A 72,089-nucleotide genomic window follows, 5' to 3' on the forward strand; every position below is an offset into this window, starting at 1 on the left:
TTTAGGAGAGGAAAAGTACATTCGTGCCAGGGATGTAGTGGTAAAATAAGAGGTGGGTGAACTATGAATTCTGCGATCTCGGTGAGGTGGACTGCGCCATGCGGTATCGGATTCTGAAAGCAGGGCATATTTAGTGTTGCGTCGGAGTTGCGAAAAGAGGTGCAGAGCGTGCACCTGTTTGTTTTTTTGACTGGCAGTGCCCAAGATCAGATGACAATACGTGAGTTGAATAATGTAGGCTAAAATATAAAGGTAGGCCTAAAGCAACAATAAAGGACAATGTTTAAGCAATTGGACATTATTGAAAGAAAATTTTACATCTAATGACAACTCTGATGTGGACATTGAACATCCGTCTGAGGTAAGAGCAGAGATATTCGCGTTAGAGTTTAGATTCTCTGCCCGAGCCCGAGCCCGAGCCGCGGGCCGGGTCGGGCCGATATTTCCAGCCACTATCCTCGGGCCGGGCCGGGCCGGGTCCTTGATCAAGCTTTTTTTTATTTTTATCATTAGCCTACTTGGGTGGGGAGCTAAAGCTATGTCAGACTCGGAAATATTATATATTTATCAAAGTAGGCCTAAGTAACAAGTGTATACAAAGTTATACAAGTTAGGCTCAGAGTTACAAAATGTCATTTGTAATGTCGTCTGCAACACGTGTCATGTGCAGCTTCTCCACTCGCACGCATCATACCGGGCCTGCTGTGCTGTATTGTGTAGCTTAAGTGCAACGTGAAGCTTGAAGATGTAAAGAAAAAAAAATGAAAACAGGAGAAATAACTTCGAGCAAGTTTGGAGAAAAGTCGGAGGTATGCATTTGTCAGGTAGGCTATGCTTTGTTGCGTGCATTAAGTGCGCACGAAGTTCACCTATGACAGCAAAAATACTTTAAGATGAACATGAAGCAGGCTTGCCATGGCAGAAATAATGATAGCCAGCCTTCAATGTCCTCTTTTGTCACTTCTCCAAGCATAGGGCCTACACCTGAGAGCGAGGCAAGCCCTCACAGAGAAATGCGTTGAGTTTTGCTGCAGGGACATCATTTTACGTTGTAAGTGGCTTACGTTTCTTCATTCGGATTCATTTGCAATCCATTCCATTCTGAATAAACAAACATAGTTTAGCCTACATTCATTTCATCCTCCGTTGCATTATTCATTAATATAATTCTAAACGGATTTCTGTAGCTCAAACAGCTCGGAATTGTAGTTGAGAACGTCAGTTATAGGCTAATGGCCCACGTATTTAAAAAAAAATGTCGGGTTTAAATCGGGCTCGGGCTCATAATTACAGTTAATGTGTTGGGCCGGGTCGGGCTCTGGCACAATGTGCACGGGCTCGGGTAGGGTCGGGCTTGATTGTTTGGGCCCGATCTAAGCTCTAATTCGCGTGTCCTGTTATCCTCGTGACAATTGTAACACGTTGTCAGCGCGACTTCATTTGCGTAATCAGGTGCATGCATGCAACACATGTGATCACATGATGAAAGCATGTGTGTGTGTGGTACTTTGCAATATTCACGTGAAATAAAACAGATCAGGCCATGCTGCACTGCATAGATTGTAGGCCACCTAATAATGACTATAGAATGTCAGTGTAGAACGCTAGTGACGCAGCCCAAAAAACTCACCCAGTGGAGTACGTTGGTTTAAATAAAACCTACGTTCTTAAGGGTTAAGCAAACAACTTAGAGGTAAAATTTGACCCTTTGTCAGATTGTATAACTCTGGGCCAACCAAATGTGGAGCAAAATCTCACAAGCTCTCTTGCAATCCATTTTGCTTTGAGACTTCGCAAAGGAATTGCCTCAGGGTAGAGAGTGGAAGTACACATTATGGTCAGTATATATACTGGTGTCCAGATGTACTTAGGCAATGGGCCCACATAATCAACAATGAGCCGTTCAAATGGCTCAGTCACTACAGGAATTGGCTTAAATGAGGCTGTTGGAATGACTTGCTTTGGTTTACCTGCAAGTTGACAGGTGTGACAAGAGCGGCAGTATTTTGCCACAGTTGACTTTAAATCAGGCCAGAAAAAGTACTTAGCAATACGGTGATACGTTTTATTTACACCTAGGTGACCAGACAGAACATGATCATAGGCCAACTTCAAGACATGGTCACAATAACCTGTAGGCAACACTATTTGATAGGTGGCATTCCACCCCGCCTCAAGCAAGCTGGGATGTCCTGAAACATACACCAGTTTCAGGGACATTAACTTTTTCTACTGGAGCCTCAATACAGTGAAGTAAAGATGGATCGGACCTTTGTGCAGTGCTCAATTGTCCTTTGCCCATTTCTAAAGCAAACCCTTTAGTGACAGGCAGGTCAGCAGGATCAGACACAGAAATATCAGGCTCAACAGATAGCTTGCACTCAATAGGCTCACCAGGCGTAGTCATGAAGAAATCAGAGAGATCAACAGCATCCTCAAATTCCCTGGCCTGAGCACACGTCACAGTGCAAGCAGGATATACAGAAGGAAATTGCCTGGTTAAATCAACATCACAACTAGACTGTCAGACACAATAGGATGAGGCAAGGTCATTCCCGAGAATGACAGTGACACCCTCAACTTGAATTTCCCCTTGGGGAACTTCACAAAAAAAAAGTTAGATAGATAGACTTCGATCTATCTATCTAACTGGTAACTGTTTGCGAACACCCAATTTGACATATCCACTCACCAAATCACATTTCAAATACACAGTGTGTAATGGTCTACACCCATTACAATACTGGTCAATGCCATGGACCAAAACATTCATGAGTATGAGCGTGTCTCATTTCAGGGGCTACATGGTTCTAAGGCCAGATTCGTAGACCGGTAGTAGCGCAACTAGTGCTGTCCCATTTCCTGGGGCCTCATTTATAAAGCGTTCTTAAGCACAGATTTGATCTTAGACCGTGCGTACGCTCAAATCCATGCCAACGCTCAGATTTATAAAAACCGTCTTTGACGTGGAAAAGTGCTTATCTCCACGTCAGGTTCAAACGACCATTTCCTTGTGGTAATGCCGGGGTACTGCAAGTAATCTGAGGTCTAAGTGCGATGCATTTTCAAAATTCCAAGACCAACGATCTCATGTCTTTCTTTGTCATATGCATGATCAATATCAGAAGATTTTTAAATACGTTTTTGGACGCAGCTTAATGTTTCATGGTTTGGCATAAAACTGCTAATGAGAACTATAGCCCACTTAATAAAGTGAAAAAAACGTATAGCTTACTTATTTCATAATATCTATTTAAAAAAAACTCCAAGACCTACGATAGAATGATTGAAACATTCTTACAGGTGATCTAGTATATTTAGTGCCACCAATCTAATATTGACCATAAAATGTCCAATTGCCCTCGTTTAGGAGAGGAAAAGTACATTCGTGCCAGGGATGTAGTGGTAAAATAAGAGGTGGGTGAACTATGAATTCTGCGATCTCGGTGAGGTGGACTGCGCCATGCGGTATCGGATTCTGAAAGCAGGGCATATTTAGTGTTGCGTCGGAGTTGCGAAAAGAGGTGCAGAGCGTGCACCTGTTTGTTTTTTTGACTGGCAGTGCCCAAGATCAGATGACAATACGTGAGTTGAATAATGTAGGCTAAAATATAAAGGTAGGCCTAAAGCAACAATAAAGGACAATGTTTAAGCAATTGGACATTATTGAAAGAAAATTTTACATCTAATGACAACTCTGATGTGGACATTGAACATCCGTCTGAGGTAAGAGCAGAGATATTCGCGTTAGAGTTTAGATTCTCTGCCCGAGCCCGAGCCCGAGCCGCGGGCCGGGTCGGGCCGATATTTCCAGCCACTATCCTCGGGCCGGGCCGGGCCGGGTCCTTGATCAAGCTTTTTTTTATTTTTATCATTAGCCTACTTGGGTGGGGAGCTAAAGCTATGTCAGACTCGGAAATATTATATATTTATCAAAGTAGGCCTAAGTAACAAGTGTATACAAAGTTATACAAGTTAGGCTCAGAGTTACAAAATGTCATTTGTAATGTCGTCTGCAACACGTGTCATGTGCAGCTTCTCCACTCGCACGCATCATACCGGGCCTGCTGTGCTGTATTGTGTAGCTTAAGTGCAACGTGAAGCTTGAAGATGTAAAGAAAAAAAAATGAAAACAGGAGAAATAACTTCGAGCAAGTTTGGAGAAAAGTCGGAGGTATGCATTTGTCAGGTAGGCTATGCTTTGTTGCGTGCATTAAGTGCGCACGAAGTTCACCTATGACAGCAAAAATACTTTAAGATGAACATGAAGCAGGCTTGCCATGGCAGAAATAATGATAGCCAGCCTTCAATGTCCTCTTTTGTCACTTCTCCAAGCATAGGGCCTACACCTGAGAGCGAGGCAAGCCCTCACAGAGAAATGCGTTGAGTTTTGCTGCAGGGACATCATTTTACGTTGTAAGTGGCTTACGTTTCTTCATTCGGATTCATTTGCAATCCATTCCATTCTGAATAAACAAACATAGTTTAGCCTACATTCATTTCATCCTCCGTTGCATTATTCATTAATATAATTCTAAACGGATTTCTGTAGCTCAAACAGCTCGGAATTGTAGTTGAGAACGTCAGTTATAGGCTAATGGCCCACGTATTTAAAAAAAAATGTCGGGTTTAAATCGGGCTCGGGCTCATAATTACAGTTAATGTGTTGGGCCGGGTCGGGCTCTGGCACAATGTGCACGGGCTCGGGTAGGGTCGGGCTTGATTGTTTGGGCCCGATCTAAGCTCTAATTCGCGTGTCCTGTTATCCTCGTGACAATTGTAACACGTTGTCAGCGCGACTTCATTTGCGTAATCAGGTGCATGCATGCAACACATGTGATCACATGATGAAAGCATGTGTGTGTGTGGTACTTTGCAATATTCACGTGAAATAAAACAGATCAGGCCATGCTGCACTGCATAGATTGTAGGCCACCTAATAATGACTATAGAATGTCAGTGTAGAACGCTAGTGACGCAGCCCAAAAAACTCACCCAGTGGAGTACGTTGGTTTAAATAAAACCTACGTTCTTAAGGGTTAAGCAAACAACTTAGAGGTAAAATTTGACCCTTTGTCAGATTGTATAACTCTGGGCCAACCAAATGTGGAGCAAAATCTCACAAGCTCTCTTGCAATCCATTTTGCTTTGAGACTTCGCAAAGGAATTGCCTCAGGGTAGAGAGTGGAAGTACACATTATGGTCAGTATATATACTGGTGTCCAGATGTACTTAGGCAATGGGCCCACATAATCAACAATGAGCCGTTCAAATGGCTCAGTCACTACAGGAATTGGCTTAAATGAGGCTGTTGGAATGACTTGCTTTGGTTTACCTGCAAGTTGACAGGTGTGACAAGAGCGGCAGTATTTTGCCACAGTTGACTTTAAATCAGGCCAGAAAAAGTACTTAGCAATACGGTGATACGTTTTATTTACACCTAGGTGACCAGACAGAACATGATCATAGGCCAACTTCAAGACATGGTCACAATAACCTGTAGGCAACACTATTTGATAGGTGGCATTCCACCCCGCCTCAAGCAAGCTGGGATGTCCTGAAACATACACCAGTTTCAGGGACATTAACTTTTTCTACTGGAGCCTCAATACAGTGAAGTAAAGATGGATCGGACCTTTGTGCAGTGCTCAATTGTCCTTTGCCCATTTCTAAAGCAAACCCTTTAGTGACAGGCAGGTCAGCAGGATCAGACACAGAAATATCAGGCTCAACAGATAGCTTGCACTCAATAGGCTCACCAGGCGTAGTCATGAAGAAATCAGAGAGATCAACAGCATCCTCAAATTCCCTGGCCTGAGCACACGTCACAGTGCAAGCAGGATATACAGAAGGAAATTGCCTGGTTAAATCAACATCACAACTAGACTGTCAGACACAATAGGATGAGGCAAGGTCATTCCCGAGAATGACAGTGACACCCTCAACTTGAATTTCCCCTTGGGGAACTTCACAAAAAAAAAGTTAGATAGATAGACTTCGATCTATCTATCTAACTGGTAACTGTTTGCGAACACCCAATTTGACATATCCACTCACCAAATCACATTTCAAATACACAGTGTGTAATGGTCTACACCCATTACAATACTGGTCAATGCCATGGACCAAAACATTCATGAGTATGAGCGTGTCTCATTTCAGGGGCTACATGGTTCTAAGGCCAGATTCGTAGACCGGTAGTAGCGCAACTAGTGCTGTCCCATTTCCTGGGGCCTCATTTATAAAGCGTTCTTAAGCACAGATTTGATCTTAGACCGTGCGTACGCTCAAATCCATGCCAACGCTCAGATTTATAAAAACCGTCTTTGACGTGGAAAAGTGCTTATCTCCACGTCAGGTTCAAACGACCATTTCCTTGTGGTAATGCCGGGGTACTGCAAGTAATCTGAGGTCTAAGTGCGATGCATTTTCAAAATTCCAAGACCAACGATCTCATGTCTTTCTTTGTCATATGCATGATCAATATCAGAAGATTTTTAAATACGTTTTTGGACGCAGCTTAATGTTTCATGGTTTGGCATAAAACTGCTAATGAGAACTATAGCCCACTTAATAAAGTGAAAAAAACGTATAGCTTACTTATTTCATAATATCTATTTAAAAAAAACTCCAAGACCTACGATAGAATGATTGAAACATTCTTACAGGTGATCTAGTATATTTAGTGCCACCAATCTAATATTGACCATAAAATGTCCAATTGCCCTCGTTTAGGAGAGGAAAAGTACATTCGTGCCAGGGATGTAGTGGTAAAATAAGAGGTGGGTGAACTATGAATTCTGCGATCTCGGTGAGGTGGACTGCGCCATGCGGTATCGGATTCTGAAAGCAGGGCATATTTAGTGTTGCGTCGGAGTTGCGAAAAGAGGTGCAGAGCGTGCACCTGTTTGTTTTTTTGACTGGCAGTGCCCAAGATCAGATGACAATACGTGAGTTGAATAATGTAGGCTAAAATATAAAGGTAGGCCTAAAGCAACAATAAAGGACAATGTTTAAGCAATTGGACATTATTGAAAGAAAATTTTACATCTAATGACAACTCTGATGTGGACATTGAACATCCGTCTGAGGTAAGAGCAGAGATATTCGCGTTAGAGTTTAGATTCTCTGCCCGAGCCCGAGCCCGAGCCGCGGGCCGGGTCGGGCCGATATTTCCAGCCACTATCCTCGGGCCGGGCCGGGCCGGGTCCTTGATCAAGCTTTTTTTTATTTTTATCATTAGCCTACTTGGGTGGGGAGCTAAAGCTATGTCAGACTCGGAAATATTATATATTTATCAAAGTAGGCCTAAGTAACAAGTGTATACAAAGTTATACAAGTTAGGCTCAGAGTTACAAAATGTCATTTGTAATGTCGTCTGCAACACGTGTCATGTGCAGCTTCTCCACTCGCACGCATCATACCGGGCCTGCTGTGCTGTATTGTGTAGCTTAAGTGCAACGTGAAGCTTGAAGATGTAAAGAAAAAAAAATGAAAACAGGAGAAATAACTTCGAGCAAGTTTGGAGAAAAGTCGGAGGTATGCATTTGTCAGGTAGGCTATGCTTTGTTGCGTGCATTAAGTGCGCACGAAGTTCACCTATGACAGCAAAAATACTTTAAGATGAACATGAAGCAGGCTTGCCATGGCAGAAATAATGATAGCCAGCCTTCAATGTCCTCTTTTGTCACTTCTCCAAGCATAGGGCCTACACCTGAGAGCGAGGCAAGCCCTCACAGAGAAATGCGTTGAGTTTTGCTGCAGGGACATCATTTTACGTTGTAAGTGGCTTACGTTTCTTCATTCGGATTCATTTGCAATCCATTCCATTCTGAATAAACAAACATAGTTTAGCCTACATTCATTTCATCCTCCGTTGCATTATTCATTAATATAATTCTAAACGGATTTCTGTAGCTCAAACAGCTCGGAATTGTAGTTGAGAACGTCAGTTATAGGCTAATGGCCCACGTATTTAAAAAAAAATGTCGGGTTTAAATCGGGCTCGGGCTCATAATTACAGTTAATGTGTTGGGCCGGGTCGGGCTCTGGCACAATGTGCACGGGCTCGGGTAGGGTCGGGCTTGATTGTTTGGGCCCGATCTAAGCTCTAATTCGCGTGTCCTGTTATCCTCGTGACAATTGTAACACGTTGTCAGCGCGACTTCATTTGCGTAATCAGGTGCATGCATGCAACACATGTGATCACATGATGAAAGCATGTGTGTGTGTGGTACTTTGCAATATTCACGTGAAATAAAACAGATCAGGCCATGCTGCACTGCATAGATTGTAGGCCACCTAATAATGACTATAGAATGTCAGTGTAGAACGCTAGTGACGCAGCCCAAAAAACTCACCCAGTGGAGTACGTTGGTTTAAATAAAACCTACGTTCTTAAGGGTTAAGCAAACAACTTAGAGGTAAAATTTGACCCTTTGTCAGATTGTATAACTCTGGGCCAACCAAATGTGGAGCAAAATCTCACAAGCTCTCTTGCAATCCATTTTGCTTTGAGACTTCGCAAAGGAATTGCCTCAGGGTAGAGAGTGGAAGTACACATTATGGTCAGTATATATACTGGTGTCCAGATGTACTTAGGCAATGGGCCCACATAATCAACAATGAGCCGTTCAAATGGCTCAGTCACTACAGGAATTGGCTTAAATGAGGCTGTTGGAATGACTTGCTTTGGTTTACCTGCAAGTTGACAGGTGTGACAAGAGCGGCAGTATTTTGCCACAGTTGACTTTAAATCAGGCCAGAAAAAGTACTTAGCAATACGGTGATACGTTTTATTTACACCTAGGTGACCAGACAGAACATGATCATAGGCCAACTTCAAGACATGGTCACAATAACCTGTAGGCAACACTATTTGATAGGTGGCATTCCACCCCGCCTCAAGCAAGCTGGGATGTCCTGAAACATACACCAGTTTCAGGGACATTAACTTTTTCTACTGGAGCCTCAATACAGTGAAGTAAAGATGGATCGGACCTTTGTGCAGTGCTCAATTGTCCTTTGCCCATTTCTAAAGCAAACCCTTTAGTGACAGGCAGGTCAGCAGGATCAGACACAGAAATATCAGGCTCAACAGATAGCTTGCACTCAATAGGCTCACCAGGCGTAGTCATGAAGAAATCAGAGAGATCAACAGCATCCTCAAATTCCCTGGCCTGAGCACACGTCACAGTGCAAGCAGGATATACAGAAGGAAATTGCCTGGTTAAATCAACATCACAACTAGACTGTCAGACACAATAGGATGAGGCAAGGTCATTCCCGAGAATGACAGTGACACCCTCAACTTGAATTTCCCCTTGGGGAACTTCACAAAAAAAAAGTTAGATAGATAGACTTCGATCTATCTATCTAACTGGTAACTGTTTGCGAACACCCAATTTGACATATCCACTCACCAAATCACATTTCAAATACACAGTGTGTAATGGTCTACACCCATTACAATACTGGTCAATGCCATGGACCAAAACATTCATGAGTATGAGCGTGTCTCATTTCAGGGGCTACATGGTTCTAAGGCCAGATTCGTAGACCGGTAGTAGCGCAACTAGTGCTGTCCCATTTCCTGGGGCCTCATTTATAAAGCGTTCTTAAGCACAGATTTGATCTTAGACCGTGCGTACGCTCAAATCCATGCCAACGCTCAGATTTATAAAAACCGTCTTTGACGTGGAAAAGTGCTTATCTCCACGTCAGGTTCAAACGACCATTTCCTTGTGGTAATGCCGGGGTACTGCAAGTAATCTGAGGTCTAAGTGCGATGCATTTTCAAAATTCCAAGACCAACGATCTCATGTCTTTCTTTGTCATATGCATGATCAATATCAGAAGATTTTTAAATACGTTTTTGGACGCAGCTTAATGTTTCATGGTTTGGCATAAAACTGCTAATGAGAACTATAGCCCACTTAATAAAGTGAAAAAAACGTATAGCTTACTTATTTCATAATATCTATTTAAAAAAAACTCCAAGACCTACGATAGAATGATTGAAACATTCTTACAGGTGATCTAGTATATTTAGTGCCACCAATCTAATATTGACCATAAAATGTCCAATTGCCCTCGTTTAGGAGAGGAAAAGTACATTCGTGCCAGGGATGTAGTGGTAAAATAAGAGGTGGGTGAACTATGAATTCTGCGATCTCGGTGAGGTGGACTGCGCCATGCGGTATCGGATTCTGAAAGCAGGGCATATTTAGTGTTGCGTCGGAGTTGCGAAAAGAGGTGCAGAGCGTGCACCTGTTTGTTTTTTTGACTGGCAGTGCCCAAGATCAGATGACAATACGTGAGTTGAATAATGTAGGCTAAAATATAAAGGTAGGCCTAAAGCAACAATAAAGGACAATGTTTAAGCAATTGGACATTATTGAAAGAAAATTTTACATCTAATGACAACTCTGATGTGGACATTGAACATCCGTCTGAGGTAAGAGCAGAGATATTCGCGTTAGAGTTTAGATTCTCTGCCCGAGCCCGAGCCCGAGCCGCGGGCCGGGTCGGGCCGATATTTCCAGCCACTATCCTCGGGCCGGGCCGGGCCGGGTCCTTGATCAAGCTTTTTTTTATTTTTATCATTAGCCTACTTGGGTGGGGAGCTAAAGCTATGTCAGACTCGGAAATATTATATATTTATCAAAGTAGGCCTAAGTAACAAGTGTATACAAAGTTATACAAGTTAGGCTCAGAGTTACAAAATGTCATTTGTAATGTCGTCTGCAACACGTGTCATGTGCAGCTTCTCCACTCGCACGCATCATACCGGGCCTGCTGTGCTGTATTGTGTAGCTTAAGTGCAACGTGAAGCTTGAAGATGTAAAGAAAAAAAAATGAAAACAGGAGAAATAACTTCGAGCAAGTTTGGAGAAAAGTCGGAGGTATGCATTTGTCAGGTAGGCTATGCTTTGTTGCGTGCATTAAGTGCGCACGAAGTTCACCTATGACAGCAAAAATACTTTAAGATGAACATGAAGCAGGCTTGCCATGGCAGAAATAATGATAGCCAGCCTTCAATGTCCTCTTTTGTCACTTCTCCAAGCATAGGGCCTACACCTGAGAGCGAGGCAAGCCCTCACAGAGAAATGCGTTGAGTTTTGCTGCAGGGACATCATTTTACGTTGTAAGTGGCTTACGTTTCTTCATTCGGATTCATTTGCAATCCATTCCATTCTGAATAAACAAACATAGTTTAGCCTACATTCATTTCATCCTCCGTTGCATTATTCATTAATATAATTCTAAACGGATTTCTGTAGCTCAAACAGCTCGGAATTGTAGTTGAGAACGTCAGTTATAGGCTAATGGCCCACGTATTTAAAAAAAAATGTCGGGTTTAAATCGGGCTCGGGCTCATAATTACAGTTAATGTGTTGGGCCGGGTCGGGCTCTGGCACAATGTGCATGGGCTCGGGTAGGGTCGGGCTTGATTGTTTGGGCCCGATCTAAGCTCTAATTCGCGTGTCCTGTTATCCTCGTGACAATTGTAACACGTTGTCAGCGCGACTTCATTTGCGTAATCAGGTGCATGCATGCAACACATGTGATCACATGATGAAAGCATGTGTGTGTGTGGTACTTTGCAATATTCACGTGAAATAAAACAGATCAGGCCATGCTGCACTGCATAGATTGTAGGCCACCTAATAATGACTATAGAATGTCAGTGTAGAACGCTAGTGACGCAGCCCAAAAAACTCACCCAATGGAGTACGTTGGTTTAAATAAAACCTACGTTCTTAAGGGTTAAGCAAACAACTTAGAGGTAAAATTTGACCCTTTGTCAGATTGTATAACTCTGGGCCAACCAAATGTGGAGCAAAATCTCACAAGCTCTCTTGCAATCCATTTTGCTTTGAGACTTCGCAAAGGAATTGCCTCAGGGTAGAGAGTGGAAGTACACATTATGGTCAGTATATATACTGGTGTCCAGATGTACTTAGGCAATGGGCCCACATAATCAACAATGAGCCGTTCAAATGGCTCAGTCACTACAGGAATTGGCTTAAATGAGGCTGTTGGAATGACTTGCTTTGGTTTACCTGCAAGTTGACAGGTGTGACAAGAGCGGCAGTATTTTGCCACAGTTGACTTTAAATCAGGCCAGAAAAAGTACTTAGCAATACGGTGATACGTTTTATTTACACCTAGGTGACCAGACAGAACATGATCATAGGCCAACTTCAAGACATGGTCACAATAACCTGTAGGCAACACTATTTGATAGGTGGCATTCCACCCCGCCTCAAGCAAGCTGGGATGTCCTGAAACATACACCAGTTTCAGGGACATTAACTTTTTCTACTGGAGCCTCAATACAGTGAAGTAAAGATGGATCGGACCTTTGTGCAGTGCTCAATTGTCCTTTGCCCATTTCTAAAGCAAACCCTTTAGTGACAGGCAGGTCAGCAGGATCAGACACAGAAATATCAGGCTCAACAGATAGCTTGCACTCAATAGGCTCACCAGGCGTAGTCATGAAGAAATCAGAGAGATCAACAGCATCCTCAAATTCCCTGGCCTGAGCACACGTCACAGTGCAAGCAGGATATACAGAAGGAAATTGCCTGGTTAAATCAACATCACAACTAGACTGTCAGACACAATAGGATGAGGCAAGGTCATTCCCGAGAATGACAGTGACACCCTCAACTTGAATTTCCCCTTGGGGAACTTCACAAAAAAAAAGTTAGATAGATAGACTTCGATCTATCTATCTAACTGGTAACTGTTTGCGAACACCCAATTTGACATATCCACTCACCAAATCACATTTCAAATACACAGTGTGTAATGGTCTACACCCATTACAATACTGGTCAATGCCATGGACCAAAACATTCATGAGTATGAGCGTGTCTCATTTCAGGGGCTACATGGTTCTAAGGCCAGATTCGTAGACCGGTAGTAGCGCAACTAGTGCTGTCCCATTTCCTGGGGCCTCATTTATAAAGCGTTCTTAAGCACAGATTTGATCTTAGACCGTGCGTACGCTCAAATCCATGCCAACGCTCAGATTTATAAAAACCGTCTTTGACGTGGAAAAGTGCTTATCTCCACGTCAGGTTCAAACGACCATTTCCTTGTGGTAATGCCGGGGTACTGCAAGTAATCTGAGGTCTAAAGTGCGATGCATTTTCAAAATTCCAAGACCAACGATCTCATGTCTTTCTTTGTCATATGCATGATCAATATCAGAAGATTTTTAAATACGTTTTTGGACGCAGCTTAATGTTTCATGGTTTGGCATAAAACTGCTAATGAGAACTATAGCCCACTTAATAAAGTGAAAAAAACGTATAGCTTACTTATTTCATAATATCTATTTAAAAAAAACTCCAAGACCTACGATAGAATGATTGAAACATTCTTACAGGTGATCTAGTATATTTAGTGCCACCAATCTAATATTGACCATAAAATGTCCAATTGCCCTCGTTTAGGAGAGGAAAAGTACATTCGTGCCAGGGATGTAGTGGTAAAATAAGAGGTGGGTGAACTATGAATTCTGCGATCTCGGTGAGGTGGACTGCGCCATGCGGTATCGGATTCTGAAAGCAGGGCATATTTAGTGTTGCGTCGGAGTTGCGAAAAGAGGTGCAGAGCGTGCACCTGTTTGTTTTTTTGACTGGCAGTGCCCAAGATCAGATGACAATACGTGAGTTGAATAATGTAGGCTAAAATATAAAGGTAGGCCTAAAAGCAACAATAAAGGACAATGTTTAAGCAATTGGACATTATTGAAAGAAAACGATAGCAAAGATATGCGGAATGAATGAATAATGACCGGCGAACTAGGCTACTTTATCAGCAAAACATAGCCTATCCTAAAAGAAACGTTAAGCCATGACATATCACGCTTATAATTTAGTCCTCTGTTTTGTAGGCTAAATCAGAGTAGGCCTAAACATACTAAATGTTGATTATTCACATTACTGCAAGCAAAAGGATGGATGCATACGATCTCTTTCCAGAAAGCTTTGCTGGAAAAAACATAATTAGTTAAGCTATTCGAACTGACGCATATAGGCTAGGCCTATACAATGTTTTCAATATATAATTTTACATAGGCTACAGCTTTTAGGCCATTGATTTCATTAAAACATATGCTAATGATATTGATGAGGGGGTGTTTACAAGGCGGAGACCTAAAACCATCCGGCTGCGCACAAGTTGACGTTCATTTGTGATTTATAGTGGGCACATCTGGAATGGTGGCGTACGCACGTTTTTTTGTGCGTACGTTCGTGTTCTCTGAATCACACGTAAGATCATTTCAGAAATGATCTAAGATCAAATGAAGGATGGTTTCTACGCAACACTTTTATAAATGAGGCCCCTGGGCTCCTTCGAATTCGGCCGACAAATCCACCCTTCTTTTCCCCGAAACGGAGTGCGCATCGGGTGTATGCTTTGCGGCCTACCTGGCTCCCCAAGATTCGATACGTTTATGACGTTTCATTCAAGACATGGCGAGACAGTCGGCAGAGCCTACACCTTTCTTTTACTGTCAATGGCCTACACATGTAAACATTTAATAAACGGTTTAATAACATTTAAATTAAATGATCGGGTTTCAGTGTGAACTATGGTTAAGCTATGTAGCCGATTTCCGTATCAAACCTAAATTTAGAACCACTTCCTAAATAAATCTGTTCAAACATTTCAAATTTAAATAATTCATCAACAAGTCATATTAACATGCTCAGATATGATCACTGGTCAGTAGTCTATTACTATATTTTCCACGACGTAGACCGTTAAACAACACATTGAAAGAAACTAGTTGATGGCATTTTGCATAAAGGCTATAATTAGTTCAAGGGAGGATTACATCCACCAAAGGTTTATTAAAGCGTCTGTTTGTGACATCTAGCTTATATGGACGGAAATTATTCATTCAATTATTCATTTGTCCATTAGCAAAGCAGCAAATACAATTTCATCAGTTCAAATGAATGTGTTTGAACCGCAGCCTGACACATGCCACTGTAGATCACAGCATAGTTTCCTAACATAGCCAGTAAGCCTAAAGCAAGTCTGATCACTAACATTGTAATCGTGCATTAAGAAAATAGCCTACTATGTTGATCTATTTTGTAGCAAAGGCATGTGGTCATGATGCTTTGTGCATGATCGAGATAATGAAAGGCATATGCCTTTCATAATCCAGGCATAATGCAGACATTTTGCTCAACACACGTTTGTCCTCTGCCTTCGAGTGGTAGGCTAACTGTGATCTTCAACAGGCCTACGTTAAGACAGCAACTTAGATTTTTGCTACCCCAGACCTAACTTGCAATGTAACTTGTCATAGGTAGTTAGGTTAAATTAACACCCTGATCTCCTTATAGGCAAAGATGGCAGTGTTGGTTCCTTTTTGTAGGCGAACTTCAGAGGTCTGTTGGGAAGCATACAGGAAGGGGCGGAATGTGTGTAGTAGGCTATACACAGCTGCCATACTGGCTTTACAAACTAAGCCCATGCATTTCTATGGATGCTGTGTCTCCCCATTAGAAATTCTCTGGGCTACAATACAAAAATCAAGTCAAAAGCTGGGCCAAATATCCAGTGAAGAAAATCTGGTTGTGTACAGATGACTGATTGCTGCAATACTATCAATAATAGTTTTCTCTATATGGAAATACTGCTTTGCTCTACTACTGGCTCACAGAAACTTTGTTCTCTTAACGTAGATTCATACACCAAAGCTATGGAAAAATGTCAGCGGCTGATGGACACTTCTAGCATTGAGGCGGAAGAAGATGCGAGCGTCCACAAAAGGCAGTGCATTTATATATATATATATATATATATTGTTAAGGCCTTTTATATTGTTTTTTTTTTGTCTTTTGATAATTTTATATTAAAGTTCCATCGATTTTGCCTGTTCATTCTTTCCTGCTAATATATAATAATGCATTCCTGCTCATGCTGTTTAAAGTAATAATACAATTGGTATGCAAAGGTTGCAATGTTAGGGCAAGGTTCCCTAAAGGTTGCAATATTTAAGGAAGGGAACGTTCCCTAAATGTTACAACGTTTAGGGAACGTTATGGGAACAGTTAGGGAACGTTAGGGGAAGGTTTCTAAAGTTTGCAACGGTTAGGGAACGTTAGGGGAAGGTTTTTTAAAGTTTGCAACGGTTGGGAAAGCTCTCTAAAGGTTGCAACCTTTAGATAACGTTAGGGGAACGTTCAGGGAACGTTTTATATAACCAAGAACTAACGTTTCCGGAACATTCAGCAAACTTTCCACGGGAACCAAAACTTACTCAAAAACTAACCTTCCGGCAACGTTTGGGAACCAAAAACTAACGTTTCCGAAACCAAAAACTATGGTTCCCAGAACGTTTTGGAAACCATAAATTGTTAGCTGGGATCTAGCCCTACAACAACACAGCACAGCAAGAGATGAAAACCTCTGCTAAATGGATGCTCATCAGCTGAACCACAAAGATATTTGTCAACGTTGCAGTTGGAAAAACGTATCGGTCTACAAGCCAGGTCAGTTAACAAGTAAGATATAGTGCAATATGATGCATTCAATCAGATATGTCTGCAAACGACCGTTAGCTACAGTCACCACCATAAGTTACTGAACTGATCACAGCTGTCTGGCTATATAGGCTACGTTATCCTGCCGTCCTAGCCAGGCTACCTTATAACTGTTGATATTCCCTCCTAAGTTTTTGAAATTATGAAATTACGCTGCCCATGCCCACCTACCTCTTTAATGTTTGGTTTTAACCAGGCTAGAAAGAAAAAGGCAAAGGCTGGCTACTCACATGAATATGCTATCCAACTCCCTTTGAAATCGCCATCTCTTGAAAATAATGCGACAGTTGTGTGATTGCTTGTTAGTGGGTGAACAAATTATTTAAAATTGGACGAGGCAGGCCAAGGGGTGGAGCTTGAGGGGGTGCGGGGGGTGCCGCACGCCCCCGGCGGGTCCCGGTGCGAGGGCGCCCCTCCCCCACCTCTGGGTAAGGTGGGACGGACCTCTCTCACGGCACAAGGCCGGAGGAGCTAAGATCATGCAAACGGTTTCTTTTCAATCATTTTCATCAGAGTGGGACGTATTAGGTTAGGTTGCCCCAGTCAGGACGAGTTTATGACTCACGGTTGCTGAAAAGTTTTGAAATTTACTTTGATGATTTAGTAGGTGTAAAATATTGAATAAAATGTTCTGCTGTATGACTGGCTTTATTTTAACTCTCATATTGAACTTTACGACGTGCAAGTTTACAAAATTGGATCAAAGATATTGTCTCCTACAGGCGTCAATGAGAGAACACTTACACTTACATGATTTTGGTTTCGATTTTCTAATTGGAGTAAGTCTTTGTGACAACACGTCATGATACATTTGATAATGTTTGATCGTTGTTTTGGTATGAAGCATCTTTTACGTAGCCTAATGAATGCGCTCTAGAAAGTGAAAGTAGCCCTATATGCGCTCTCTGTCTGAGCTGTCTGTGCACGTCCGCAATTGATTACGTTCCTCAAATGGAGAACACATCAATCCCATGGTATTTTTTGCCCTAAAATGCATGAAACATGCAAGTTCAAAATCCCGCCGGTAGCCACGTTACATCTCCGTTTCATATTTGCCTAGGCTACTAGCCTACAATAAATGAATTGAACGAACTCAACTGACAACAGGTAGGCCTATATCTACTGATTTGGTCGTTGAGACTACAGAATACAGACTACAGAATACAGTACAACAAGAAAATGAAGTTTATTTTTGTATTCCGGGGTACAGTAGCCTAATTGCCTAATGTCTTGACAATAGTTTTTCTTACCGGCTTGCTGTTTAAACTGACTGCGCCGTTCTGAACTTTCCTGCCAGGTTTATGACGTAAACCGCTACATCTCGGCTCTGGCATTGCCTAAACCCAGCTAGCACAGTTACGTTGCCGGTACGTTGCTGCAATGTAACTGAATGACCCAAAATACATTGCCACAACGTCGTATCCAACGTTGCCACAACATGCAAAGTGAAAGGTGAGAATTCGTAACCGCAACGTCACTCCCCAACGTTGCCAATCCGTAACTGCAACATTAAGTTACGTTGCAGTAACGTGAAATTGAAAGGTGCCGTTTCGTAATCGTAACGTAAGTTACCGACGCCACCAGTCCTGTTCAGCAACGTTGCCACAACATGCAAAGTGAAAGGTGACAATTCGTAACCGCAACGTAACTCCCCAACGTCGCCACTCCGTAACCGCAACATCAGGTGACGTTGCAGCAACGTGGAGTTGAAAGTTGCCGTTCCGTAACCGTAACGTAAGTTACCGACGCCACCAGTCCTGTTTAGCAACGTTGCCACAACATGCAAAGTGAAAGGTGACAATTCGTAACTGCAACGTAACTCCCCAACGTCGCCACTCCGTAACCGCAACATCAGGTGACGTTGCAGCAACATGGAGTTGAAAGTTGCCGTTCCGTAACCATAACGTAAGTTACAGACGCCACCAGTCCTGTTTAGCAACGTTGCCACAACATGGCAAAGTGAAAGGTGACAATTCGTAACCGCAACGTAACTCCCCAACGTTGCCAATCCGTATCTGCAACATCAGGTTACGTTGTAGCATCATGGAATTGAAAGGTGCCGTTTCGTAACCGTAACATAAGTTACCGATGTCGCCAGTCCTTAACAACTTCAGGCAACATTGCGGCAACGTCGCAAGTGGAAGGTTTCATTACGTAACCGCAACGTAACTTGCCAATCCGTAACCGCAACAATAATACAATTATAGTATGTGCCTTACATGACAACTACCCTTCTTACAGCACTTGTACATAGGCCAATTAATACCTGTAGGCACAGCGAATGCTTTGATCCGGGTGATATTACTGTTACTGTGGGAGAGAGACAACTTGTAACATCAGATCACATCATCATGGTTATCCATTTTGCTATTAATTACATACAGTCTATGTATGAACTTACCTTATGTGTGTAGCTGATTTGCTGATTTTCAACCATTCAGGCTTATGTCCTCCAACAAGATACACGATGGAATTGTCAGCTGGACTTTTATACTGGGTTAGAACTAGTAGTTTCACGTCCACGGTTTCTTTTTAAAAAAATATAAACTATTCAATTTATTGTTCAAAACATCAGTAAGATGCTAAACTGTTTCAACCATATTGTTTCAAAATCAATAACAATAATAGCCTATAAACGAGACAACTGACTTGAAATGCATGCTGGGAAGCAAACCTCAACATGAAATAAGAGACACCTTAGGCTACATTAGTTCCCCCCTCATTATGAAATAGCCTACTTTTTACAGTTTTTCACTGTTTTTCTCAGTTGCTAAAACACTAAAACCCATTGGCTGAAGAAGGTTCTCAGTTGCCTGAACTCATTTAGCTAATTGTTCAGTCTGTTGTCAATACCTTAAACCATTTCACATGGTAAAACACAATTTTCAGATCCCACTTACACTTTTCAGCAAAACTCTAAACACATTCACATTCTCAAAACACATTCTGAACTCTAATGCACATGTCATCCATACTGGTAAACACAAGTGACAACAATTACAGTTTTTTTCAATCGCTAAAACACAATTTCTGAAACCTTGCTCCATTTTCTTAAAGCATTAAACACAAAACCCTATTTACAAGCACTATTTACAAAACCTCTGACTCCTCTTGCAAAATCAAACTTTCGCCTCAAAACAAGGAAATTACTACTTTGCTTTGCTCTGACAGTATATTTTTTACTACCATATTTCTCTTGAGACTTAATCAGGACGATGCAGGTCAGAATCCAGGCTTTATTCTTTTCAATGAGGGGCCTAGTGCCCCTCAAGGGAGAAAAGTACATGTTTGTGTCACCCCATCATGGGTTTCACCAGATTATCAATATTCTCTTCTAACTTCTCTGACTAACAGAGACCATATTTAAAGTTACACACAAAGAAGGAGTGACCTCTAGGTCCAACCCAGTTTGAATATGCAATAGAAAGGGAGGATGAGGATTAGGCCTTCATCAGGTCTGGTCAGCTTCTATTATCTTTTAATTAAAACTACCCCCTTTCCTGGGAAGTCCTTCAGAGGCTTGGACACATGCTGTTCTACAAACATTCACACCTTGGTGATGGGCAAAAGGCATAAACAATGGATACACTGCATACAGACCAAAGACACACACACAGGGTACACATGGTACACACACACACACACAATCACAAATGACCATAAGAACTATACAGTCTTCAAGTCATAAAGACTTGAATCATTAAACCATTCACATAAAATATGAATACAAAATATTCCCTTCAATTCCCCCTTTTCAAGTCCTTAAAGACTTGAACATCTAAACTTGCTTACATAAATTATGAATCAGCTTATTAACAACAGAGGACTTTTAGGGTGTGGAAGGAGGTTACAGATAAAAATAACAACAGTAGAAAGACTGACATCGTCTATCATAGAAACAGCTAAGAAAATGCAACCAAAGCCAGTTTCCATTCTTCGTGTGGTGCACAATGTTTAGTATGTGTATGTGTGTGCAAAATGTGCTTAGGGCGGCGCTTGGCTCTATTAATAGGGGGCGTTCCCCCACACCCTGTGTTCCTCTTCTTTTTCTTCAATGTTTCCTTCTCCAGTTAAAGTATACCAACAAAATAAAAATTCTCTAGTCTGAAGGTCAGGGTCGACTACCTGGAACCTTCGGATCCTTGCTGTTTTTGGGGGTTATTCTGCCCACAGCAGGTCCACTATTCTACCAATCTTTCTCGTGATGTTCTGACTAAGGTCCTTTTGTGGGATGTTACACAGGACTTCCAAATGCTGCTCTCCCAGGAAAACTGAAGTCTGCTGGGGTCTCCAGGGGAGGTGTTGGTTGCTTTCCCCCTTTCGATAAGTTGTGTCTCGTCACACTTCTGAAGCCAGCGGGGGAAGTGAGATATGCGTCGTTAGGATGTTTCTGGGTCTGCGACTGTCTGAGTCTGTAAACAGATCTTGCAAATACATGTAGCTTTGGAGCAAAAGGTTTAAGCTTTCATTCCAGTACTAATAAGGAAATTATTATTCAGTGGAGTTCAAAATTTTTCAAAGATGACGTCAGCTGCAGTCAGGTCTGTCTTGACCTCTCAGTTATACCTCCAAACACGCAAACAATACAGTACATGAACTTTGAGGCTTGTGATGCCTCAGAACAGAATTCCTAGTAATAATGTAAACATTTCTTATGACGGGTAACAAAACATCTCGTCCAAATCTAATAAACAGTGTTCTTGAGAAGTACAAGGTTCAAGTCCTCAACCTGTAATGTAACAGGCTATTTACACACATCACCATTGTTAAAAACCATCAACATGGTAAGGGTCTGTTTGTAGACATCAACTATCATCCGGTGATGGGTGGCTAGGAGCAAAGCTTGTAAATGTATGAATTAAATCATTACACAACGACAAACAAACAACATAAAAATGAAACTTCAACCCATATGTTTTCTAATGAAATTAAAATATATCAGCCGTTAAGGCAAGCAAACAGACCATCAGAAATTAAACCAATGAGAACAAGGAAAAAAATAAAATTAAAATAAAATAGCAACACAGCCAGAAAAGGCTCAAATGAGGATCATATAAAATTATCCTCCTGTTATCTTAGCACCTATAATGGATTTGGGAAATCTGTAACCATATCATCTGAGCAACAAGTATTCCTAGTCAGGACAAACTGAAAAGGAAATCAAATGAAATAAACCGTAGCATAAAGAAATAAAAGGTGCAACAGAATAACAAAAATAAAATTCAAAGTCAAAGAGAATCAAATCAAGGAAAGTATAGAAATGATATTAGTTACTACCAGCATCTGTACAGCCTAGGTGCTTTAAAGCAACAGAATCTTACAGAGTCAAGCAGTGCCTTGCAGTTTCACACGTCAACAAAAGTATGCAAATGTTTTCAGGGCTATTTACCTCCAAACAGCTTTTAAAGAGATTTTGCATTAGAAGTGAGGGTCAGTAAAACAAAACATTAAGCATTTAAAAATGACAATTTAAGGAATAAAACCAGTAAACTTTAGAGACAAAAGTATTTCAAGTCAATACCATCTATCTCCCCCTTTTTATAGTTTCTTAACTATAACCAAATAAAAGTCATTTCAAACATAAAGAAACTCAAGTTGTGGGTATGAATCCATTCAATTGAACATTTGCCCACATCAAACAAGGCGTAAACATGTAGCAAACATTTCCCATTGGCATACAAGCAAAAATAAAAATCTGTCTTAACATGTTAAACCCCAAAAGACAAAATAAAGAAAGACAAATGGTTGAAATCAACAATGGTTTATATCTCCCCAGTGAAGTTCCTTTGTGTCCATGGGGAAGAAGCTGGGGGGGTGGTTATAGAATACAGTGGTGCTAAAACAAAGGCAGTGAGATAAGATAGCAAAAGGTGTGAAAACTTTTGACCCAAGAAAACAGACAAAAGAAAGAACATAATTTCAACAGTTCAAGACTTAAAATAAAGTAGGCCTAAAACATCATAAACAGCAATCAATTTCAGCTGGGAAATAAAAGTTACAGGAAAAGAAAAGGTACTTGATACTAAGTCCTTGATCCTGCTAAGATTATAAACTTGCAACAATTCCTCACCCATACATTTCAAAACAGAAGGACTTGAAACAAAAATGGAAACAGACACATACAAAGAAATAAAAAAAATTCACACACACAGGGCCGGCCCACACGCGCCTTCATTCATACTGGACACACACAGACACACACAGCTCCATGGAGCTGGAGGACAACTTTAAACGGGCTGCAAGAATATTTTCCTGCTTAAAAAACGGAACAAAAGAAGGCATTTTCGTTATGTGCTCTCATGTTAGCTCTGACAAAGACATCGAGGCGCCTCTAGCGGCAGCTAGTTAGCTCAGGCGTACTTAAAAGAGGCCTAACCATGCTCTCTTGAGGTTATGCTATGTTTGCACACTTGAAAAAGGTTATTAGCCTACGACATGAATCCTGGTTTCATCATCCATAATAAGTCTCCATAATTTAAAAAGTTATTATTATCAATCCAATTTCAAATTAGTTGTATTTTATCAATTTGAAGAACACAGTATCATATCCACTCTAATGTTTTTACTTTAAACGGTGGAAAGCATCATTCGACGCCCCAACTATTACATTACGCTTTTAGTTCAACATCTTTATAGACTATTTCAAACTGTGATCTTAGTTACACAATCTAAAGATGGTTTCATACATCTGTTATGACCAGCAACACTCTTATGCAATTTCATTTTCAGGTGAGAGATCCTCAGGCGAGCAGTCCCCCTTTTTGGTAGACTTTTACAGAAGATTGGTCATTTCTCCTAACTACCCCAGAATTTTGACCCCAAAATTCTCAATAGTGTCCATAGGACCGACTGCATTTTAGTCTTAAATGCATAGGCTATTTCCAGAAACACAACTGTTTCTAACGCCGAAAGCTTAGATTCATGGAACCGATATGATATTTATTTCAATACCTAGAGCCATTTCCAGAAACAAAGACTGTTTCTAACGCCCGACCAGTCTGACTAGAACTGTTTAGGAGCTCCCTAGATCTCACCACCAGAAAATATAAATTACCTTACCTTAAGAGTGTGCCTTCAAACACGATGATGAAGATCTCTTTCAGCAAAACGTTGAATCCAATTTAAATCCAAAGTTTTTATCTCGGTGGAACCTCCATAACTGACAGTATATTTTTTACTACCATATTTCTCTTGAGACTTAATCAGGATGATGCAGGTCAGAATCCAGGCTTTATTCTTTTCAATGAGGGGCCTAGTGCCCCTCAAGGGAGAAAAGTACATGTTTGTGTCACCCCATCATGGGTTTCACCAGATTATCAATATTCTCTTCTAACTTCTCTGACTAACAGAGACCATATTTAAAGTTACACACAAAGAAGGAGTGACCTCTAGGTCCAACCCAGTTTGAATATGCAATAGAAAGGGAGGATGAGGATTAGGCCTTCATCAGGTCTGGTCAGCTTCTATTATCTTTTAATTAAAACTACCCCCTTTCCTGGGAAGTCCTTCAGAGGCTTGGACACATGCTGTTCTACAAACATTCACACCTTGGTGATGGGCAAAAGGCATAAACAATGGATACACTGCATACAGACCAAAGACACACACACAGGGTACACATGGGTACACAATCACAAATGACCATAAGAACTATACAGTCTTCAAGTCATAAAGACTTGAATCATTAAACCATTCACATAAAATATGAATACAAAATATTCCCTTCAGCTCTTTGCATTTTTTTGTTCTTCCTCCTCCTTGTACCTCTATTTTTACAGTATCCTGCATCTCACAAACTTGTCCTTTGATTCTTGTTCTTTGTTGATATGAACGTGTACCAGTCAAAATCTATTGAGCAGTCAGTACTGCAAACAAATGGAAAGCACAACGTTCAGGGCCATACGATTTGTTTACAGTATTGTACAGTATACAGCCTACAATGCACTGTAGTTCAGTGTCCAATAAAAATCCTCTTTCTTGCCATCCTCCCCTTCCTCCTCATCCCCCACGTTGCATATGCACTCGTCTTCTTACATAGTTTCTTCTATCCATTTTCATTCCCACCTTCAACAACCTGTTTGCTCTCTGAACTGGCGTATATTGGTTTTGTCACATCATTTGAAACAAGTGAAATCAATTTTGAGTGGTTGTGTTTAATCGATGACATGTGTATGTCTATTTGTATTTTATTTTTGCCACTTGTGTTTACCAGTATGGATACAGTACATAAGCATTTAGTGCAGAATGTGTTTTGAGAATGAGTGTTTAAAGTTTTTCTAAAAATTGTGTTTTACCATGTGAAATGGTTTAAGGTATTGACAACAGACTGAATAATTAGCTTAATGAGTTCAAGCAACTGAGAACTTTCTTCAGCCAATGGGTTTTAGTGTTTTAGCAACTGTAAAAAACTGTAAGTACATATATATTTTAGATGTTACATGTACTGTACATATACTGTATATACTGTATCACCACATATGTATTGTGCATACATTGTATGTGCATGGTCTCATATATGTACATATATTGTGTATATACATATATCTTTACAAATATTACCAATACATTTCCCCATCTGAATACATTATGGTGGATATTTCTAACTAATTTGGGGCAGTCATGGCCTACTGGTCAGGAATTGAAACCGAAGGGTTGCTGGTTCGATCCCCGACCAATAGGTAAAATGCTGACCTGATCATGATGTTGTGGCACCATTCTTCATGGTAGCAAATGGCAACATCATCAGCTGACCAGTTCACAATGTTGTGGCAACATCACTCACAATACTACATGGCAATGTCATCGGCTGACGTCGCGGGGACGGTTCCAAAGGCAGCAAATGGCAACGTCATCAGCTGACCCGTTTATAACGTTGTGGCAACATCACTCCAAATACTACATGGCAACATCATCGGCTGACGTCGCCGGTACATTTCCCACAGCACCAAATGGCAACGTCATCGGCTGACCTAATCACGATGTTGTGGCAACATCACTCCAAATACTACATGGCAACATCATCGGCTGACGTCGCCGGTACATTTCCCACAGCATCAAATGGCAACGTCATCGGCTGACCTAATCACGATGTTGTGGCAACATCACTCCAAATACTACATGGCAACATCATCGGCTGACGTCGCCGGTACATTTCCCACAGCACCAAATGGCAACGTCATCGGCTGACTTAATCACGATGTTGTGGTAACATAACTCCAAATACTACATGGCAACATCATCGGCTGACGTCGCCGGTACATTTCCCACAGCATCAAATGGCAACGTCATCGGCTGACCTAATCACGATGTTGTGGCAACATCACTCCAAATACTACATGGCAACATCATCGGCTGACGTCGCCGGTACATTTCCCACAGCACCAAATGGCAACGTCATCAGCTGACCCGTTTACAACGTTGGGGCAACATCACTCCAAATACTACATGTCAACGTCATTGGCTGACGTCGCGGGGACATTTCCTGATACTAAATGGCAACGTCATCAGCTGACCTGACCATGATGTTGTGGCAACATCACTCACAATACTACATGGCAACGTCATTGGCAGACGTCGCGGAAACGTTTCCCACGGCACCAAATGGCAATGTCACCAGCTGACCTAATCACAATGTTGTGGCACCGTTCTTAACGGTACCAAATTGCAACATCATCAGCTGACCAGGTCACAACGTCGCTGCAATGTCACTAATGGTACCAAGTGACAACATTGTCTTGCAAAGTAGCTGTGACGTTGCAACAACGTAGCCAGAAGGTAATGTCGCTGTGACCAAATGACAACTTTATGGCGACATTGCTGCAACGTCATGTGTTAGCTGGGAACTCATCATGTGGGAAATCAGATTATCTATCAATATTGGGCTTTGAACGTAAGGGATATTTGATCAGTAATAGTAGGCTACATTTTGTAACATTTATAGAGAAACCGAGGGGAAGTTAAAGTAGAAATTAGTTGGAAATTGAAAACACATACAAAAAAGATTCGGGGCTTTTGAAAAGAGATTCGGGGCTTGAGCCCCCGAAGCAACCCTCTCGCTCCGCCAATGCAACCACCCAGAAGTAACTTCTGCATTCAGTGAGATTTGCACCACCGTAATTTTATTTTTGACTCTTCCCGTCACCGTTGCAACCTCTGAGCGCTCATTCTCCAAGTTAAAGATCATTAAAAACCACTTGAGGAGCACAGTGGGACAGGAGAGACTGAGTGGACTTGCTATGTTGTCCATAGAGAATGAGAGAGCAAAGAAAATGGACATACACAGAGCATGGTGGACGAGTTCGCGGAGCGCAAGGCTCGTCGTATGCCCTTCAAATAGTGCTGCGTATTATTGTTGTTTTATTATTAGGTTTTATAATTAAATTATGTTATGATGAGTTTAATAAAGCCCTGCCCGGCTCTGACTTGTTCACTGGCATGTAGCCTACCCTCCTATCACATTTTTGACTAGTCTTATAATAAATTAATATTGACAGATGTCGCAATTAATTCCTTGATAATGTTTCCTTTGCACTGTAGCCTGAATGTTCTTAGGATAAGTGTACGCTAAATTAATCAATGTAAACATGCTAAATGATAAGGAAAGGAGCAGCAGCTAAAAAACCCCAATCCTTTTAGTTTGGAAGGACTTGCATAATTGTATATGTTTTTAATAATTCGAATGGATTGATGATTGCTCTCAGATTACTGCTAACATCTCAAAGATTATTGATGAAAAATTAAGTCCGCTGTCACATATACTGCAAGTACATTGTGAGGAGCTGGACAGTCATGGTAAACGCATTACAGAGGTGGAGGGCAGAGTGTCTGCTTTGGAGGATTCTGTGGACCCAATGGATAGCAAGATGAAGGCACCAGAACAACAGGTGGCGGATTTAAACGAACATGTCGATGATTTGGAGAATAGAGGTCGGAAGAAGAATATACACATTGTTGGACTACCAGAGGGTGTGTAACAGTTCAACCCTATATTTTATATACGAGATGAACGCTACTAAATTCAGAAGGAAATAATTCGGACACCAGTCATTTGATTTTAAGTTTAGTTGCCGTTTAGTGAGACTTCACGGTCACGTTATGCTTCTTCTCTCTCGCTTAACTGATTTCACTTCATACATGCAACAAACCCCATACAATTAATAAAATCACCCCTACCCCAAACAGAAATATATAATTCAGTCCAAGCATGTACAGTTAAACTTGATCACTTTGTTCTACCCCGCCCCAAACCCAAAGTCATATAAAGCGCTACCGCAAATCCACGTGCGCACAATGTCCAACAGAGAAGAAAAAGGAATAGGGCTAAAAACCACCGATCAGTCGATGACTGATCTCTGCTGATGTCCTCATCTCCTCATATCTCCGGATAGGAAGGTCATGGAGACTTCAGACCAAGTGCCCTGTATACCTCCGATTACCGGAAGTATTTTTAAAACAGGAAATAAACTTTAAAATCCTTATATCTCGAGAACGGAAGGTCGTAGAGACATGGGGACAAGTTCTCCGGCTTCCTCGTGGTCGGTTTTGGGGAGGCGGAAAATTTTTGACCTATCACCAAGTCCAAAGTGGGTTCCGAAAAAAGTTCCCCCAGAAAGTGTATAGGAGTACGTTTTAGGTGATTCTGAGTCGAATGGCATACCTTTGTAGTGAACCTTTTTTTCCCCATACAATTTTTTTTTACTGTCTTTGAAAATGACTTACAATTGCACCCCTCCATTTCGCCACTAGGGGTAGGGTTCGGGAGTTATGAAAGAAAATGTGTTTGGGTTAGGTGTGAGACAATGTACAACGATCCTCCCCAAACTTGGATTTACTCCAAGCGAGGTTGAAAGGAGGAGTCGAGGGAAATGCACGGGCCGGCGCTTGTTAAGCATTGTCACAAGACCTGTGGTTATTTCTGGTGTGGAAAGCTTTTATGGGCTTAGAATTCCTCTTAATCCTATCTACATATCAAATTTTTAAAGTGGCGACTTAACGGATCAAAATGGTGAGTTTCTAGAATAATTGGTCATAGTGTTGAGTTTTAGGAGGTCAGACCGTTTTCAGGTTAAATTTAGAATTAAATTTAGATGTAGTATTACAAAAAGAGACCATAAAGTGTTGAGTTTTAAGAGTCAGGCCCTACTGGGTTAATTTTAGGATTGAATTTTTAGGTGTAGGGTCAAGGTGAGAAAACCTATTGATGTGGGTTGGTTAAGTTAAGGGTTAAGATTAGGCATAATGTTGCAACTAAGGTTAAGGTTAGTAGTTGGGTAAGATTCAGGGATACAATACATACGTGTTTCGAGTGAGTCTGTAGTTGGGTTTGAAATGACATATAGTGTTGAGTTTAAAGAGGCCAGACTGTTTTAAGGTTAAGTTTTAGAATTAAGTTTAGGTGTAGTGGTTACGATAAGAGACCACGCAGTGTTGAGTTTTAGGGGGGTCAGGCCCTGCTGGGGTTAAGTTTTTAAAATTGAATTTTTAGGTGTCGGGTCAAAATGAGAAACCCATTAATGTGGGTTGGTTAAGTTTAAGGGTTAAGATTAGGCATAATGTTGTAGTGACAGGTTAAGGTTAGTAGTTGGGTAAGATTCAGGGATACAATACATATGTGTTTTTGGTTAAGATTAGGCATAATGTTGCAGTGACAGGTTAAGGTTAGTAGTTGGGTAAGATTCAGGGATACAATACATATGTGTTTTTGGTTAAGATTAGGCATAATGTAGCAGTGACAGGTTAAGGTTAGTAGTTGGGTAAGATTCAGGGATACAATAAATATGTGTTTTTGGTTAAGATTAGGCATAATGTTGCAGTGACAGGTTAAGGTTAGTAGTTGGGTTAGATTCAGGGATACAATACCTATGTGTTTCGAGTGAGTCTGTAATTGGGTTTGGCTTGACGTCTATTTAGATAAGCCATTTTGGAGTGGGTTGGTACAGATAGGGGTTAAATTTAGTTATAATATTGAGTTTCAGGGGGTATTCAGATTAAGTTTATAGTTAAGAATAGCTTTAGGGATACCTAAAGTAAGAAAGTAAGTGAAACGTTGGACTTTTTGATGAATCAGTGACAGGTTAAGGTTAGGAATTGGAATCAGTGACCGGTTAAGATGAGGAATTGGATTAGGTTCAGGGATATAGACACTATGTGCTCGGAGTGAGTCTGGAGTTGATTTTGATATGTCATTTAAGAAGTTCTAGACTTCAAAGATTTTTCATGCGGAAATGTTTTTGATTTTGTATAAACCTTGTACAAATAAAGATGAAAGAGTCCGACTGTATTTCTTTGAAAAGTCCTATTTTCACAGAATCTAAGTGGGAGGCCCCACCAGACTGTGAAATGTTTTGTAGGACACATCTTCAGTAGTGCTCCTCAGAATCATCGGATGTTTCAGGCCTTTAATCACTATACACCCTCATCTGAGGCGGCCTCGCTATAGGATGATCAGTCCTTAGCGTGTGTCCCCTGTCCAATTGGGTTAATCTATTACGACAAAAATGGAGTAAAAATTCGCAGTAAAGGTTGAGTAGAACCATAGTAGAACCTGTGGAGTTGGTTTTAAATCATGATAGTGCTGTTTGTCTTTTATGGGGGGCCCGTGAATGGTATTGTGCACAATCCCCAATGAGGGGCTAAGCAGAACATTTTGAATGTTTTGAGACTCCTATTAAAGGATACAGAATGTTTGATAGATAAAACATATGGTCCAGCTTCTCTGTTTTTATTGTTCCATAAGTTGAGAGTAGTTTGAAAAGGGTAGGGTAATCGCCGGTTGCGTTAGCTGGGAGTAAGAGTTGTTGACCTGGAATTGGGATAAATGGTGCTGGTAAATGTTGTCCAGATTTAGTGCCGATGAGGTGCAAAGGAGGCTGACGATTCAGGAGTAGGGAGGTCATTCCCAGATAGCAAAGGGGCGTTGAATCCACGTTGATTGTTGGTTAGAATGGTCGGTTTCCGTCAGACGACCGAAATTCACCGTTGAATCAACGGAGTGGAAGGTCATTCTTTCAACTGTCGGAGAATGTCGAAAACACTCCGTTGAATCAACGTTGATATGCTGGCTAATTTTCAACGTCATTAACGGGATGTCGAAATGAGGTTGAATTGTGGTTGTAACATCAACGCATCTGGGGCAGCAATTTAATAAAGACAGGATGAGTCCAAGCATGTTGTAGGTTCAATAATGCTATTTCTTGTAGCCAGCCTACCTACCTAAGCTGCAGATAGGCTATGGTCATTATTATCCCTGGAACAACTTCTGGCATGAAATGAAAACTATGGCCTAGCCTATATACTTTCCTTTTAGCCTATATGTATATCTAGTCATTTTTGTTAAGCTCACAGTGCTTAACATCATGCAACAACAATGGCATTTAGGGAGGGGGGCACACAGGCTGCAATTTAGAGATCCTAGTAAAACTATTCAACAATGCACGATGTGCTTATAATCTAACACAGTTCAAAGGTAAGTTTAGACATAAGTCACAAAGCCCACTCATACACCATTGAATTTCCAGACCCCGCTTCCTTGAAATAGTTACTCAAGAGTTTGATTTCACAGATAAAGGTTTCAATACCCATTAAACAAAATTGAAAACACTTGCATGTTAAAGGAATACATGAAAATTACATCAAAAGAAATGTAGTGCAACAAAAAATAGTTTATTTAAAATAAAATCAAAACATAGACAAGTACAGCTAATGAAGAGGTATAGTAAACCAAACAATACAGCATACCAAGCAAAAATCTACAAGATAACTAATTTATTTTTCAATAGTGGCCAACACACACAAAAATGGCCTCTTATTGTTTTATATTATGTCAAACGCAAGGGAGACAGAGAATGAGATTTTGCAGCAATTTAATGTGACAATTAGTCAGGCCGAAAAGGTCCCCCTTAGTGAAAGCTCATGACATCTACCACTTTGTGAGGCAGCTTTAGACTATGCGAACAGACCTCGTCAACACAGTACAAACAGTTGTGTCAGTGACAGTACAGACAGCAAAGATTTTAGTCAATCATCCAGCTCTGATGAAAATGAGTCTGGGGAGATGAGTCTACGAGACAAACTTGAGCAATGGGCAACGACTTTCGAAATTAATCTCGTTACAGTTACTGCTCTTGTCAATATTGCTGTGGGAACATTAGGTGGGGGTGAATATCACCACTTTGGATTGGCTAAGGGAATTTTGTCCAAATTGAATTCAATCCACCTACCTAGTTGCCTTCAGACAATTCGATTGCAATTTAACAGTGATGGTTTACCCATTTTCAAAAGTTCTAGCATTAATCATATTGACAGCATACCATCCAGAGCTGCTTAGAGATCTTGAGATTTTTCCTATGCCATCTGATAAAGAGGTGAATGAATGGACCACTTGAAAAAGAACAATAGTTTTGAGTGTGTGAAAAAAAGAGAACCATGAGAAACATATTTGGCCTACACACCAAAGTCACGGTTGGTGTACATGTTGCAAGATCAACAGTGATCACTAACTGAAAATTACATAGGGATTTGGGATTATCGCACCTGTTGAACTCACGGCGACGACAAAATCAGAAATGCAAACGTTTGCTCTAAACACTTTTGTCCTCTGCCTTCGAGCGGATACTGTGATCTCCGATACGCTAGTGCTGCACACTTTGATTTTTGCTACACCAGAGCTAACTAGCTAACTAACAAAATGGCAAGTTGCATCACCTGTATTTACAGAAATAGACAGATTGAAGGACACAGAGCTAAGGCAATTCATGGTTTACAGTGGGCCTGTGGTTCTGAAGCGCATTCTTCCACAAGAGATTTTTGAAAACTTCTTGGTTCTCCGTGGGTGTGTTTTTATTGCTCAGTCCCAACCTCTCTGCACCCATGATTGATTTTGCCAATAGAGTACTGACAGCATTTGTAAAAAACTTTGGCGACTTAAATGGTGAAGGGGAAATTGTTTTTACTATACATCAGGTGATGCATCTAACTGATGTATACCGACAATTTGGTGCCCTTGACCGTGTCTCTTCGTTTCCCTATGAAAATTTTCTTGGAAAAAAAAAAAAAAATGTTGAGAAAGCCTAATCTACCATTACAACAGGTGGTCAAGAGGTTGTCAAAGGTGCCTGATACCTTGACTTAACTTCCAAGTATACAGCCCCTTCTGTTTGACTTACACCAGGATGGTCCATTGTCTCTGCATTTCTGTACTGTTTGGCATTGCTGAATTACAGTCACAAAAGATTTGTCTGTGTCTGGTTCAGTTTTTATAGTCTACAAAAGACCTAAGCTTCAGAGAATCACATTTCACTTACCCCTGCCCATCCCTTACGCCTGCCTATCTCATATGGGGTAGCAAAAATCAAAGTGTGCAGCGTTCACATACCGGAGATCACAGTATCCACTCAAAGACAGAGGACAAAAGTGTGTAGAACAAACATTTGAATATCTGATTTTGTCATCCCTGCGAGGGTTTAACACGTTAATTTCAGGAGTCTATGGAGTGACCAGAGGTAAACCTCTAAAGGTGATTGTGCACTCCTTTATGTGTGATGCTTCAGCTCTGCACCAATCAAGGTTTTTGCTGTGAAGAGATGTCAGGTCTCCCAAGACGCACTCAACACCTCACAGTGGCACAGGTCTGCCAAGATCAGCACACTTGACTTCCGACCAACCAAGCAGTGGAATAAGAAATTATAATCCAAAACGTGTTTAAGCTGCTGAAAGTGAAGGTGTATGAAAGATGAGCAGGAAAGCACAATTCTTACAACAGGGTTGCGCCATTCAGTGGCAGCAACAGCTTCAAGTATCCTCTTCCCAGGTTGACCTCCAGTTGATCCTTGTTCCTCCTGAAGGTCAGGAACACTTCACAGAGTAGTGTGATGTGCATCACAAATACTCCTAAAAGGAATCATAAAAGAATTTTAAGGATACAATTTCAAAAGCAGTGTTATGCATGAACCAATTTCATTTCCTATTAACAGTGAATTGAACACATTCCTGACATAATAACTTAATCTAGCTCAGATAGTTCAGACTCAGAATCAATTTAGGTCCAGCTTGGTAACACATGCTTATATTATTTAGTTGTGATTGAAATAGGTAACAGAATTTCCACAACAACTGGAGATGGTAGTGATGGAAAGCTGATTATGAAAGGAATTGTTAAAGGTTTATTTTAGGGCTGAACTGATTACTTGAGTAACTCAAAATTATTAAATTACAAAAAATGATTGATGAAAATGATCTGCCTCGAAGCTTCGCTTAATTTCCATCACTTGCGATGTGGCCTGCTCAGCTCAGGCGTTATTGTTTCACACGGACTGTTATTGCCAACGCGCACACCACTTTCAGAAGTAAGTTGGCGTGATTACACCAAAGAAACCATCCGTAAAAGGCAGCAGATGTCCAAAGTTTTGAGATCATTTCAAATCTAGAAAAGACAAGGACGTCAAAACGGCATTGCACTCTATTGTAGCCTGCTGTACTTTACTGCAGAAATTCTGTATTTTAAACATGAAAATACTTAAGTACTGCACTGTATTGTAGAATAACTGCACTGTGAAAACTGCAGTTATTTTTTGTAAATGAGGTAATTTGGTAGGAAAGGTAGATGCTGCAGATGCACAAATATACATAAAATAAATAAATTTACTTTGAAGTGACTAGGGCTTTACAGCTTGATATTTATTGTGCACATTAATCAATTTGCAAAATATATTTTAAGAAATAAATACATACATATTTTGTTATTCGATGAAATAATCACTAGCATACTCATAGCTGCAGCCCTAGTTTATTTGAAGAGAGAAACCAGAAGCACTCACTGTCTTTCTTCATTTAAAAAATATGAACTGAATGAGTCTCAATTGAAAAGAACTATGAAGGTTAATTTATGCATTTTCTAATCACATCACGACCTGAAGACTGATTTCAAATGACATTCACCGAACACAGGAGATGGACAAAGGAGATGCATGAAAGAGGTAAGTCATTTTCCTCACCTCTGGAATAAGAAAGATATTTACTGAACAAATGGTTGTAATGCATTTGATGGTATTGCCTTCCATTGCTTAGGTGCTAGGTCAACCTAACCCACTTAGTTAGCAAACGCAGAGGTGTAGCCCGTTACAATTCAGCGAAATGTGGGGGTAAATTGAAGAGTTCAGTGCCATGTGAGCACTTCACTTATCAGATTATTTAACAGAATACTGCACATCTAAAAGTCGCGTGCTTGCCAACCAGCCGCTACTATAATAGCCCCAGCTACCAACAATCTGCGCAGACGTTGGTGGTGATAGACAAGACAGACAAGACACAGCATTTTTAGCGATACATAGCGATATTTAGATTGATTTGTTTTTATATTAATATTAACTTTAGCTTAGAATAGAAGATAGGTAGAATAGATTTTGTATATATATTTGTTTGTTTATATTGTTAGCTATTAATCAGTGTAATCTTTGTTGTATATATATAGAGTTTTAGATTAATTTAGATAAATTAGCGTATAGTATTAAATAGATAGATTAGATAGCGTTAAATAGTTTAAGGACTTTTTTCCTTCATTGAGCTGTTGAAAAGGTAAGTTTAAGTGTAATGATAGTGACTACAATGTTAAATCACTTTAGTGTGCTAACGTTAACGCTAGCATGATAACGTTATTAGCCAACGGCAACAACCTAGAACATTTGCTGCGCGAGCACCTTTGATCTCCATTGATAATGTCAACAACTTCACCTCTCGTATCCAATAACACGACATGTAGATAATGTCATGAATAACGTAAATGTTGTACATTTACGACGAATATGGGCTATTTTTTACCAACGCCATCAGCTATGGCAAACGTTAACTCGGAGTTGATTAGACTTGATATCTAACGTTAAAAGTTAACGTTACAGTCCACTAGCAATGCAACAAAGTTAACGTTACAGTCCACTTGCATTGCAACATAACACATGACATGTAAATAAATGTCATGAATATATAAGTCAAGTTAACTATTGAAGGCATAACGTTAAGTTACATTTCCGACGGGTATTTTGTGTATCAAGTTAATAGCACTACTAGAATTGAGACCTTGAATTTCCCCTTGGGATATATAATGCTATGATTGGCTATTAGGCTACATTAACGTTAGCTGACGAACTTTAATCAAAACATGCTAACGTTATAGTTGGCCTACATGTACTACCTTATCATTAAAGAATAAATGTCCGTTAATACAGCGAAAAATGCGCGAGGCATAAGCGGGCAACTTAGCCAGGAATCGTTTGATTCAAAGTTCGTGACAGTTTAGCTAACGTTAACGTTACAGCAGTTAACACCGCAGTCCAAGGTTTTTTCCCCAAGGCAATTGTCGATAAAATATGACCGATTACATGTTTACAAATTTGTTCCGTTTGCTATACTACTCTATTACTATACCAATATTACTAGGAATATCATCCATAATATTGGTATTTAGTACAATTTCTTTCTAAGAGAGAACGTTATTGAGTGATGTCAGCATGGCGCACTGCGTTCCTTACTAAATCCCCGGGAAACTGTCGAAGCTAATGTTAGCCCATGCTTAAACTCATCTGACTATACTAGAATAAATTTAAGACATTAAAAGGGTCGATTCGCTACGGGAAATCGACCCGTGGACATGTCGGTCCATTCTACATAATATTGTACCAAATACTGCGACTCAATCTTTTATATTACGCTTAGGAAACAATTCTGCTAACCTTGCTATGCCACGTGAAAATCCATCCACCACCAACAGCATCCTCATCCATCCAGCTGGCAAATCCGCGGCGCAGCATCTAAGCGCTGTGCCGCTCCCCCTCCGTTTTAAAGGCATTGAACCGGAAGTGAATTACAGGCAGCCTCTGGCTTTTAACCAATCTGAGCGCAGTTGATTAAAGGTCTCATTCACTGAGAAACCGTTTAATACTTGTTACTTTCGAAATACTATAGCTCACTCCAAGTTGCATATGCATGCTGCACGTGAAAATGATCTTCTACCCCCATTGCCCGCAGTAGCCAATGAAAGAAAATACACGGAAAAACAAGCGAATCAGAAAGAGCCCTTCCCAATGACAAGGAAGGGAAACTGATTATTCATTGCCTCGCCCACCTTGGCTTGTGACCGCCTACAGGAAGACTGGAAGATTTTGCGGCTAGGGGATTGTCTCTCTGCAGCTAGGAGCTAACAGCAAGTTGCTAACATAGCGGAAAAAAATCGTGCCAGTGTTATTTGTGGCAATAACACATCAATGTTGCATGTCTTGCCTTAGAAGCAAGAGTTGAGGAAGAAATGGTTCGGATTTATCGTTGGAACACCACCACCGAAGTAGTGCAACATTAGTTCTGTGTTCCAATCATTTCGACCACACTCACTGCCTACAGTTAGAAAGTGGTTTTGCATCGATGTTCTGAAAACCTGGCTCTGTACCGTCATGACGATCGACCACCAGGCTCACAGGCTGTAAGTACAAACAAACTTTTCCACCTAACGTCTGTTACAAAATAGCATGTTCATATTCTTCACGTTAGCATGCATGAAAAGGGTACAAGCTAGGCTTAGGCTAGCCTATATTACAGGAAGCTACACCAGGCACGTAACTGAAGTGTTCTGTTCGCGACGTGTAAAATCAGAGAATGTCTAATAGGAAGGGCTCTGGTAAAATCCATTAAAGGAATGGTCTATTTTCCCGAACGTAGCCTACAGGCCACTAACACACCAGGTGTAGCTACTTCCATTGATTAGGCCTATTGGAAGCTATTGTTGCAGTACATAACGCGAACGGAATGCTTCAGTTACGTGCCTGGTGTAGCTACACTCATAAGAAACTGACCACACTACCCAGAGATTTAGCTTGTTGAACCTATAATCTTCTAACCTAAGCGTTAAACCACAAATAATAATATTAGCAACAATATCTTATGCTCAACTAAGTACGGGTATTGTTCTAGTCTGAACAGGGAAAATCAAAAACACAATACCCGTGCACTAGGATAAGTTGCTATCACTATAGAGCTCAGGTATTTACACTTCAGTCTAATTTATGTCGTCTTGCCATTATTACATTGACCTTTGTACTGTAGGCCTGCAATGATGTTTTGTTTGATTACTTGCTGTTTACTTAGTGTTTTGTATGTCTTCCAGAGCACATCCTCATGTCAGGCTACACAGCTTTCTAGCCTACATTAGGTCATCACGTTAAGGAAAGGTTTGTGATCTAACTTTTATTGTTGTGCTAGTTAGTTTCTAGAAGTCTTTTTCTAGTAGGCTAATACAGGTTCTTATGTGCTCGTCAATGTTTGGGAAAGTCAATTCATGGGTTTCTTCAGGTTACTTTCCACAGGTGTATAAAATCAAGCACCTCGATTATGAATGCAGACTGCATGGTGCTTGATTAATACACCTGTGTAAATGGACCTGATGAAACCCATGAATTGCATAACAGATAGAATTGATATTACCGAAAGTCTTCTTCTGGGTGTGCTACTTAGTACATCATACACCTTACCACAGTCACTAAAATATGTTTGTTTCCATTGTGCCAGTACAGTTTTGTGTGAGATAGTGAATGTCCTGTGTACTATTAGTATCTTGTAACTTGACAGTAATACACATTTATTTACTTTAGGTACCCAAACAGAATACTTCATGAAAAGTATGAGTATTGATACAAGCACTTCGGGTACACCATGGGCATGGGGGCCTGCTACCTCTACTGCCATCAAGCCTCTTCATCCAAGGCCAGCTAGAAGACCTCGGGTTGATCAAAAGGAGGAGGAGGAGGATGAAAGCGACATCTCCACAATAACACCTATGGCCCAGCACAATAACACCTATGGCCCAGCACAATCAAAGAGCAATGTAATAGAATCATCACAGCCAACGAATGTGTTTTGTGAGTTGGATCCCCAGGACAATACAAGCCGAAACAACAACTCAGACCTTTTTCCCTAAATAATCCCAGCACCATCTTACAAAGGATCTGTAGGCCAGATGTCTGCATCGTCTGGCAAAAAGAGGACATTGTTAATTCTGTGCATAGTTTGGATGTTCTTGTTTTGTGTTTGCATTATTTAATAGACTGCAATATTACTATTTGTCAGTGTTTCACGGACCACCTAGCAAAAAAAAAAAAACAGTAGACCTACTTCAACAGTATATTACACAATAGGCCTTCTCACTGAACCACCTTGCTTATTGTCTTTGCACCTTGCTTATGGTGTCAGAGGATTCATATGATTTAAACTGGCAAAGGTTACATCAGTGTTGCAGAACTGTTTGGATTTACATACAAGTTGGTTCAATATTGCAAACAACTCCTCTATTATATTTTACCACATCTACTTGTGGAACACTTGAGAGCTTGCGGACCACACTTTTGAGTACCACTGCTGTATGTAAATATAATAAAGTTATTTATTGAAAATTGACCTGTTTTGTATATTTGTTTTAGGAGTTTCATCAGTTTTTGTCCCTTTTAAGCTAAAGGTTTATCTTACCTTTCATATCTTCTGTCTCACAGAGGGCCATAGTCGAATGTTTAGTGCATTTTGAAGGGAGTACATTATGCTAAGGCAGACTGGTTCTAATCCTGGCCAGGATCCAGACAACATTTTTCTAACCACATGAGCAATCCCCTTACGAAAAAGTAGTATAGGAATCTTATAGTATTTGGGACAAAATATTATAGTAATCTTATAGGAATAATTATTATAGGAATAATTGGGACATACTGTAGAAGTACTACTAATAATTCTATAATATCCTGTATAGTTTTTCTATAGTAGTCTTATAGTACGTCCAAATACTATAGTATTCCTATAAGATTACTGTAATATTTAGTCCCAAAATACTATAAGATTCCTATAGTAGGCTACTTTTTCTGTCATACGTGACAGAAAACAACTTGAGTAGGCTAACCTCTGCCAATGTCAGGCTATCAAAGCCATAGTTCTCATTACCGGAGAAGTCTTGCAGCACACATTCTCTGCTTCTGTAGGCATTCTCGTACAATTCCAGCAAAATATAGCTAGGTAGGTGTGTTTGCATTTAGATCTATATATATATTGGGCTATGACCAAGGTCTTTCAATGATAGTATCATGGAATTCAAACCATACAGTAACTATCTATTCCGATAGCATTAGCAGGCTAGGTCAGTGGCTGAACATCATTTAGGGTGCTTACCTGTGTTGTGAAGTAAAATATCTACTAGGAAGACTTTTGACTGTGTAAAGAAATAAGTCTTTATTTTAAAACGTTTCCAACTGTTTATTACTTGAAAGCAAGATGACGATTGTCACAAATGTTTAGCTGCTAACGTTACCTCTTTTAGGAGAAATTTTTAGCTGACAGGCAATTGTTACCATTCTATTAAACCAACGTTCACCGACAAACGATCACGAAACGGTTCTTCTTCCTACTCGAATACTAGGATCAAACACATGAAGTTGTATCTCCGAAGACATTTTGTGCAACAGTTTTGACTCGAGTTTTAGCCAGGTTTTAGCACTGTAAAGTTGAATATGGAGCATAGCACAGGCAGAATCGGATGAGGACGCACTGGAGGAAGCGTCACAGTACTGTTAGCCAATCAGAGGTGAATTGATTAGCATGTCATTAATATTCATGACTAGAGGCGAAATCCAGTCGTTCCTCCCCGCCCACCTTCCCCACCAAACTAGAACAGCATGAAACAGACGCAGGACAGCATTTTTTTCACCAAAACCGGCTCACAGGGCATTCATCAATACTACAGACCACTGCAAAATTAATGAAAAAACGATGAGATGAGACCTTTAAATACGTTGTTGGCATAGGCCTTATAAGAATGCATAGGATTTTTTCGACGTGGAGGGACTTGGGCAATACCATTTTAATATATTACAAAACTAGAAATCACGTTATTTAATGTTAAAACTTAAATTCATCCTAATTTCACTGTGTCATATTAAATGTAATTGTCAATCGTTGCCACACTATGCCATTGAAACTAATTTTGTGTTTGTTTTTTTCCCTTCCATTTGCATGTATATGGGACACTGAAGACCATTTCAAGCTCACAGTAAAGGTATCAGCCTAATTTCTTTTTCAATAGTGGCCAATACACACAAAAATGGCCTCTTATTGGAGTAAAAGAAGGCGAGTCTTGTCAAACGCAAGGGAGACAGAGAATGAGATTTGGCAGCAATTTAATGTGACAATTAGTCAGGCCGAAAAGGTTCCGCTTAGTGAAAGCTCATCACATCTACCACTTTGTGAGGCAGCTGTAGACTATGCGAACAGTCCTTGTCAACACAGTACAAACAGTGGTGTCAGTGACAGTACAGACAGCGAAGATTTTAGTGAGTCATCCAGCTCTGATGAAAGTGATCCTGAGGAGATGAGTCTACGAGAGAAACTTAAGCAATGGGCAGCGACTTTTGGCATTAATCTCGTTGCAGTTACTGCTCTTCTGTCAATATTGACAGTATACCACCCAGCGCTGCCTAGAGATGCTAGGACACTTCTTGGCACTCAAAGGAGAATAGCTGTGGAAACATTAGGTGGGGGTGAATATCACCATTTTGGATTGGCTAAGGGAATTTTGTCCAAATTGAATTCAATCCACCTACCTAGTTGCCTTCAGACAATTAGATTGCAATTTAACATCGATGGTTTACCCATTTTCAAGCAGTTTACCTATCACTTAACATAGTGATCACTTGCAGCATATACACCAATAGTGACTTTGGTGTGTAGATTAAGACAGATAGATAGATACTTGTAATATAGGAAATTCTGGAAATATATTTCTAAGGGTTATTTTTCACACATTCAAAACTCATCAGAACTGTTGTTCTATTTCAAGTGTTTCATTCATTCAGAAATATTATTCTTTTTCAAGAATTTCATTCATTCACCTTATTATCAGATGGCACAGATGTGGAAGGTGGTCGAGTTCACGGACAAAGGCGCTGCCGTAGTGCCATCCAGCTGGCTCGAGAAGGCTGGGGAAAGCTGGAGGTGTTACTGGCCTGGATCCTATGACCACTGGCGGCTCCAAAAAGCCGTTTTAAACCACCTTCCACCAGGTCAAAACTGGGATGTTTTTGATGACGTGAGGGTCTTGGTAGGCTGTGGTAAGGAAACATACTGCATTAAAACATTTCTTTAAGATTCAACTTGTTACATTGCACTAACACATGTCATTCACTTTCAGCAACATATGGTAAGGCCAAAGACTATTTGGATAAGTGTTTGCAACCTGACTGTGCAACAACAGACATCCAGTCAGAGGCTGAGATTCCGGACAAGAGGAAAAGAAGGTAAAAAAAAATTCTGTCGTGTGTAAGCAAAACCGAAAAGCTCACAAAATATATACAAAAAAAAAAAAGTTTGTTCAGTGTGTTCTGTTTATATTTCTGGTGTTGCTGACCCACTACCATGACTGTTCCAAAGGGCAAACCCACGCTACAAGCAAGGTAGCAATCTTGAAAGAGCGGACTCATCAGCTACAGCCAGGAGTTGGAGCTTGCCACGAGAGGCTATTGGAGGTGCAGATCTACTGCAATAACACATATTTCAGAATTAAACAAATATCTGATTGTCCATTTAGGCCAGACTGAAATTCAACTGCCATTTCCTATGCTTCAAGGTGAGGACACTGATGAGGATGAGCCAACCCCTAGAAAAACGGCAAGGCCAGCGATTGACTTTGGGCCAGGTAGGATAGGCTAAACATTTGTGTGTTTACTGTTTAAGGCCATTTCTAGTAACACTCAAATGCTAACAGTACCATTATCTTATTCTGTATTAAAGTGTTTTTTCCTTTGCAGACATCAATAGTGAGTGGCGATTTGGGTCATCAACCACCCAAAGAGGTAATTTAGGCCTAACCCTTCCTACCCGTCCACTACTGAAACATTGACACCCTACGCCTGTATCTGTCAGTCTTTGCCCTCTAACACTCTACTCTTTTTCTTTTCTCTCAAACACCATGCAGACTCACATCAAGAAGGGCATTTTACACAAGGTAAATTTTACACAAACTCTTCCTTAGATACACCAATCTAATCGATGCACCTTGTGATTTTCAAATATAGATGCACGTCAGCCACACCAACAGCTGTTGCGTGGTAAGTTAAGGAGACACAAACATTCATAGTCATATACATCAGAATGAGCTAAAATGTGAAAGTACACCAGTAAGAAAACATATTTCTAATATTAAGTAACTTAAATTGACAGATATTGGATTAACAAAAGTGGTACAGCTGTTGTCGCAAGTGCTGGACGAAAACAGACAAATGAAAGAGGAAATCAGCAAGCTGGGGAGTGACATTAGGGCCCTAAGGAGAGAGACGGTGAGGCAGGCAACCCCTGAAGCTTCCCCGTCAAACATCAAACTGCCTCTCAACACAATGGAGGAGTTTGAACAGGCAGAAGCTCTCATCAAGGAAAACCCGCTCGAGAAGCAAAAAATGGTACTTAAATGAGCACTACCAAAAAACTTTAACTAACATTACATTACATCAATTTAAATTATTATGAACATACCTCTTCTTTCCAGCCATCCACTACACCACTCGCAGTAATTGTAGGAATAATCCTTGAAAACAAAAGGAACACATTTCTCATTAGGTGACACAGATGAGTTCGCTAATATGGTACATAATTATTCATGCAATGTTTCTTTTCATCTGTTTGTTTGTTGGTTCATTATGTCTTGTCAGATCTCTACATTTACTCTTGTTGGTGGGCACACTGCTGAAGTGACCGTAAGGCGGATGCTGCAGAATGGCCTCACCAACAACCTGGCTAGCCTTTTCAACTGGGCAGGAAAAGGCCACAAGAAACCTTTTAAAGAAACAATGCTCAGTGATGTACTGTATGGTATGTTTGTCAAAAAATGTAATGTGTTACTATTACAAGTTACCCTATCTAAAATGTAATAGGCTAGTAGTGTAACTATTTCAATTACTTTAACAAAGTAATGTAACTAAAAGAAGTTGGGACAAGTCAAAATGTCTACATCGAGAGATCATAGGCTTTCAGAAAAGATGTAGTTTATGAGTATGTGTTCTTGGTTCATTCTTGATTCAAAAGTCTTTAATATAGGGGACAGATTATGTGTTTTTGACTTTTAGCCTTGAGGGAAAACAGCAAAACTCTAAAGACTAGACCCAGGAAGAACCGGAGCATAGGGTACTTTGCTTTATTTGGTGCAAATAACTGACGGTTCAACGCACAGCGTCTTCCTCAGCGTCAAAAGCTCAGTACCCGGTGTGCCCCGGTTCTTCCTTGGTCTTTACAAGAAGCTCAACCTGAGCAATGAGAAGTCTAAATGCAAATTGTTGCTACAAGAAGGCCTATCTTTTCGTTATTGTTCCAAGGAACAAGCAGCGCATTGGCACCGCTGCATCACGTAAAGTAGGCTACTGTACACCGAGATACCTTGTATGAGATGGGGACTATTGAAAACGCACTATGACAGCCGGGTTATGCTTATGGGGGTTTCAGTTGGCTCCAGAATTGGACCAGTGATCGATCCTCACTATTTTTTACACAAGAGCCACATTGGCAGTGCAAAATCAAAGAGAGCAACTTTTACGACAACATACTAACTCACCTTTGCAAATGTGCATTTCTACATATAATATATAATATACATTCTAATATAAATACATATCAATAAATATCCCACAAAAAAGAAATAACACAGCCAATAGCTAAATATATACAGCCAAGGCTTAATAACTTCATTAGCTTAATTCAACTTCACCTTCATTATTTGGGTGAAGGGAGAAGTATAATTCAGATGTTTGCGTTTTTGTAGTGCAGTATTGTATGTTTATGAAGCACATTTGAAAAAATATATTGGCTGTGTTACCACATAGCCTACCGTGGGTCCCATTTAGAAACGGCCACATAGCACATTCGCGCTTTCCGTAAAACACGCAGCTGCATGAAATGTCTTACAACTTATCGCCACAAGGTGACAGTTTAAGTCCTCTGTAGCATTGCCGGTAAACAGGGCAGCGGACTGCATTCAAAGGCGTTGCAAGTGGCATTGAGATACTGTAAGCAGAACGAAACTAAAGATCACCTCGTTGAAGTCACACAGTAGACTAGGCTAAATCAGAGCCTACTTTTGTTTTTATCAAGATGATGGCCTTTGGCGAACAGTTTAGGCCTACTCAAAATGAGTAAAACCAAATTTGGCGAAATCTCGCCAAAGCTGCATGCGAGCCACCAATTATAGCTTGACGAGCCGCGCAATGAGTAACACTGGGCTAGACTGTCAATACACAGCATTCTGACACCTGTTGAACTTGGCGGATTGCGCACCTACGAGCAAATTTGACCAGAAAACTAACAATTCTCCTTCTGTAGGCTAGGCCTATTCTTAAAATTAATAAATAACAATAAATGTTGGTGCTATTTCAGAAAATGGTTAGGCTAGATAGTCTAATCCCAAACTACCTCCACTACATCCAACAATAATATAATTTATTACCTTTAGAGTGTTATTACAAAACTCCTTTAACCTTCTGTCTTCATGGCTAGGCTACTGACCAATCCTGGCTCAGGGATTAGTTTCTCTATCTCGTGCACGCCTAATGCTGCACCAGGCATTCTGACATTGTGCCCATTTTGGTTTTATTCTAAGTTAAATTAATTAAATTAAGTTTCTTTGTAAACTAAATGATTGACATGCATAGAGGTTAAAATGTTGCTTACCTGCACGTTGATCACTCTTGACGGGGTTGACCATCCAAAAACGAGTCGTATAATTTCCTGTTCATGTTTTGTTGTTCAAAATTGTTTTATATCAGAATGTCCTCCTTTCTTTTAACGTTTGTCTTGTCTTGTTTGTTTCTTTCAGCTGCACTCCAAAAACAGCTGCCAGGGAGCACAATAATGATTTATGAAGGCACGGTGAAGAAGTGGTTAAAGTACGCTCCGGAGAGAGACGGAGGCGTAGGGAGGCGAAGCAGGCCAGCGCAAGATCAGGTAGATCAGCTAGTCGAGCTTTTTAGAAATCTCATTGAGCGTATTGCTGGGCATATTTTGTAGCCTACCAAATGTTAATATTTCTCTATTTCTTTTCAGGCGCCTTCATGACAAGACAAGTCATGGAACAAAAATAAACCTACATGGATCCGATGGAACATAAATAAACGAAAATGTGTTTGATAAGATGTTCTGTGTGTTCATTAGTAGCCTAGATCTGGCACTCTGCCTTGAAGGAGATTAAGTAAAATGTCTTTGTTATCCTGTAATTTTATGATGTCCTGTTGTAGATAAAACAGGAAGTGAAACTGAATGAATCAATCGACCAAAATTCGACCATAATCGCTAGTTGAATAAAGGTTGAAGGGGGGTCGATTCGCTGTCACCAGTCACCCCCTTTTCAACGTTGATTCGACGTGGAACAGTATGAGCAAATTGCCGTCGAATCGACGACCGGCTTCAACGTTGATTCAACGCGGTTTGGTTGAAGCGGCGGAGGTTGATTCAACGTGGATTAAACGCCCCTTTGCTATCTGGGTTGTTTAATGTAATTATCACTTTAAGGGTGGAATAATATCGATCTCAAAACGTGGCTACTGGGGTTGATATCCTAATTAGTTTAATAGTAGAGATTGTGCTCTTTATAACGTAAAAAACCGGAAGTTTTTAACTGTTACCGTTCCAGAGATATAAGCTTTTTTATGTCCTTAATTTAAACTGCATTTTAAGATTGGAAAATCGCGATTTCAGAAAAACGTTGTTGGGGTTGCTGACCTAGTCAGTTTAATAGTAGAGACTGTGCTCTTTACAATGCAAAAAACTAGAAGTTTCTAACCCTTTTGGTTCTCGAGATATGGGGGGGTTTGTGCTTAGTGTTTACCACATTTTCATATTACCTACATTTTGAACTTCGTCTTCGATCCGTCGTTGCGGGATTATGACGATTGTTCTCTTAGTGGGTTTAAAAGTAGAGAAGAGGCTCTTTTTAATGCAAAAAAACTAGAAGTTAGTAGCTTTTGTTGTTCCCGAGATACGGAGGCTCAAACGTGGTGAGGTTGATCTCTCACTCACTTCCTGGTTCTGAGGTTTGTTGAACTTCCGGTTTACGATTTCGTCTTTGGTTCGCTGATTCGGGATTATTAAGGTTGCACAATCAGTCGGTTTACATGAGAAAAATCAGCTCTTTTCAATGTAACAAACCCCGAGTTTCTATCTATTACGGTTCCAAAGATATAAGCGTATTTGTGTTTCCACATGTTAAGTTCCATTGATAGAGAATAAACTGCAATGTTATTATGCTGGTGCCCTCTAGTGGACAATGAAAAAGTAAACAGATTGCCATTTTCACCTGACTCAGAAAAGAAGGTTAGAAATATTTTGTTTACTGATTATCTCTTGCCAGTATCTTGTGTTTTAATTGATGTTAACTTGTTTTTTTCCTTTTATTATGGTGTTTATTTTTTACTATAATCTTTATCTATTAAATGTTTTAGAATATATTGTCCTTCTATGCTTCCATTTGTTGTCATTGTTTGTTTTTTGTTTATGTAAAGCGCATTAAGTGAATCCTGTGAATCCGACGCGCTGCATAGAAGGTTTAAGGAGTCAGCGTATTGGTTCCATCAGATGAGACCCGTTTGCACCATGGCGTAGGTGTTCCAAATCAACCTCTAGTGGGTTTATATTAGGTTTATCCACCTTATCCTAAAAGGAAGTAAAGAAGTGTTGTACAGTGACTAGCTAGAATGAAAATAGATAAATAAAAGCAACCAGTGTACAGTTGCAACACTGGCCTTCCAATAGATAAGCAGGATAAGGAAAAACTCTGTCCAAAGTGTACAGTTGCCACACTGACAGTATTGATTAAAAAGATACACAACGTGAGCTAAGGGCAATTTAGATACATAGAGTGATTAAACAGTGTCTTAAAGGAAGAAAGAAGCTAAAAACTAAGAGGCAAAGGCCAAATGTATACATAGTTAGAATGAAATTAGATAATTAAAAGGATAAATAATTAAGAGTATGCAGTGTACCGTTACAACACTGGCATTCCAATATACTAAAGGGAAAAACATCTGCAAAAAGTGTACAGTTGCAACACTGACAGTATTGATTAATAGGATACATAACGTGAGCTAAGAGCGATTTAGATACATAAGGTATTTTTTCACATTGTATTAAAAAAGATTGGATTCTGATGTGAGCGGCGTGGTATTTATTAGACGATCAACTCTATGGTTTTCTGTGGTTTGGTATATAGGGGTTTTTATTTTCCGTTCTACTTACCTGTGATAATTTCATTTCTGATTTGAGACTAATTTGATCACTTTTCAGAGCGGTATTCGATTCTGATGTGTGCGGCGTGGCGTTTATTGCAAATTCCAAAAACGCGGAGGTGAAAGAGCTAATTTTAGAAACTTTTATATACGACACAGGTGTATCAAACGGTCTTGTGACGAGAAGCCGTGAGGGAAGATCACCAGGTTGGGCAGGCCTCCCTCGATGCCGGGATTTGGCATTTGTCCGGCCACCCCCCCGACACTCCAGGTGGAGGGACGGAAAGGTGTGGGATGCTATGAACTAACGCGGTTTGAGGATTAAGACAGGTCTAGTGTCAGAATGTGGTTTATAGGATGAGGGACTAAGAAATTTTGTTTCTGAAAACTGGCTATTTTTCCATCCAAAATTGTTTTGGGGTGTGATTAAGAAGTTAAGTTTAGGATAACAAAATGGTGAGGTTCTAGATTAATTAGGCCTAGTATTGAAATTTCAGTTTTATTATTAGATTTAGGTGTATATTTAAAGCAAGAGACTAAGAAGGTTATTATTTACTCAGTTGTTCAAATCAGATGAGAAACACAAGTGCTACAGAGAAGAACTCTTCGCGGCACCCGAGGCGTCCACGGCTTTATGTGTTCTCATACCAGACTCTGAGCAAAGATTGGGGGTGTAAATTTAAGATATCAGGTTAAGGTTAGCGAGGTGTTGAGTTTTAGGAGTCAGGCCGTGTAGGGCTTAAGCTCAGAATTAAGTTTAGATATAGGGTTAAATTTTAGGTGTATGGTTAAAACGAAAGACTAAGAAAGTTATTATTTACTCAGTTGTTCAAGTCAGAAGAGAAACACAAGTGCTACAGAGAAGAACTCTTCGCGGCACCCAAGGCGTCCACGGCTTTATGTGTTCTCATACCAGACTCTGAGCAAAGATTGGGGGTGTAAATTTAAGATATCAGGTTAAGGTTAGCGAGGTGTTGAGTTTTAGGAGTCAGGCCGTGTAGGGCTTAAGTTCAGAATTAAGTTTAGATATAGGGTTAAATTTTAGGTGTATGGTTAAAACGAAAGACTAAGAAAGTTATTATTTACTCAGTTGTTCAAGTCAGAAGAGAAACACAAGTGCTACAGAGAAGAACTCTTCGCGGCACCCAAGGCGTCCACGGCTTTATGTGTTCTCAGACCAGACTCTGAGCGAGGATTGGGGGCGGAGTAGGATTAGTTATTTTTGTATGTAAAAATTATTTTGGGGTGTGATGAAAAGGTTAAGTTAAGGATAAGGGCATGTAATGGCATTACATTTTAGATTTAGAAGCGATGGTTGAGGGTGTTACAAAAAGGGGTCGACTCATGATTAGGGGGGGATATTACGTGGGGAAGAGTCACCACAGTGAGCTGTTATCACCACTGTGCCAAGATCGGCATCTAAGAATTTTAGACCTCCAACAATTCATTGCCCCAGGCGGGGAATGGAGCCTCAGGAGGTTTGATGAAAGGAATTTTTATTTTTTCAACCTTGTGTCTTTGTAACAGGCTTGGTCCGATAGGCTCTGGCGGGTTAGGTGTTAGACAATGTACAACGATCCTCCCCAAACTTAGATTTACTCCAAGCGAGGTTGAAAGGAGGAGTCGAGGGAAATGCACGGGCCGGCGCTTGTTAAGCATTGTCACAAGACTTGTGGTTATTTCTGGTGTGGAAAGATTTTATGGGCTTAGAATTCCTCTTAATCCTATCTACATATCAATTTTTAAGGTGGCGACTTAACGGATCAAAATGGTGAGTTTCTAGAATAATTGGTCATAGTGTTGAGTTTTAGGAGGTCAGACCGTTTTCAGGTTAAATTTAGAGTTAAATTTAGATGTAGGATTACCAGAAGAGACCATATAGTGTTGAGTTTTAAGAGTCAGGCCCTACTGGGTTAATTTTAGGATTGAATTTTTAGGTGTAGGGTCAAGGTGAGAAACCCTATTGATGTGGGTTGGTTAAGTTAAGGGTTAAGATTAAGCTTAATGTTGCAGTGACAGGTTAAGGTTAGTAGTTGGGTTAGATTCAGGGATACAATACATATGTGTTTTTGGTTAAGATTAGGTATAATGTTGCAGTGACAGGTTAAGGTTAGTAGTTGGGTAAGATTCAGGGATACAATACATATGTGTTTTTGGTTAAGATTTAGGCATAATGTTGCAGTGACAGGTTAAGGTTTCCCTGTCAATCGTTGGGGGTAGAGTGGTTAAAGCCTCGGGACTTGGAGCCTGAAAGATTTGGATCCTCAAATTGGGTTTGGTTCTGGGGATCAGGTTAGGATTGGAACTTGGGACCATGACTGTTGCAGTGTTGTTTGTGGCCCAGCTTGGGTTACACTCTGTGGGGTCGGACGTTGGGTCAGCCATTACGTTTGCTGTTGGGTTTGGGTTGTGGGACAACAGGGACTCTATGTACTTTGTAATCTTTTCCGTGGTGTTAACTATTGTGGTTTCTTTTATGTTTTTCAAGTTGCGTCTATTCCATTTTATGGCCACTTTCCAAGCTTCATTCCAGTCATCTAACGGCAAGTCCGCAATCTCTTTTTCTGCTTTCTTCAAATTCTCTAGATAATGGTCCTCCATGATTTGTAAGCTATTGTGGAGCCAGTTCCTGGCATTTCCATACAGCATAAGCTCTGTTATTTCGTTGGGGTTGGCCGGTTTTATCGTTGTGTGTAAAACACCCATGAAATGACGGAGAGAGGGTGGTTCTGGTATCGTACCATCCGAAACGGTGACATTGGACAGGTGGTGATGCATTTTGAGATATATGTGCATCGCTCTGACGAGCTTTTTGAACTGTTGGTTCTCCCCAGACATTTTGAGATTCTGCGGGGGCACAGAGGAGGAGAAGGAACTGAAATTAATAACGTATTGTACAGAACCAGAGAGTTGGGCGGTTTTTTGAGAAGCCGTGTGGGAGGGCCACCAGATTGGGCAGGCCTCCCTTGATGCCGGGATTGGCATTCATACGGCCACCTCCCCAACCCTCCAGAACCCCCACAGGGGATGGAGGGCCGGAGAGGTGTGGAAAGATACAAATTAACCTGGTCACAGATCCGGTGTGGAACATGATACAACGGTCCTCACTCACGACTGGATTTACTCCAAGCGAGGTTAATGGAGGGAACGAGGGAAATGCACGGGCCAGCGCTTGTTAAGTATTGTTATAGAATCCGCGGTTATTTCTGGTGTGGAAAGCTTTTATGGGTTTGGAATTCCTCTTAATCCTATCTCTATAACCGCTGTTTAAGGTGGCGTCTTACCCGATCAAGCGGGTGAGGTTCTAGATTAATTAGGTCTAGTGTTGAAATTTAAGTTTTATTATTGGATTTAGGTGTATGGTTAAAACAAGAGTCTAAGAAAGTTATTATTTACTCAGTTGTTCCAGTCAGAAGAGAAACACAAATGCTACAGAGAAGAACTCTTCGCGGCACCCAAGGCGTCCACGGCTTTATGTGTTCTCAGACCAGACTTTGAGTAAGGATTGGGGGCGTAAATTTAAGATATCTAATTAAGGTTAGCGAGGTGTTGAGTTTTAGGAGTCAGGCCGTGTAGGGGTTAAGCTCAGAATTAAGTTTTAGATATAGGGTTAAATTTTTTAGGTGTATGGTTAAAACGAAAGACTAAGAAAGTTATTATTTACTCAGTCGTTCAAGTCAGAAGAGAAACACAAGTGCTACAGAGGGAACCTCTTCGCGGCACCCAAGGCGTCCACGGCTTTATGTGTTCTCAGACCAGACTTTGAGTAAGGATTGGGGGCATAAATTTAAGATATCTAATTAAGGTTAGCGAGGTGTTGAGTTTTAGGAGTCAGGCCGTGTAGGGGTTAAGCTCAGAATTAAGTTTTAGATATAGGGTTAAATTTTTTAGGTGTATGGTTAAAACGAAAGACTAAGAAAGTTATTATTTACTCAGTCGTTCAAGTCAGAAGAGAAACACAAGTGCTACAGAGAAGAACTCTTCGCGGCACCCGAGGCGTCCACGGCTTTATGTGTTCTCAGACCAGACTCTGAGCAAAGATTGGGGGCGTAAATTTAAGATATCCAGTTAAGGTTAGCGAGGTGTTGAGTTTTAGGAGTCAGGCCGTGTAGGGCTTAAGCTCAGAATTAAGTTTAGATATAGGGTTAAATTTTAGGTGTATGGTTAAAACGAAAGACTAAGAAAGTTATTATTTACTCAGTCGTTCAAGTCAGAAGAGAAACACAAGTGCTACAGAGAAGAACTCTTCGCGGCACCCGAGGCGTCCACGGCTTTATGTGTTCTCAGACCAGACTCTGAGCAAAGATTGGGGGCGTAAATTTAAGATATCCAATTAAGGTTAGCGAGGTGTTGAGTTTTAGGAGTCAGGCCGTGTAGGGCTTAAGTTCAGAATTAAGTTTAGATATAGGGTTAAATTTTAGGTGTATGGTTAAAACGAAAGACTAAGAAAGTTATTATCGACTCAGTTGTTCAAGTCAGATGAGAAACACAAGTGCTACAGAGGGAACCTCTTCGCGGCACCCAAGGCGTCCACGGCTTTATGTGTTCTCAGACCAGACTCTGAGCGAGGATTGGGGGCGGAGTAGGATTAGTTATTTTTGTATGTAAAAATTATTTTGGGGTGTGATGAAAAGGTTAAGTTAAGGATAAGGGCATGTAATGGCATTACATTTTAGATTTAGAAGCGATGGTTGAGGGTGTTACGAAAAGGGGTCGACTCATGATTAGGGGGGGATATTACGTGGGGAAGAGTCACCACAGTGAGCTGTTATCACCACTATGCCAAGATCGGCATCTAAGAATTTTAGACCTCCAACAATTCATTGCCCCAGGCGGGGAATGGAGCCTCAGGAGGTTTGATGAAAGGAATTTTTATTTTTTCAACCTTGTGTCTTTGTAACAGGCTTGGTCCGATAGGCTCTGGCGGGTTAGGTGTTAGACAATGTACAACGATCCTCCCCAAACTTAGATTTACTCCAAGCGAGGTTGAAAGGAGGAGTCGAGGGAAATGCACGGGCCGGCGCTTGTTAAGCATTGTCACAAGACTTGTGGTTATTTCTGGTGTGGAAAGATTTTATGGGCTTAGAATTCCTCTTAATCCTATCTACATATCAATTTTTAAGGTGGCGACTTAACGGATCAAAATGGTGAGTTTCTAGAATAATTGGTCATAGTGTTGAGTTTTAGGAGGTCAGACCGTTTTCAGGTTAAATTTAGAGTTAAATTTAGATGTAGGATTACCAGAAGAGACCATATAGTGTTGAGTTTTAAGAGTCAGGCCCTACTGGGTTAATTTTAGGATTGAATTTTTAGGTGTAGGGTCAAGGTGAGAAACCCTATTGATGTGGGTTGGTTAAGTTAAGGGTTAAGATTAAGCTTAATGTTGCAGTGACAGGTTAAGGTTAGTAGTTGGGTTAGATTCAGGGATACAATACATATGTGTTTTTGGTTAAGATTAGGTATAATGTTGCAGTGACAGGTTAAGGTTAGTAGTTGGGTAAGATTCAGGGATACAATACATATGTGTTTTTGGTTAAGATTTAGGCATAATGTTGCAGTGACAGGTTAAGGTTTCCCTGTCAATCGTTGGGGGTAGAGTGGTTAAAGCCTCGGGACTTGGAGCCTGAAAGATTTGGATCCTCAAATTGGGTTTGGTTCTGGGGATCAGGTTAGGATTGGAACTTGGGACCATGACTGTTGCAGTGTTGTTTGTGGCCCAGCTTGGGTTACACTCTGTGGGGTCGGACGTTGGGTCAGCCATTACGTTTGCTGTTGGGTTTGGGTTGTGGGACAACAGGGACTCTATGTACTTTGTAATCTTTTCCGTGGTGTTAACTATTGTGGTTTCTTTTATGTTTTTCAAGTTGCGTCTATTCCATTTTATGGCCACTTTCCAAGCTTCATTCCAGTCATCTAACGGCAAGTCCGCAATCTCTTTTTCTGCTTTCTTCAAATTCTCTAGATAATGGTCCTCCATGATTTGTAAGCTATTGTGGAGCCAGTTCCTGGCATTTCCATACAGCATAAGCTCTGTTATTTCGTTGGGGTTGGCCGGTTTTATCGTTGTGTGTAAAACACCCATGAAATGACGGAGAGAGGGTGGTTCTGGTATCGTACCATCCGAAACGGTGACATTGGACAGGTGGTGATGCATTTTGAGATATATGTGCATCGCTCTGACGAGCTTTTTGAACTGTTGGTTCTCCCCAGACATTTTGAGATTCTGCGGGGGCACAGAGGAGGAGAAGGAACTAAAATTAATAACGTATTGTACAGAACCAGAGAGTTGGGCGGTTTTTTGAGAAGCCGTGTGGGAGGGCCACCAGATTGGGCAGGCCTCCCTTGATGCCGGGATTGGCATTCATACGGCCACCTCCCCAACCCTCCAGAACCCCCACAGGGGATGGAGGGCCGGAGAGGTGTGGAAAGATACAAATTAACCTGGTCACAGATCCGGTGTGGAACATGATACAACGGTCCTCACTCACGACTGGATTTACTCCAAGCGAGGTTAATGGAGGGAACGAGGGAAATGCACGGGCCAGCGCTTGTTAAGTATTGTTATAGAATCCGCGGTTATTTCTGGTGTGGAAAGCTTTTATGGGTTTGGAATTCCTCTTAATCCTATCTCTATAACCGCTGTTTAAGGTGGCGTCTTACCCGATCAAGCGGGTGAGGTTCTAGATTAATTAGGTCTAGTGTTGAAATTTAAGTTTTATTATTGGATTTAGGTGTATGGTTAAAACAAGAGTCTAAGAAAGTTATTATTTACTCAGTTGTTCCAGTCAGAAGAGAAACACAAATGCTACAGAGAAGAACTCTTCGCGGCACCCAAGGCGTCCACGGCTTTATGTGTTCTCAGACCAGACTTTGAGTAAGGATTGGGGGCGTAAATTTAAGATATCTAATTAAGGTTAGCGAGGTGTTGAGTTTTAGGAGTCAGGCCGTGTAGGGGTTAAGCTCAGAATTAAGTTTTAGATATAGGGTTAAATTTTTTAGGTGTATGGTTAAAACGAAAGACTAAGAAAGTTATTATTTACTCAGTCGTTCAAGTCAGAAGAGAAACACAAGTGCTACAGAGGGAACCTCTTCGCGGCACCCAAGGCGTCCACGGCTTTATGTGTTCTCAGACCAGACTTTGAGTAAGGATTGGGGGCGTAAATTTAAGATATCTAATTAAGGTTAGCGAGGTGTTGAGTTTTAGGAGTCAGGCCGTGTAGGGGTTAAGCTCAGAATTAAGTTTTAGATATAGGGTTAAATTTTTTAGGTGTATGGTTAAAACGAAAGACTAAGAAAGTTATTATTTACTCAGTCGTTCAAGTCAGAAGAGAAACACAAGTGCTACAGAGGGAACCTCTTCGCGGCACCCAAGGCGTCCACGGCTTTATGTGTTCTCAGACCAGACTTTGAGTAAGGATTGGGGGCGTAAATTTAAGATATCTAATTAAGGTTAGCGAGGTGTTGAGTTTTAGGAGTCAGGCCGTGTAGGGGTTAAGCTCAGAATTAAGTTTTAGATATAGGGTTAAATTTTTTAGGTGTATGGTTAAAACGAAAGACTAAGAAAGTTATTATTTACTCAGTCGTTCAAGTCAGAAGAGAAACACAAGTGCTACAGAGAAGAACTCTTCGCGGCACCCGAGGCGTCCACGGCTTTATGTGTTCTCAGACCAGACTCTGAGCAAAGATTGGGGGCGTAAATTTAAGATATCCAGTTAAGGTTAGCGAGGTGTTGAGTTTTAGGAGTCAGGCCGTGTAGGGCTTAAGCTCAGAATTAAGTTTAGATATAGGGTTACATTTTAGGTGTATGGTTAAAACGAAAGACTAAGAAAGTTATTATTTACTCAGTTGTTCAAGTCAGAAGAGAAACACAAGTGCTACAGAGAAGAACTCTTCGCGGCACCCAAGGCGTCCACGGCTTTATGTGTTCTCAGACCAGACTCTGAGCGAGGATTGGGGGCGGAGTAGGATTAGTTATTTTTGTATGTAAAAATTATTTTGGGGTGTGATGAAAAGGTTAAGTTAAGGATAAGGGCATGTAATGGCATTACATTTTAGATTTAGAAGCGATGGTTGAGGGTGTTACGAAAAGGGGTCGACTCATGATTAGGGGGGGATATTACGTGGGGAAGAGTCACCACAGTGAGCTGTTATCACCACTGTGCCAAGATCGGCATCTAAGAATTTTAGACCTCCAACAATTCATTGCCCCAGGCGGGGAATGGAGCCTCAGGAGGTTTGATGAAAGGAATTTTTATTTTTTCAACCTTGTGTCTTTGTAACAGGCTTGGTCCGATAGGCTCTGGCGGGTTAGGTGTTAGACAATGTACAACGATCCTCCCCAAACTTAGATTTACTCCAAGCGAGGTTGAAAGGAGGAGTCGAGGGAAATGCACGGGCCGGCGCTTGTTAAGCATTGTCACAAGACTTGTGGTTATTTCTGGTGTGGAAAGCTTTTATGGGCTTAGAATTCCTCTTAATCCTATCTACATATCAATTTTTAAGGTGGCGACTTAACGGATCAAAATGGTGAGTTTCTAGAATAATTGGTCATAGTGTTGAGTTTTAGGAGGTCATACCGTTTTCAGGTTAAATTTAGAGTTAATTTTAGATGTAGGATTACCAGAAGAGACCATATAGTGTTGAGTTTTAAGAGTCAGGCCCTACTGGGTTAATTTTAGGATTGAATTTTTAGGTGTAGGGTCAAGGTGAGAAACCCTATTGATGTGGGTTGGTTAAGTTAAGGGTTAAGATTAGGCTTAATGTTGCAGTGACAGGTTAAGGTTAGTAGTTGGGTTAGATTCAGGGATACAATACATATGTGTTTTTGGTTAAGATTAGGTATAATGTTGCAGTGACAGGTTAAGGTTAGTAGTTGGGTAAGATTCAGGGATACAATACATATGTGTTTTTGGTTAAGATTTAGGCATAATGTTGCAGTGACAGGTTAAGGTTTCCCTGTCAATCGTTGGGGGTAGAGTGGTTAAAGCCTCGGGACTTGGAGCCTGAAAGATTTGGATCCTCAAATTGGGTTTGGTTCTGGGGATCAGGTTAGGATTGGAACTTGGGACCATGACTGTTGCAGTGTTGTTTGTGGCCCAGCTTGGGTTACACTCTGTGGGGTCGGACGTTGGGTCAGCCATTACGTTTGCTGTTGGGTTTGGGTTGTGGGACAACAGGGACTCTATGTACTTTGTAATCTTTTCCGTGGTGTTAACTATTGTGGTTTCTTTTATGTTTTTCAAGTTGCGTCTATTCCATTTTATGGCCACTTTCCAAGCTTCATTCCAGTCATCTAACGGCAAGTCCGCAATCTCTTTTTCTGCTTTCTTCAAATTCTCTAGATAATGGTCCTCCATGATTTGTAAGCTATTGTGGAGCCAGTTCCTGGCATTTCCATACAGCATAAGCTCTGTTATTTCGTTGGGGTTGGCCGGTTTTATCGTTGTGTGTAAAACACCCATGAAATGACGGAGAGAGGGTGGTTCTGGTATCGTACCATCCGAAACGGTGACATTGGACAGGTGGTGATGCATTTTGAGATATATGTGCATCGCTCTGACGAGCTTTTTGAACTGTTGGTTCTCCCCAGACATTTTGAGATTCTGCGGGGGCACAGAGGAGGAGAAGGAACTAAAATTAATAACGTATTGTACAGAACCAGAGAGTTGGGCGGTTTTTTGAGAAGCCGTGTGGGAGGGCCACCAGATTGGGCAGGCCTCCCTTGATGCCGGGATTGGCATTCATACGGCCACCTCCCCAACCCTCCAGAACCCCCACAGGGGATGGAGGGCCGGAGAGGTGTGGAAAGATACAAATTAACCTGGTCACAGATCCGGTGTGGAACATGATACAACGGTCCTCACTCACGACTGGATTTACTCCAAGCGAGGTTAATGGAGGGAACGAGGGAAATGCACGGGCCAGCGCTTGTTAAGTATTGTTATAGAATCCGCGGTTATTTCTGGTGTGGAAAGCTTTTATGGGTTTGGAATTCCTCTTAATCCTATCTCTATAACCGCTGTTTAAGGTGGCGTCTTACCCGATCAAGCGGGTGAGGTTCTAGATTAATTAGGTCTAGTGTTGAAATTTAAGTTTTATTATTGGATTTAGGTGTATGGTTAAAACAAGAGTCTAAGAAAGTTATTATTTACTCAGTTGTTCCAGTCAGAAGAGAAACACAAATGCTACAGAGAAGAACTCTTCGCGGCACCCAAGGCGTCCACGGCTTTATGTGTTCTCAGACCAGACTTTGAGTAAGGATTGGGGGCGTAAATTTAAGATATCTAATTAAGGTTAGCGAGGTGTTGAGTTTTAGGAGTCAGGCCGTGTAGGGGTTAAGCTCAGAATTAAGTTTTAGATATAGGGTTAAATTTTTTAGGTGTATGGTTAAAACGAAAGACTAAGAAAGTTATTATTTACTCAGTCGTTCAAGTCAGAAGAGAAACACAAGTGCTACAGAGGGAACCTCTTCGCGGCACCCAAGGCGTCCACGGCTTTATGTGTTCTCAGACCAGACTTTGAGTAAGGATTGGGGGCGTAAATTTAAGATATCTAATTAAGGTTAGCGAGGTGTTGAGTTTTAGGAGTCAGGCCGTGTAGGGGTTAAGCTCAGAATTAAGTTTTAGATATAGGGTTAAATTTTTTAGGTGTATGGTTAAAACGAAAGACTAAGAAAGTTATTATTTACTCAGTCGTTCAAGTCAGAAGAGAAACACAAGTGCTACAGAGGGAACCTCTTCGCGGCACCCAAGGCGTCCACGGCTTTATGTGTTCTCAGACCAGACTTTGAGTAAGGATTGGGGGCGTAAATTTAAGATATCTAATTAAGGTTAGCGAGGTGTTGAGTTTTAGGAGTCAGGCCGTGTAGGGGTTAAGCTCAGAATTAAGTTTTAGATATAGGGTTAAATTTTTTAGGTGTATGGTTAAAACGAAAGACTAAGAAAGTTATTATTTACTCAGTCGTTCAAGTCAGAAGAGAAACACAAGTGCTACAGAGAAGAACTCTTCGCGGCACCCGAGGCGTCCACGGCTTTATGTGTTCTCAGACCAGACTCTGAGCAAAGATTGGGGGCGTAAATTTAAGATATCCAGTTAAGGTTAGCGAGGTGTTGAGTTTTAGGAGTCAGGCCGTGTAGGGCTTAAGCTCAGAATTAAGTTTAGATATAGGGTTACATTTTAGGTGTATGGTTAAAACGAAAGACTAAGAAAGTTATTATTTACTCAGTTGTTCAAGTCAGAAGAGAAACACAAGTGCTACAGAGAAGAACTCTTCGCGGCACCCAAGGCGTCCACGGCTTTATGTGTTCTCAGACCAGACTCTGAGCGAGGATTGGGGGCGGAGTAGGATTAGTTATTTTTGTATGTAAAAATTATTTTGGGGTGTGATGAAAAGGTTAAGTTAAGGATAAGGGCATGTAATGGCATTACATTTTAGATTTAGAAGCGATGGTTGAGGGTGTTACGAAAAGGGGTCGACTCATGATTAGGGGGGGATATTACGTGGGGAAGAGTCACCACAGTGAGCTGTTATCACCACTGTGCCAAGATCGGCATCTAAGAATTTTAGACCTCCAACAATTCATTGCCCCAGGCGGGGAATGGAGCCTCAGGAGGTTTGATGAAAGGAATTTTTATTTTTTCAACCTTGTGTCTTTGTAACAGGCTTGGTCCGATAGGCTCTGGCGGGTTAGGTGTTAGACAATGTACAACGATCCTCCCCAAACTTAGATTTACTCCAAGCGAGGTTGAAAGGAGGAGTCGAGGGAAATGCACGGGCCGGCGCTTGTTAAGCATTGTCACAAGACTTGTGGTTATTTCTGGTGTGGAAAGCTTTTATGGGCTTAGAATTCCTCTTAATCCTATCTACATATCAATTTTTAAGGTGGCGACTTAACGGATCAAAATGGTGAGTTTCTAGAATAATTGGTCATAGTGTTGAGTTTTAGGAGGTCAGACCGTTTTCAGGTTAAATTTAGAGTTAATTTTAGATGTAGGATTACCAGAAGAGACCATATAGTGTTGAGTTTTAAGAGTCAGGCCCTACTGGGTTAATTTTAGGATTGAATTTTTAGGTGTAGGGTCAAGGTGAGAAACCCTATTGATGTGGGTTGGTTAAGTTAAGGGTTAAGATTAGGCTTAATGTTGCAGTGACAGGTTAAGGTTAGTAGTTGGGTTAGATTCAGGGATACAATACATATGTGTTTTTGGTTAAGATTAGGTATAATGTTGCAGTGACAGGTTAAGGTTAGTAGTTGGGTAAGATTCAGGGATACAATACATATGTGTTTTTGGTTAAGATTTAGGCATAATGTTGCAGTGACAGGTTAAGGTTTCCCTGTCAATCGTTGGGGGTAGAGTGGTTAAAGCCTCGGGACTTGGAGCCTGAAAGATTTGGATCCTCAAATTGGGTTTGGTTCTGGGGATCAGGTTAGGATTGGAACTTGGGACCATGACTGTTGCAGTGTTGTTTGTGGCCCAGCTTGGGTTACACTCTGTGGGGTCGGACGTTGGGTCAGCCATTACGTTTGCTGTTGGGTTTGGGTTGTGGGACAACAGGGACTCTATGTACTTTGTAATCTTTTCCGTGGTGTTAACTATTGTGGTTTCTTTTATGTTTTTCAAGTTGCGTCTATTCCATTTTATGGCCACTTTCCAAGCTTCATTCCAGTCATCTAACGGCAAGTCCGCAATCTCTTTTTCTGCTTTCTTCAAATTCTCTAGATAATGGTCCTCCATGATTTGTAAGCTATTGTGGAGCCAGTTCCTGGCATTTCCATACAGCATAAGCTCTGTTATTTCGTTGGGGTTGGCCGGTTTTATCGTTGTGTGTAAAACACCCATGAAATGACGGAGAGAGGGTGGTTCTGGTATCGTACCATCCGAAACGGTGACATTGGACAGGTGGTGATGCATTTTGAGATATATGTGCATCTCTCTGACGAGCTTTTTGAACTGTTGGTTCTCCCCAGACATTTTGAGATTCTGCGGGGGCACAGAGGAGGAGAAGGAACTGAAATTAATAACGTATTGTACAGAACCAGAGAGTTGGGCGGTTTTTTGAGAAGCCGTGTGGGAGGGCCACCAGATTGGGCAGGCCTCCCTTGATGCCGGGATTGGCATTCATACGGCCACCTCCCCAACCCTCCAGAACCCCCACAGGGGATGGAGGGCCGGAGAGGTGTGGAAAGATACAAATTAACCTGGTCACAGATCCGGTGTGGAACATGATACAACGGTCCTCACTCACGACTGGATTTACTCCAAGCGAGGTTAATGGAGGGAACGAGGGAAATGCACGGGCCAGCGCTTGTTAAGTATTGTTATAGAATCCGCGGTTATTTCTGGTGTGGAAAGCTTTTATGGGTTTGGAATTCCTCTTAATCCTATCTCTATAACCGCTGTTTAAGGTGGCGTCTTACCCGATCAAGCGGGTGAGGTTCTAGATTAATTAGGTCTAGTGTTGAAATTTAAGTTTTATTATTGGATTTAGGTGTATGGTTAAAACAAGAGTCTAAGAAAGTTATTATTTACTCAGTTGTTCCAGTCAGAAGAGAAACACAAATGCTACAGAGAAGAACTCTTCGCGGCACCCAAGGCGTCCACGGCTTTATGTGTTCTCAGACCAGACTTTGAGTAAGGATTGGGGGCGTAAATTTAAGATATCTAATTAAGGTTAGCGAGGTGTTGAGTTTTAGGAGTCAGGCCGTGTAGGGGTTAAGCTCAGAATTAAGTTTTAGATATAGGGTTAAATTTTGTAGGTGTATGGTTAAAACGAAAGACTAAGAAAGTTATTATTTACTCAGTCGTTCAAGTCAGAAGAGAAACACAAGTGCTACAGAGGGAACCTCTTCGCGGCACCCAAGGCGTCCACGGCTTTATGTGTTCTCAGACCAGACTTTGAGTAAGGATTGGGGGCGTAAATTTAAGATATCTAATTAAGGTTAGCGAGGTGTTGAGTTTTAGGAGTCAGGCCGTGTAGGGGTTAAGCTCAGAATTAAGTTTTAGATATAGGGTTAAATTTTTTAGGTGTATGGTTAAAACGAAAGACTAAGAAAGTTATTATTTACTCAGTCGTTCAAGTCAGAAGAGAAACACAAGTGCTACAGAGAAGAACTCTTCGCGGCACCCGAGGCGTCCACGGCTTTATGTGTTCTCAGACCAGACTCTGAGCAAAGATTGGGGGCGTAAATTTAAGATATCCAGTTAAGGTTAGCGAGGTGTTGAGTTTTAGGAGTCAGGCCGTGTAGGGCTTAAGCTCAGAATTAAGTTTAGATATAGGGTTAAATTTTAGGTGTATGGTTAAAACGAAAGACTAAGAAAGTTATTATTTACTCAGTTGTTCAAGTCAGAAGAGAAACACAAGTGCTACAGAGAAGAACTCTTCGCGGCACCCAAGGCGTCCACGGCTTTATGTGTTCTCAGACCAGACTCTGAGCGAGGATTGGGGGCGGAGTAGGATTAGTTATTTTTGTATGTAAAAATTATTTTGGGGTGTGATGAAAAGGTTAAGTTAAGGATAAGGGCATGTAATGGCATTACATTTTAGATTTAGAAGCGATGGTTGAGGGTGTTACGAAAAGGGGTCGACTCATGATTAGGGGGGGATATTACGTGGGGAAGAGTCACCACAGTGAGCTGTTATCACCACTGTGCCAAGATCGGCATCTAAGAATTTTAGACCTCCAACAATTCATTGCCCCAGGCGGGGAATGGAGCCTCAGGAGGTTTGATGAAAGGAATTTTTATTTTTTCAACCTTGTGTCTTTGTAACAGGCTTGGTCCGATAGGCTCTGGCGGGTTAGGTGTTAGACAATGTACAACGATCCTCCCCAAACTTAGATTTACTCCAAGCGAGGTTGAAAGGAGGAGTCGAGGGAAATGCACGGGCCGGCGCTTGTTAAGCATTGTCACAAGACTTGTGGTTATTTCTGGTGTGGAAAGCTTTTATGGGCTTAGAATTCCTCTTAATCCTATCTACATATCAATTTTTAAGGTGGCGACTTAACGGATCAAAATGGTGAGTTTCTAGAATAATTGGTCATAGTGTTGAGTTTTAGGAGGTCAGACCGTTTTCAGGTTAAATTTAGAGTTAATTTTAGATGTAGGATTACCAGAAGAGACCATATAGTGTTGAGTTTTAAGAGTCAGGCCCTACTGGGTTAATTTTAGGATTGAATTTTTAGGTGTAGGGTCAAGGTGAGAAACCCTATTGATGTGGGTTGGTTAAGTTAAGGGTTAAGATTAGGCTTAATGTTGCAGTGACAGGTTAAGGTTAGTAGTTGGGTTAGATTCAGGGATACAATACATATGTGTTTTTGGTTAAGATTAGGTATAATGTTGCAGTGACAGGTTAAGGTTAGTAGTTGGGTAAGATTCAGGGATACAATACATATGTGTTTTTGGTTAAGATTTAGGCATAATGTTGCAGTGACAGGTTAAGGTTTCCCTGTCAATCGTTGGGGGTAGAGTGGTTAAAGCCTCAGGACTTGGAGCCTGAAAGATTTGGATCCTCAAATTGGGTTTGGTTCTGGGGATCAGGTTAGGATTGGAACTTGGGACCATGACTGTTGCAGTGTTGTTTGTGGCCCAGCTTGGGTTACACTCTGTGGGGTCGGACGTTGGGTCAGCCATTACGTTTGCTGTTGGGTTTGGGTTGTGGGACAACAGGGACTCTATGTACTTTGTAATCTTTTCCGTGGTGTTAACTATTGTGGTTTCTTTTATGTTTTTCAAGTTGCGTCTATTCCATTTTATGGCCACTTTCCAAGCTTCATTCCAGTCATCTAACGGCAAGTCCGCAATCTCTTTTTCTGCTTTCTTCAAATTCTCTAGATAATGGTCCTCCATGATTTGTAAGCTATTGTGGAGCCAGTTCCTGGCATTTCCATACAGCATAAGCTCTGTTATTTCGTTGGGGTTGGCCGGTTTTATCGTTGTGTGTAAAACACCCATGAAATGACGGAGAGAGGGTGGTTCTGGTATCGTACCATCCGAAACGGTGACATTGGACAGGTGGTGATGCATTTTGAGATATATGTGCATCGCTCTGACGAGCTTTTTGAACTGTTGGTTCTCCCCAGACATTTTGAGATTCTGCGGGGGCACAGAGGAGGAGAAGGAACTAAAATTAATAACGTATTGTACAGAACCAGAGAGTTGGGCGGTTTTTTGAGAAGCCGTGTGGGAGGGCCACCAGATTGGGCAGGCCTCCCTTGATGCCGGGATTGGCATTCATACGGCCACCTCCCCAACCCTCCAGAACCCCCACAGGGGATGGAGGGCCGGAGAGGTGTGGAAAGATACAAATTAACCTGGTCACAGATCCGGTGTGGAACATGATACAACGGTCCTCACTCACGACTGGATTTACTCCAAGCGAGGTTAATGGAGGGAACGAGGGAAATGCACGGGCCAGCGCTTGTTAAGTATTGTTATAGAATCCGCGGTTATTTCTGGTGTGGAAAGCTTTTATGGGTTTGGAATTCCTCTTAATCCTATCTCTATAACCGCTGTTTAAGGTGGCGTCTTACCCGATCAAGCGGGTGAGGTTCTAGATTAATTAGGTCTAGTGTTGAAATTTAAGTTTTATTATTGGATTTAGGTGTATGGTTAAAACAAGAGTCTAAGAAAGTTATTATTTACTCAGTTGTTCCAGTCAGAAGAGAAACACAAATGCTACAGAGAAGAACTCTTCGCGGCACCCAAGGCGTCCACGGCTTTATGTGTTCTCAGACCAGACTTTGAGTAAGGATTGGGGGCGTAAATTTAAGATATCTAATTAAGGTTAGCGAGGTGTTGAGTTTTAGGAGTCAGGCCGTGTAGGGGTTAAGCTCAGAATTAAGTTTTAGATATAGGGTTAAATTTTTTAGGTGTATGGTTAAAACGAAAGACTAAGAAAGTTATTATTTACTCAGTCGTTCAAGTCAGAAGAGAAACACAAGTGCTACAGAGGGAACCTCTTCGCGGCACCCAAGGCGTCCACGGCTTTATGTGTTCTCAGACCAGACTTTGAGTAAGGATTGGGGGCGTAAATTTAAGATATCTAATTAAGGTTAGCGAGGTGTTGAGTTTTAGGAGTCAGGCCGTGTAGGGGTTAAGCTCAGAATTAAGTTTTAGATATAGGGTTAAATTTTTTAGGTGTATGGTTAAAACGAAAGACTAAGAAAGTTATTATTTACTCAGTCGTTCAAGTCAGAAGAGAAACACAAGTGCTACAGAGAAGAACTCTTCGCGGCACCCAAGGCGTCCACGGCTTTATGTGTTCTCAGACCAGACTCTGAGCAAAGATTGGGGGTGTAAATTTAAGATATCAGGTTAAGGTTAGCGAGGTGTTGAGTTTTAGGAGTCAGGCCGTGTAGGGCTTAAGTTCAGAATTAAGTTTAGATATAGGGTTAAATTTTAGGTGTATGGTTAAAACGAAAGACTAAGAAAGTTATTATCGACTCAGTTGTACAAGTCAGATGAGAAACACAAGTGCTACAGAGGGAACCTCTTCGCGGCACCCAAGGCGTCCACGGCTTTATGTGTTCTCAGACCAGACTCTGAGCGAGGATTGGGGGCGGAGTAGGATTAGTTATTTTTGTATGTAAAAATTATTTTGGGGTGTGATGAAAAGGTTAAGTTAAGGATAAGGGCATGTAATGGCATTACATTTTAGATTTAGAAGCGATGGTTGAGGGTGTTACGAAAAGGGGTCGACTCATGATTAGGGGGGGATATTACGTGGGGAAGAGTCACCACAGTGAGCTGTTATCACCACTATGCCAAGATCGGCATCTAAGAATTTTAGACCTCCAACAATTCATTGCCCCAGGCGGGGAATGGAGCCTCAGGAGGTTTGATGAAAGGAATTTTTATTTTTTCAACCTTGTGTCTTTGTAACAGGCTTGGTCCGATAGGCTCTGGCGGGTTAGGTGTTAGACAATGTACAACGATCCTCCCCAAACTTAGATTTACTCCAAGCGAGGTTGAAAGGAGGAGTCGAGGGAAATGCACGGGCCGGCGCTTGTTAAGCATTGTCACAAGACTTGTGGTTATTTCTGGTGTGGAAAGCTTTTATGGGCTTAGAATTCCTCTTAATCCTATCTACATATCAATTTTTAAGGTGGCGACTTAACGGATCAAAATGGTGAGTTTCTAGAATAATTGGTCATAGTGTTGAGTTTTAGGAGGTCAGACCGTTTTCAGGTTAAATTTAGAGTTAAATTTAGATGTAGGATTACCAGAAGAGACCATATAGTGTTGAGTTTTAAGAGTCAGGCCCTACTGGGTTAATTTTAGGATTGAATTTTTAGGTGTAGGGTCAAGGTGAGAAACCCTATTGATGTGGGTTGGTTAAGTTAAGGGTTAAGATTAAGCTTAATGTTGCAGTGACAGGTTAAGGTTAGTAGTTGGGTTAGATTCAGGGATACAATACATATGTGTTTTTGGTTAAGATTAGGTATAATGTTGCAGTGACAGGTTAAGGTTAGTAGTTGGGTAAGATTCAGGGATACAATACATATGTGTTTTTGGTTAAGATTTAGGCATAATGTTGCAGTGACAGGTTAAGGTTTCCCTGTCAATCGTTGGGGGTAGAGTGGTTAAAGCCTCGGGACTTGGAGCCTGAAAGATTTGGATCCTCAAATTGGGTTTGGTTCTGGGGATCAGGTTAGGATTGGAACTTGGGACCATGACTGTTGCAGTGTTGTTTGTGGCCCAGCTTGGGTTACACTCTGTGGGGTCGGACGTTGGGTCAGCCATTACGTTTGCTGTTGGGTTTGGGTTGTGGGACAACAGGGACTCTATGTACTTTGTAATCTTTTCCGTGGTGTTAACTATTGTGGTTTCTTTTATGTTTTTCAAGTTGCGTCTATTCCATTTTATGGCCACTTTCCAAGCTTCATTCCAGTCATCTAACGGCAAGTCCGCAATCTCTTTTTCTGCTTTCTTCAAATTCTCTAGATAATGGTCCTCCATGATTTGTAAGCTATTGTGGAGCCAGTTCCTGGCATTTCCATACAGCATAAGCTCTGTTATTTCGTTGGGGTTGGCCGGTTTTATCGTTGTGTGTAAAACACCCATGAAATGACGGAGAGAGGGTGGTTCTGGTATCGTACCATCCGAAACGGTGACATTGGACAGGTGGTGATGCATTTTGAGATATATGTGCATCGCTCTGACGAGCTTTTTGAACTGTTGGTTCTCCCCAGACATTTTGAGATTCTGCGGGGGCACAGAGGAGGAGAAGGAACTAAAATTAATAACGTATTGTACAGAACCAGAGAGTTGGGCGGTTTTTTGAGAAGCCGTGTGGGAGGGCCACCAGATTGGGCAGGCCTCCCTTGATGCCGGGATTGGCATTCATACGGCCACCTCCCCAACCCTCCAGAACCCCCACAGGGGATGGAGGGCCGGAGAGGTGTGGAAAGATACAAATTAACCTGGTCACAGATCCGGTGTGGAACATGATACAACGGTCCTCACTCACGACTGGATTTACTCCAAGCGAGGTTAATGGAGGGAACGAGGGAAATGCACGGGCCAGCGCTTGTTAAGTATTGTTATAGAATCCGCGGTTATTTCTGGTGTGGAAAGCTTTTATGGGTTTGGAATTCCTCTTAATCCTATCTCTATAACCGCTGTTTAAGGTGGCGTCTTACCCGATCAAGCGGGTGAGGTTCTAGATTAATTAGGTCTAGTGTTGAAATTTAAGTTTTATTATTGGATTTAGGTGTATGGTTAAAACAAGAGTCTAAGAAAGTTATTATTTACTCAGTTGTTCCAGTCAGAAGAGAAACACAAATGCTACAGAGAAGAACTCTTCGCGGCACCCAAGGCGTCCACGGCTTTATGTGTTCTCAGACCAGACTTTGAGTAAGGATTGGGGGCGTAAATTTAAGATATCTAATTAAGGTTAGCGAGGTGTTGAGTTTTAGGAGTCAGGCCGTGTAGGGGTTAAGCTCAGAATTAAGTTTTAGATATAGGGTTAAATTTTTTAGGTGTATGGTTAAAACGAAAGACTAAGAAAGTTATTATTTACTCAGTCGTTCAAGTCAGAAGAGAAACACAAGTGCTACAGAGGGAACCTCTTCGCGGCACCCAAGGCGTCCACGGCTTTATGTGTTCTCAGACCAGACTTTGAGTAAGGATTGGGGGCGTAAATTTAAGATATCTAATTAAGGTTAGCGAGGTGTTGAGTTTTAGGAGTCAGGCCGTGTAGGGGTTAAGCTCAGAATTAAGTTTTAGATATAGGGTTAAATTTTTTAGGTGTATGGTTAAAACGAAAGACTAAGAAAGTTATTATTTACTCAGTCGTTCAAGTCAGAAGAGAAACACAAGTGCTACAGAGAAGAACTCTTCGCGGCACCCGAGGCGTCCACGGCTTTATGTGTTCTCAGACCAGACTCTGAGCAAAGATTGGGGGCGTAAATTTAAGATATCCAGTTAAGGTTAGCGAGGTGTTGAGTTTTAGGAGTCAGGCCGTGTAGGGCTTAAGCTCAGAATTAAGTTTAGATATAGGGTTAAATTTTAGGTGTATGGTTAAAACGAAAGACTAAGAAAGTTATTATTTACTCAGTCGTTCAAGTCAGAAGAGAAACACAAGTGCTACAGAGAAGAACTCTTCGCGGCACCCGAGGCGTCCACGGCTTTATGTGTTCTCAGACCAGACTCTGAGCAAAGATTGGGGGCGTAAATTTAAGATATCCAATTAAGGTTAGCGAGGTGTTGAGTTTTAGGAGTCAGGCCGTGTAGGGCTTAAGCTCAGAATTAAGTTTAGATATAGGGTTAAATTTTAGGTGTATGGTTAAAACGAAAGACTAAGAAAGTTATTATTTACTCAGTTGTTCAAGTCAGAAGAGAAACACAAGTGCTACAGAGAAGAACTCTTCGCGGCACCCAAGGCGTCCACGGCTTTATGTGTTCTCAGACCAGACTCTGAGCGAGGATTGGGGGCGGAGTAGGATTAGTTATTTTTGTATGTAAAAATTATTTTGGGGTGTGATGAAAAGGTTAAGTTAAGGATAAGGGCATGTAATGGCATTACATTTTAGATTTAGAAGCGATGGTTGAGGGTGTTACGAAAAGGGGTCGACTCATGATTAGGGGGGGATATTACGTGGGGAAGAGTCACCACAGTGAGCTGTTATCACCACTGTGCCAAGATCGGCATCTAAGAATTTTAGACCTCCAACAATTCATTGCCCCAGGCGGGGAATGGAGCCTCAGGAGGTTTGATGAAAGGAATTTTTATTTTTTCAACCTTGTGTCTTTGTAACAGGCTTGGTCCGATAGGCTCTGGCGGGTTAGGTGTTAGACAATGTACAACGATCCTCCCCAAACTTAGATTTACTCCAAGCGAGGTTGAAAGGAGGAGTCGAGGGAAATGCACGGGCCGGCGCTTGTTAAGCATTGTCACAAGACTTGTGGTTATTTCTGGTGTGGAAAGCTTTTATGGGCTTAGAATTCCTCTTAATCCTATCTACATATCAATTTTTAAGGTGGCGACTTAACGGATCAAAATGGTGAGTTTCTAGAATAATTGGTCATAGTGTTGAGTTTTAGGAGGTCAGACCGTTTTCAGGTTAAATTTAGAGTTAATTTTAGATGTAGGATTACCAGAAGAGACCATATAGTGTTGAGTTTTAAGAGTCAGGCCCTACTGGGTTAATTTTAGGATTGAATTTTTAGGTGTAGGGTCAAGGTGAGAAACCCTATTGATGTGGGTTGGTTAAGTTAAGGGTTAAGATTAGGCTTAATGTTGCAGTGACAGGTTAAGGTTAGTAGTTGGGTTAGATTCAGGGATACAATACATATGTGTTTTTGGTTAAGATTAGGTATAATGTTGCAGTGACAGGTTAAGGTTAGTAGTTGGGTAAGATTCAGGGATACAATACATATGTGTTTTTGGTTAAGATTTAGGCATAATGTTGCAGTGACAGGTTAAGGTTTCCCTGTCAATCGTTGGGGGTAGAGTGGTTAAAGCCTCGGGACTTGGAGCCTGAAAGATTTGGATCCTCAAATTGGGTTTGGTTCTGGGGATCAGGTTAGGATTGGAACTTGGGACCATGACTGTTGCAGTGTTGTTTGTGGCCCAGCTTGGGTTACACTCTGTGGGGTCGGACGTTGGGTCAGCCATTACGTTTGCTGTTGGGTTTGGGTTGTGGGACAACAGGGACTCTATGTACTTTGTAATCTTTTCCGTGGTGTTAACTATTGTGGTTTCTTTTATGTTTTTCAAGTTGCGTCTATTCCATTTTATGGCCACTTTCCAAGCTTCATTCCAGTCATCTAACGGCAAGTCCGCAATCTCTTTTTCTGCTTTCTTCAAATTCTCTAGATAATGGTCCTCCATGATTTGTAAGCTATTGTGGAGCCAGTTCCTGGCATTTCCATACAGCATAAGCTCTGTTATTTCGTTGGGGTTGGCCGGTTTTATCGTTGTGTGTAAAACACCCATGAAATGACGGAGAGAGGGTGGTTCTGGTATCGTACCATCCGAAACGGTGACATTGGACAGGTGGTGATGCATTTTGAGATATATGTGCATCGCTCTGACGAGCTTTTTGAACTGTTGGTTCTCCCCAGACATTTTGAGATTCTGCGGGGGCACAGAGGAGGAGAAGGAACTAAAATTAATAACGTATTGTACAGAACCAGAGAGTTGGGCGGTTTTTTGAGAAGCCGTGTGGGAGGGCCACCAGATTGGGCAGGCCTCCCTTGATGCCGGGATTGGCATTCATACGGCCACCTCCCCAACCCTCCAGAACCCCCACAGGGGATGGAGGGCCGGAGAGGTGTGGAAAGATACAAATTAACCTGGTCACAGATCCGGTGTGGAACATGATACAACGGTCCTCACTCACGACTGGATTTACTCCAAGCGAGGTTAATGGAGGGAACGAGGGAAATGCACGGGCCAGCGCTTGTTAAGTATTGTTATAGAATCCGCGGTTATTTCTGGTGTGGAAAGCTTTTATGGGTTTGGAATTCCTCTTAATCCTATCTCTATAACCGCTGTTTAAGGTGGCGTCTTACCCGATCAAGCGGGTGAGGTTCTAGATTAATTAGGTCTAGTGTTGAAATTTAAGTTTTATTATTGGATTTAGGTGTATGGTTAAAACAAGAGTCTAAGAAAGTTATTATTTACTCAGTTGTTCCAGTCAGAAGAGAAACACAAATGCTACAGAGAAGAACTCTTCGCGGCACCCAAGGCGTCCACGGCTTTATGTGTTCTCAGACCAGACTTTGAGTAAGGATTGGGGGCGTAAATTTAAGATATCTAATTAAGGTTAGCGAGGTGTTGAGTTTTAGGAGTCAGGCCGTGTAGGGGTTAAGCTCAGAATTAAGTTTTAGATATAGGGTTAAATTTTTTAGGTGTATGGTTAAAACGAAAGACTAAGAAAGTTATTATTTACTCAGTCGTTCAAGTCAGAAGAGAAACACAAGTGCTACAGAGAAGAACTCTTCGCGGCACCCAAGGCGTCCACGGCTTTATGTGTTCTCAGACCAGACTTTGAGTAAGGATTGGGGGCGTAAATTTAAGATATCTAATTAAGGTTAGCGAGGTGTTGAGTTTTAGGAGTCAGGCCGTGTAGGGCTTAAGTTCAGAATTAAGTTTAGATATAGGGTTAAATTTTAGGTGTATGGTTAAAACGAAAGACTAAGAAAGTTATTATCGACTCAGTTGTTCAAGTCAGATGAGAAACACAAGTGCTACAGAGGGAACCTCTTCGCGGCACCCAAGGCGTCCACGGCTTTATGTGTTCTCAGACCAGACTCTGAGCGAGGATTGGGGGCGGAGTAGGATTAGTTATTTTTGTATGTAAAAATTATTTTGGGGTGTGATGAAAAGGTTAAGTTAAGGATAAGGGCATGTAATGGCATTACATTTTAGATTTAGAAGCGATGGTTGAGGGTGTTACGAAAAGGGGTCGACTCATGATTAGGGGGGGATATTACGTGGGGAAGAGTCACCACAGTGAGCTGTTATCACCACTATGCCAAGATCGGCATCTAAGAATTTTAGACCTCCAACAATTCATTGCCCCAGGCGGGGAATGGAGCCTCAGGAGGTTTGATGAAAGGAATTTTTATTTTTTCAACCTTGTGTCTTTGTAACAGGCTTGGTCCGATAGGCTCTGGCGGGTTAGGTGTTAGACAATGTACAACGATCCTCCCCAAACTTAGATTTACTCCAAGCGAGGTTGAAAGGAGGAGTCGAGGGAAATGCAAGGGCCGGCGCTTGTTAAGCATTGTC

At 41.2% G+C, this 72,089-nt stretch overlaps 2 long non-coding RNA genes across 3 annotated transcripts; one reads left to right on the forward strand and one right to left on the reverse strand.

Moving 5' to 3' along the window:
• Positions 1–32,319: 32,319 nt before the first annotated feature.
• LOC143099479 (uncharacterized) lies at positions 32,320–47,110 on the reverse strand. Of its 2 annotated transcripts, none has more exons than XR_012981626.1 (5): positions 46,476–47,110; positions 45,303–45,464; positions 43,119–43,170; positions 41,483–41,696; positions 32,320–33,467 (listed from the first exon to the last, which is right to left on the reverse strand). It is a non-coding gene; the product is annotated as an uncharacterized LOC143099479 (long non-coding RNA). The 2 variants fall into 2 exon arrangements; XR_012981625.1 differs by lacking the exon at positions 32,320–33,467 and adding an exon at positions 33,860–33,999.
• Positions 35,810–38,464, forward strand: LOC143099478 (uncharacterized). The gene is made up of 3 exons (XR_012981624.1): positions 35,810–37,044; positions 37,726–37,789; positions 38,210–38,464. It is a non-coding gene; the product is annotated as an uncharacterized LOC143099478 (long non-coding RNA).
• Positions 47,111–72,089: the final 24,979 nt, after the last annotated feature.

The sequence above is a fragment of the Alosa pseudoharengus genome, unplaced genomic scaffold, assembly GCF_046254945.1.
Source record: "Alosa pseudoharengus isolate Yale_2024_CS ecotype anadromous, Long Island Sound unplaced genomic scaffold, YU_APseudo_1.1 YU_APseudo_1.1_scf_29, whole genome shotgun sequence".
In the NCBI taxonomy this organism is placed as follows: domain Eukaryota; kingdom Metazoa; phylum Chordata; class Actinopteri; order Clupeiformes; family Clupeidae; genus Alosa; species Alosa pseudoharengus.